Source organism: Rhinolophus ferrumequinum, chromosome 15, assembly GCF_004115265.2.
Source record: "Rhinolophus ferrumequinum isolate MPI-CBG mRhiFer1 chromosome 15, mRhiFer1_v1.p, whole genome shotgun sequence".
Taxonomy (NCBI): domain Eukaryota; kingdom Metazoa; phylum Chordata; class Mammalia; order Chiroptera; family Rhinolophidae; genus Rhinolophus; species Rhinolophus ferrumequinum.
The window spans coordinates 2,060,215-2,128,759 of NC_046298.1; the positions used below are offsets into that span (position 1 = coordinate 2,060,215).

The 68,545-nt window shown below is 56.4% G+C and overlaps 3 protein-coding genes across 5 annotated transcripts; 1 reads left to right on the top strand and 2 right to left on the bottom strand.

Moving 5' to 3' along the window:
• Positions 1-8,293: 8,293 nt before the first annotated feature.
• POP4 (POP4 homolog, ribonuclease P/MRP subunit) lies at positions 8,294-16,708 on the bottom strand. 2 transcript variants are annotated; one of them, XM_033128361.1, is made up of 7 exons: positions 16,480-16,708; positions 14,832-14,884; positions 13,107-13,277; positions 11,681-11,758; positions 11,497-11,558; positions 9,880-9,981; positions 8,294-9,067 (listed from the first exon to the last, which is right to left on the bottom strand). In XM_033128361.1, the coding sequence occupies exons 2-7, from the start codon at positions 14,870-14,872 to the stop codon at positions 8,931-8,933; spliced, it is 591 nt and encodes a 196-aa protein (XP_032984252.1). In that variant the 5' UTR covers positions 14,873-14,884; positions 16,480-16,708; the 3' UTR covers positions 8,294-8,930. The 2 variants fall into 2 exon arrangements, with proteins under 2 accessions (XP_032984252.1, XP_032984250.1); XM_033128359.1 differs by having other exon boundaries at positions 8,296-9,067; positions 13,107-13,330; positions 16,480-16,703.
• On the top strand, positions 9,466-35,833 carry LOC117034730 (uncharacterized). Its single transcript, XM_033127986.1, has 5 exons — positions 9,466-9,608; positions 9,653-9,727; positions 16,392-16,781; positions 17,959-18,114; positions 35,741-35,833. The coding sequence occupies exons 1-5, from the start codon at positions 9,466-9,468 to the stop codon at positions 35,775-35,777; spliced, it is 801 nt and encodes a 266-aa protein (XP_032983877.1). The 3' UTR covers positions 35,778-35,833.
• Positions 35,834-35,891: 58 nt separating this feature from the next.
• Positions 35,892-55,526, bottom strand: VSTM2B (V-set and transmembrane domain containing 2B). 2 transcript variants are annotated; one of them, XM_033128357.1, is made up of 6 exons: positions 55,338-55,526; positions 54,345-54,933; positions 53,666-53,850; positions 52,675-52,704; positions 50,968-51,448; positions 35,892-36,160 (listed from the first exon to the last, which is right to left on the bottom strand). In XM_033128357.1, exons 2-6 carry the CDS (start codon positions 54,424-54,426, stop codon positions 36,072-36,074), a joined length of 867 nt encoding a protein of 288 aa, XP_032984248.1. In that variant the 5' UTR covers positions 54,427-54,933; positions 55,338-55,526; the 3' UTR covers positions 35,892-36,071. The 2 variants fall into 2 exon arrangements, with proteins under 2 accessions (XP_032984248.1, XP_032984249.1); XM_033128358.1 differs by lacking the exon at positions 52,675-52,704.
• Positions 55,527-68,545: the final 13,019 nt, after the last annotated feature.

Sequence of the window (68,545 nt, forward strand, 5' to 3'; positions counted from 1 at the left end):
GAGCATCTTGTGAACCCAGGCCTAGCTTGTGGGGTGCTATGTGTACCCCTCAAACCTGTTTCTGTGCATCCCTGATGCTGACACCCCAGCCAGGCCATCGCCTCCTCGCTGGTGCCAGCCATGCTCTGGTCCCTCTGGCTGATGCCCTGCTCTGCCCAGTGCTGGAAGCCTCCAGCGCTCTCCTTTCTAGGCCTCCAGCGCTTGCGTGGGAGGTCCCTCTGCCTGTGGGAACCCAGCGCAGCCCTCTGGCCTCAGCTTAAGGTCGGGTCCCAAGGGAAGCCTGCTCCCCACGCCCTGCTCAGACCTCCCAGGTGCCCTGGGCCCAGGGCTCACTGTCTGTCTCACTCACTAGATTGGGAGCCTCAGTGGGCGGGGCCCAGGAGGTCTGTGGCAACCACACCCTAGTGACAGTATTGCTGACCTCTTGGTCCCCAAAGGCCCAGGGCAGAGAAAGAGCCAAGATGCTGAGAGGTGGAGGAGATGGTAACATGGTGAATTTGGTGACACACCCATTTCTTCGGACTTTGGGTTTTCTTCCTTTAAATCCATGATTCCTGGGAAAGAGACATTAGGTAAACCAACACCAGCGTTAAAAAGCAAGATTGCAGGGAACATGCTTAACTCTCCTGTTAGATGCTTGTTAGGCACCCACACAATAGGCTTAGGCGCAGAAAGCACACACACCCACGTCTGTAGTCCTAGGAGCTGTCAGCCAGCAAGTGCAGCTGTGTCCCCAGGCCCCGGAGCCACACCTTCTGTGACTTCACCCACACCCTACGTGCCAAAGCCAACGCTTGGGCTGTCTTGTGCTGTCCGACCTTCTCTGGGAGGGGCTCCCCCGAGACAAACCTCCTCTCTCCGCAGGTCCCGCTCACGGGGCTGGCGCTTACCTCTGCCTGTTAAGGGGTGGGTGCGGGATGACCTTGAACAAGCCTTGCTCCGTAGCACGGTGGATATTTCCGTGGTGTTGTGTTCCCACCGTGCAGTGCTTAGGCCAAGCTGCCAAGGTGAGTGGTGTGTCAGGAGACAGGGACGTGGGCTCCCCTGAGCAGGCCCAGCCCCTCAGCACAGCCCTGGCACTAGTCACACATCTGGGGGGGCAGAGGGGGCCTAAGGACGCTTCCCTTCGCAGCGCCGCAGGCAGGCTTGCCCTGGAAGAAGGGCAGGGCACTGGGCAACGTGACCCCCACTCACTCTTCTGGCAGAGGGCACGGTTGAATTTATGTAGACTAAGTGAACCTACCACAAGTGCCACACTCCCTTCATTCACATTCTTTGTGGCTGAACCTGAAGGTCAAGTAAGTCGGGCCTTGAACTTGGGTTTTCTGACTGAATGCCAGGCTCCTGGAGCACAGCCTCTCCATCCAGGCCGGGCCACCGGGCACCAGCCACACCTGCCCCCACCTGCACCCTGCCTCCAATGAATGAAACTGAAAGGGCAGAGAAGTACCAGCCACACACCGCAGGTCCCAGCTGTTGGTGGAGTGTAAGCTCATCTCGTTGAGTAGCCAGGAAGGGCAGGACCTGATGACACGGGCTGCAATGGCACCTGGGGACTGCCGCCTGGGTGCCTGCCAGCCTGGAAGGGCGGGCTGGCCGTGGGGCTGAGGATGCAGTGCTGCTCTGCTGTGCGCGGGCCGTGGCGGTGGGGGTGGGGCGTGGGGGTGGGGCGTGGGGTGCTGTCTGGGCTGAACCCGGGCATGGCCGGTGTCATGGCTGCTGTGTGCCAACCCTTAGCCATCATGAAGGCCACCCTGGGCTCATTGTTTTTCTGGTCAGACAACAAATATTTAACTGAACACTTGCTATGCGCAAGGCCGTGTTCTAGACTGAACTGAGGTTACAGCTACAATGTGAATGAGACAGACGAGTCCCAGCGTCCATGGAGCTTCTGTCCTAGTGCAATGAAATGACAATAAACGCACAGGTGCAGATGTTAGGTACTGGAAGTGGTGCAGAAAATGCAGGACGGGGTCGTCTGATGGAGGGACCAGGGTGGGGACTGCTGAGCTAGGATGGGGACGGCCCCTCCGAAACGGGGGCCAGTCTCTGTGGACTGAATGCAGAGGAGGGGGCGGCTTCGTGGTTGGAAGCCCAGGGGAAGAGAGGCCCACGCCGGAGTGGCAGGTGCCAATGCTCTGAGTGGCACAGCGGTGAGCAGGGCAGGCAGGACCCGGGGAGGTGGCCGCCGCGTGTCAGATGCAGTCTGCGTCGGGTGGAGGCGGCGCTGGCTGACCCCGGTCAGGACCGGCTGTAATTCTAAGTGTCCTGGGAAGCGACCTGGGGGTCTGAGCAGAAGAGCAACACGACCTGAGTCATGCTTCACGAAGGACCCCTGGGGTGGGGCCACTCGAGGAGGCAGGGAGGCCAGTGAGGGGTGTGGTGGTGGCTGAGATGGCGGGCGGGCGATGCGAGCTGGAGCCTAGCACACGGCAAGAAGAGCTGAAAGGGAACCACCAGGACCCAACGAGAGGGTGCTTGGGGCGTGGACGCCACACACGGTGGCTCCTGGGTTTCCGGCTGAAGTAACTGGACACACAGGAGGGTGTGGGTTTGTGGGGCGGAGTCGCTAGTCCTGTAGGGGACGGCGCTAGGCGTCCTTGTTGGCAGGTCGTGGCTCTCGTTCCCTCAGCAGTACCTGCTGAGACTTGTGAGGGTCAGCTGTGCTTCTAGCTCAATGGGGACACAGCGCCATTGTGACGAAGTCACTGTCCTCCAGGGGCATGCCTTCGAGGGGGGACGGCAGACACCAAGGTACGGGGGCGGGGCTTGGGGGGAGTGAGGCTGCTGACCTGACTTTGAGTCTTAAGTGCACTTGAGGTGGTGCCCGAGCCCACTGCACAGCCCACTGCAGAGCCCACTGCACAGCCCACTGCACAGCGCGTGTGGGCGGCGTTCGTGGAAGGACCATGAGCAGTGTGCGGTCCGGGGGTGGGAGGAAGGCCAGGCACGGTGGCCGGGGAGGCCACAGAGGGAGGATGCTTCACTGTGTCACATGCCGCTGAGACCCAGTTTAGGTGAGGACAGAGAAGTGACTACTGGCCTCGGGAGGATGGAGTGACAGCCGTTCAGTGGAGGGGAGTGGTGGGGCCAAAAGCGATAGATGCATCCCCCCTGCCCTCGTCTGTCCCGCCCACCTGCTCCGCGGCCATCGGTACTGAGTGGGCGTGGCCTATTTCCTCATCCAGCCTCCTCCTCCTCCTCGCCACCCCTCACACAGGAGTCAGTCTAACTTGCTGGGAGGGTGCGTGAGGGGCAGGTGTGCGCTCCTGAGCTGGAGCGTGTGTCGTCTTGGGGCAAAGCCCACGGGACACAGTGGGGGAAGCCCGCTGAGGATGCCAGCTCGGACGGTCCAGCCAATCTGCATCGTCCACTTAGCAGAGCTCGTCCTTCGCAGCTCAGGAGAATTACCAACAGTGTTACTGACTGTAATTTGAATTTGTCTAGCACTCTTGTTAATGATGTCGATTTAAGACACCCATTAAAGGCCCATGGGGCTAATTAAATGGACAATTCCAAAACGGTTCCATCAGCACCCCCTCTATTAAATTAATATTATAGACATTTACCAGATGTCTTAATTAGGCTAAGAAATGCAAACCAAATTAGAACTGAAGCCATTGTCCAGAAAGCAAGCTTTTTGCCATAATTTATGGCATGGCGGGGGGAGTTGTTCATGTTTACTCTTCAGAACCTGAGCCATTTGACAATCTTTCCCAGTGTCCAGAAAACACCATCCCGAGAGTCCCCAGTCTTAAGTCACAGCCCTGACATCAGAGCTGGAAGACTTCCGTCACCATCTGGAGCCCAGGATCCCCAGATATCAGTGACCCGAGGAACCAGCTTGGGTCTCAGGGGACACGAAGCTATCTGTGCCACAACCCTGGAGTCCGATGGCGACTGAGGACTTGGCTGCTTGTCACATGTGTCCTGCTGGTTGTGGGGCAGGAAGGTCCAGGATCCTGCTCCAGGAAACCCCGATCTGGTCTCCTGGCCCCACTTGATGGATGGTAACACAGAGGCCCCCAGACGGCAGGACACTGCGAACCGGGCAGCAGAATTCCACACCCTGGTCCCTGGCTTAGGACTCTTAGCAGCTGCCGACATCTCTCCCCTCCCTGAGTTGGGCAGGACCTCAGGTGTCTCCTGTCTCCTGTAGGTCTGGGACTGGCAGCCCTAGTCCCACCAACCCTTCCGACCTGTGCTCCTGCTGGCCCTGAGCCCAGTGGGCAGCTGACTTCCTGGGTCCTCAATGGCCCTGCCCTGAGCCCAGCTGTAACCATACTCTTCACCTCTCACAGCTGCCTGCATCCAGAGCCCCCTCCTCCAGGAAGCCTCCCCTGCCCACCTGTGTGAGCATTTCCTCCCCCAACCAGACTGTCCCTGGCCCCAAAGGGAGGGCAAGGGAGTTCAGTTTTTTGCAGAAATGAATGGGAACCTGGCAAGCCCAGGGCTCCTGGTACTGGAGGGAGCGGCCGGACTTAAGTTCCTGTCTGAGCAGGTCATGGCATCCAGTGGTGACGGGAACTCGGAGCCCAGCAGCTGGGCTGGCCAGGTGAGGGGGCTAAGGGCCCAAGCACCCCCTATGGGGATGTGGGAAGGCCAAGCCAGTGTCTGAGAATGGGGGCCAGGCTGGTATGGGAGCCTTTCCAGGGGTTGGGACGCCATGCTGTTAGGGACTGAACTATGTCCCCCCGAACTCCTGTGCTGAAGCCCCTACTTGGAGATAGGGCCTTTAAGGAGCCAACTAAAGTGACGAGGCCATAGGGAGGGACCTGATCGCACAGGACTGCATCCTTGGAAGAGGAAGACACAGCCGATCTTTCCCTGAGCGCAGAGGGAGGCTGTGTGAGGACCAGGCAGGTGGCCAAGGAGAAACTCTCACCAGACACCGACCCAGAGTGCTAAGGAAGGAACTTCTGATGTTTGGGCCACGCACGGCAGCCCTGAGACCGACGCCATGGCCGCGCCCCGTGTGCCCCAGCTGCTCCTCCACGTGCCCCATCGCTCTCCTCTGCGGGCCCTGCACTGCGGCCATGTCCTCCACACTGCTGGCCCTGGGGAAGGAAAAGGGCCCCAGGCCCTCCCTCTGGGCAACAATGGGTCACTGGGCTGATGGCTCCTGGCCCTTCAGGCCCCAGATCCCAGCCTGAGGAGCTAAGCACCCCGCTGCTCGTGGTCTCTCTGGGGCGCGAAGACTGACACACGAGGCAGGTCTCGCTGCACCCCACACAGGCCTTCACGCCCAAGTAGAGGCGGAAGGCTGGACTGCCGGACACCGCCCTCGGACCAGGCTCTGATTCGGGTCCCAGGACTCAGGCCTGGTTCAGGCAGCAGTTAGTGCCGCCCCAGCAGCAATGCTCTCCTAGAGCCGCTGCCCTGCCCAGAGGGGCGCTGCGCTCCTTGGGTACAGGGTCCATGGCCTCTGGGGACAACAGGGCGTCCTAGACACGGGCAGGCACAGCAGCGGCTTCTGGCAGGTGAACGTTCTCCCCGAGTCTCCTTGGGGAGAGGGGAGCAGAAGTCTGCAACTCAAACAGCCACCCAAAGAAACTTGAGTCTGCGCCGAATGAGAAACAGATTTCACGTGGCAAGTGGTACCAACAACTTTTCTGGAAAGCACCTGTGCATTTGCTCAGCACTGGCTGCCTTTCCATCGCACAGCGGGTGAGGGCAGTGTCACTGAGGACTGCCCAGCAGCGTGCTCCACCGACGTAGCACTTCTGGGTGGCCGAGGAGCAGGCCGCCGGACATGGAGGACGGACAGGCTTCCCCAGGGGCCCAGCTCACCAAGGGAGCACATCGCTCTACAAGTGTCTTCTCCTCGTCAACAGCACAGCTCTGGAGCCAGGCTGTGGGGTTCACACCCCAGCTCCCCCTGGGCAAGCGAGTGTTCTGAGTGGAGTCTCCTCGTGGCATGAGGCTGCCACAGCCCAGGGTGGTGCGGGCACATGAGCTCCACTCCAGGCAGTGCTGGTGAGACTGGGGAGTGCACACCTGGTGAACCAGTCTGGTGAGCAAGGGCAGCTGGCACAGCGGCCGCGGCTGGTCAGTGACCCTGGCTGTGTACTTCTGGGCGGCGCGGCGGCCATTCTCCTACTCTAAATCAGTGTTGATTCTCCCCGTCTCCCCCGTGGGTGGAGTCTGAGTGGGGAGACCAGGAAAGCAAGGCTTGGCATCGCTGTCTCTTGCTGTGAAAGAAAAAGCACATGACACTTGCTACTCTTTTGTTGCCAGGAATGCGTCTGCCCTCACCTCAGTGGTGAGCAGACACTCGCTTCTCAGAGGAAAAGGGCCACAGGTCCTTCTGAGCCACGTAGCCCTGACACCAGACACCGGGAGGCTGGTCCCCGCCCCATCCTCCCGCCCGGCCTGTCTGACCGGGCCGCAGACACACTGCCCCACCAAGCTGGGGCAGATGAAGAGCCAGGACTTCCGGCTGCAAATGGAACTAGAAATCAACCAAGTGCACTGCGGGGGACCTTGGCCTTATTCGGGGGGTTAGGCCTCGGCAAGAGCTGCAGCCCCTGACCCAGGAATGGGAAAGCTGCTGCAGGCTTATGCGCCCTGCCCTGCCAACAACCACTGCCAAGCACAGCTGCCCAGCGTGTCCCTTTGCCCCCAGTGTGCCCAACACACTTCTAGCTCCTGGCGTGACTGAGCCCTGTCAGAGAAACCTCCGTCCCTCCTCTCTGACAGGAAAGCAAAGCTGTCATGTGGGGTGTCATGCGGGGTCTCTGGTCCCGCTCCCCACGTAAGAACGCAGGACATGGTGAGGCCAAAAAGGAACACCCACGGAGCCACAGGTAGGGGAGTCACACCACTACAGTCTCGCTGGCAGCTGTGTTGGAGACACAGGAAGCAGGAGCCACACGATCCGCAACCTGCAGTCCACTTCTCTGCCAGCCAAGCAACCCCACTTGCTAACTGCAATCCACCCTTGCTAGCTCAGCCACCATCTTCTGTGCTAACCCCCCATTGTTCTGCTAGCGTAGCCACAGCAGTTCTATTAGTGGCCAATGGTTCACTGGTTACAGCTGATGGCCATCCGATCACAGTTGATGGCCATTTACTACCCGAGCCAGCACCTTTCCTTGTGAGGCCGACAGCCTGGAAACTGCACTCCTGGCTCTGTTCCCACTCTCCACCCTTCCAGGATCTCGCCTCACAATCTACGCGACAAGTGTCTTCCGCGAAGGGCCCTGTGCGAGGAGCCTGGAGGTGAATGCAATATCCTGGACACAGCTAGTATTCCTGGGCACAGCCAGGGTTTCTCAGGGCACCACCAGTCTTTCTGGGCACAGTCAGACTTCCTGGGCACAGCTAGGGTTCTCAGGGTATTGCCAGTTCTTCTGGGCACAGCCAGACTTCCTGGACACAGCCAGGGCTCTCAGGGCACTGTCTTTGGGCCTCTCAGGGCACCGTGCTGGAACAGTGGCTCACAGTCAAGGTGCTTACGTATTCTTGATGGCGGCCGGTCGAGACACAGGAAGCAAACATCCACCGGTTCCACTGCATGGTGGTACGTTCCCAAGCAAACAGTCAAGCGGTCCATCAAATCAGGAATGGAAGGCAATTCTCCACAGTCCACAGTCACTTGCCAGGGCTGTGCCCCGGCCTCACAATATATGCCCTCTCCGCAGGGCGAGGGCTCTAAGTCCTCCCAACCCGTGGGTGAGGGCCTCAGCAAGCACTTCCCAGCCCACAGGGCCGCAACAACCTTTGCTTTCTCTGGCTTATGCTGGTTGGAGAGCCGTCCACGTCTTCCCACCCCTCCATGGGGTCCAACTCTCCAGCAGCTGCTCCTCCTGGTCTTCCTGAGACTGAGTGTTCATAGGCACAAACTGCTCCCCCGCCCTTCGGAGAGCTGTGGCCGGCACCGTACCCTGCTCGCTGTGCCATGTGTCATGCAGGGTGTCAGGCGGGGTCTCTGGTCCCGCTCCCCACATAAGAACGCAGGACATGGTGAGGCCAAAAAGGAACACCCATAGGTAGGGAACACCCATAGGTAGGGGAGTCACACCACTATAGTCTCGCTGGCGGCTGGGTTGGAGACACAGGAAGCAGGAGCCACACTATCCACAACCTGCCGTCCACTTCTCTGTGCCAACCAACCAACCCCACTTGCTAGCTGCAATCCGCTGTGCTAACTGCAATCCGCGCTTGCTAGCTCAGCCACCATCCGCTGCTAGCGTAGCCACGGCAGTTATATTAGTGGCCAATGGCTCACTGGTTACAGCTGACGGCCAACTAGCCACAGCTGATGGCCATCCGATCACAGTTGATGGCCATTTACCACCTGAGCCAGCACCTTTCCACGTGAGGCCGAGAGCCTGGAAACTGCACACCTGGCTCTGTCCCCACTAAAGCTTACAGGTCCCAGCTTGGGAGCAAGTGAGACTTAGAGGAACGTGTCAGAGATGCACGGTGCTGCTGAAGTTGTGACACGCGACACCTGAGGGCGGCATCTGAGAGCCAAGCGGGAGACTGAGCCGTGCGGCCTCGCGCCCCTTCCCTCCCCCTGGCTGTCCCGCAGGAAGGCATCTGTGTGGAGCCCCAGTCTGCACACGTGCTTTATTATCCCATAAACAACCGACTCACCACAGAACACTCAGAAAACAGAAGCAACAACCCAAGCCCCCGCATTCAAGTCAAGCAGTGCTGACCTGGCGTTTTCTGCCAGTCTCTCCTCTCCATGGGAGTGATAAAAACTAAGACCCCCCCCATAACGATCCACTTCCCCGCCCCCACCGCTCCCTGACTTCTCCGCTCAGCACGGAATGTTTCTTCCCAGGTGATTACATGTTTTAACTCTGGCTTTCACTGGCTGCAGGTGGTTAAATGGCCTGGGCCCTCCCTTCCCCGAGAGGCGGGGTATGTGGGCTGTCTCCACACCTGCTCTCCTAAGTGACTGCCGAGGCAGCAGGAGCTCACAGGTCAGTGGTCCCCTTCGCTTTGAACTTCTTTGCAGACCTCTCACTTGACCGAAGCTGGAATTTGCTCCCGTAAATGTAGGAAATAAAACCGTCGGTTTCCACGGCGAACACACAGTTTAGCTTGGGGATAACTAAGAAAAGCAGGAGAAAAAGGATGAGGAAAAATGCCTGGCAGGAAGTTAACTTTCATGCAGAATTATCATTCCTAGATGTGTGTACAGAAAGAAGCTAATGAGAATGGGGGGGGCACTGAGCTACAGCACCAGGCTTACGGGGGTTATTCTGCCGTAAGGCCAACTTATTCCCATTTTCAATATAACCCGACATTAGACTTTCCGGGTCAAAGGCTATGAACCAGACTCCAGAAAAACTGCCAGAAACAGGTCTTCTCATCCCACTTTCAGGTGGCCTCATGGCGTTCTGCTTGGTGGGGCAACATGTAAAGCACTTCCTGAGGGTTAAAACGAGAGGCTCCAAGGGGGATGGAGGGGAAGCAGCTCAAAGACTCGGGGAATAAGAACATGCAGCCATGGCTGTGCCGTGTCTGGACTCGCAGCTGCTCACGCTTGTCCACTACAGCCACAAGTTCCAGCACGCTGAGGGGATGAGCCTGCACTGCTTCCGGGGACCGAGGGTCACTGTGGAGGGGCCGCTCCTGGAGCTCCAGGGCAGGTACTGCCTTAGCCTCTCCCTCCCTGTCGCGTGTCTGGCTACAGTCCTGAGAGGTATGGCCGTGCAGCCCTCCTGCCCTGGGCTCCACTGGCCAAGGCTGCCGCTGGGCCAGGGGACAGGTATGATCTCTGCAGGCGTCAATGTGGGGTCAGAAGGTACTTGGAATGTATGCTGACTTGAGGCCAAATCAAACCCTCGCAGGAACAAGGAAAGGGCTGGCGACGTGGCCGGGCGACCACAGCCCACGTCGCCCTCGGACACAGCCTCGTACCTTTCAGGCGGTCTTCCTCGGTGATGATTTTGAAAACGTGCTTTGTTTCTTGTAGAAGGATTCCTGTGACACCCACATAGGAAGGGCATTTAGATTTTGTGACTGCAAAGGAAAAAGGCAGCTCAGACTTGGCTCTTTGTGGTGGGGGGGTGGATAGCGCCAGCCAGGCTGAGCCGGAGGGCAGGAGGTGTGTCCAGAGGGCAGGGACCCAGCTGCCTAAGAAGCCAGGCTTCCCCATCCATGGAGCCCCTGGGACAGTCTGACGGGCGTCCTTTGGGGGGTCCACAGCCATGGGGGTTTGGGCAGGAGTCTGGAGCCAAGAGGTCACACGTGTGTCCAGCACCACAGAGGCCCACAGCCAGGCTTGCCTGGATGGGGCCAAGTCTCCTCACAAGATCTGAGTGAATAGCCATCCATCTTCCCACGGCCCCCCCAAACTCTGGCGCGAGTGGGATCCCATTACAGGCTGCCCAGGAGCAAGCGAGGTGAGCTGCCACCACAGGCAGCAGGCTCCTCCCCTGACTTGGCCCCAGTGCATCCTGGGCACCTGCTGTGTGCCTGGCACTGCCCTAGGTAGGTGTGGGCATGCAGTGCACAAGACCGTCCTGGGTGCCGCTCTCAGGCAGCTGATGTTCTAAGGGGGTGCCGGGGAAACGTGTACCAAACCAGACGATGTATTTTCTGATACAGAGAAGTGGTGTGATGAAAATAAGGAATAAGGACGGGGTAATGGTGGGTAGTCACCTTGGGCGATGGTAGTCCGTCAAGGGAAGTGATACCTGGGCAGGACCTGAATAACGAGGGGTCAGTCTGTGAACACGCAAACTTCTCTGGCCAGAGGGAAGGAGCAAATGCAAAGGCCCTGGGGCAGGACAAGCCTGGTGTGTGAGACGGAGCAAGCCCGTGTGGGTAAACCTGGGGCCGAGGAAACTGGGAGGGGCCTTTCGAGCCCAGTCAGGAGGAGCAGTGTGTCAGCTGGGAGGACAGGCAGCTTCTGTAATCCTGGGGAGATGGTGGGACTTGGATTTGCATGCTGGGACGTGCTGGAGGACTGGGGGTGGGGCTTAGGAAAGAAATGTGGATCCCTTCTAAGCTTTTGGCCCAAACGACCAGGAAAATAGTGTATCTGGACTGTGATGGGGATACCAGGGGAGGGGCTGACCAGAGGAGGAGCCCAGAGCTCTGCTTGGATGCTTCAAGTTTGCAGTGCTCATCGGATGTCCAGGTGGCTAAGTTCAGTGCACAGCTGAATGCATGCGAGTTCTGGGGAAAGCTCTGTGCTGGAGACGACAAGCAGAGAGCTGGCAGTCCACAGCCGACATTCAAAACAAGGGGACTGGATGAAAGGGGCTTTCTGTGCAACATTCGGGCTGTGGGTGAGTGCTAGCAGCTGCTGTGCCCTACAGGGGACCAGCAGGGGTCCCCATGTGGAGAAGGCACACAGAGACCTTCTAGAGAGGAGTGGCCAGACCTGGCTAAGAAGCTTGTCATCTCCACCCACTGCTGGTGAGCTGGGGTACCGGTGTGGCAAGGAGCAAGCCCAACACCCTGACACAGGGCTGGTGGCCCAAGTGATGGCTTGGCCATCCAATGACCATGCGCTCTTAGACAAATTACCTGAGATAATAGCGCCGTGAAGATCTGCCTTTAACAGCTTGGCCTGGATCATCTGTGGCTGCCTGTGAGGCAAACGGAAGCCCTTACTGAATGCCATGACACAAAGTTTTACAGACGTGGGTGGACAGCAGTCACAAGGCATGGGTTCTGCCCCAAAGGGCAAGGCTTCAGAAATGCCACTCACGTGTCTGGCTTGAGACCATTGCACAGGTCCCGGATGTACTGCTTCCAGAGCTCATGCAGAGGAAGAAACAGCTTGTATCTGTGGCAAAGTCAGAAAGGGATAAAAAGTTAGGCAGCAGAGCTTGGGGTTAAAATGTCCACAGTACAGAGCTTGGCTCGATGCCAAGGATGAGCTGGGGTCACTGGGGACTGGATACAGACCCTACGTCTCAAGTCTCGTGCTTTCACCTCTCATAGCTCAGTTTTCTCCCTGGTGGGACCATCTGGAGGCTACGTTTCTACGAGAAGATGGACGTATGCCTCCCTTTGCACCTCATCCTTCCTACTGGCTAGATGCACCTGTGACAGCTGGAGCTCAAGCAGACACCTGAGACCACAAGAGATGGTGGAGCAGCGAGGACGCACCCACATTGCCTGGTCTGACGGCTGTGGAACAGCCTGTTGTTCGCCTGGACTACATTACATAAGCAACTTCAATCTTGGTTAATCCCCTGCTATTCTGAGGTTCTCTGTTACAGGAAGCTGAACTAGGTTAAGCCCTCATTAAACAGGAATAGCTAGTTGCTGTGCAAGACCCCGTGCAAGGTAACAGGTCTGTCTGGAAGGAGAGTGAGCAAGTGGGACGAAAGGGAGGGAGCAGGTGAGAGGACCCCAAAGGCTTCCCTCTGGGGTCACTGTCCCTTGTCCTCACGCCTTATGGGGAATCCAGTTACACGGCCCTGTGGGTTAGAGCAATGAGAACCTCAAGTTCAAACCCAAAGTAGGCCTGGAGGTGGACGACACCAGCAAGACACCCCCCCGCAGGCAGCAGCCCCTCCTCCACCCGAAGCCCAGCTGACTTGGCAGAGGGGCCATGGACCAAGCGACAGACTTGATTTGTCTAGTGGGATGTGGGAGGCGACCCGGCTACAGGTCTTGAAGCAGAAGTCTACAAACAGTCCTAAGACATGCAAACGCAGAGCCCGGCCAAGGGGGTGGGGTGTCAGTCCAAGGGAGGAACGCGTCCTCCCACACAGGCTGATGTGTCCCTTTCATCCGAAACATGTGGGCAGCACGTTCTTTGGCAATAAAACCCCAGTGGGTGACTCTGTCTAGTGCTATGAAAAGCTATAAAGAGATACATGTAAGAAATACCAGTTCCTCTTTTCCTAAGAAAGCTGGAAGGCAAACAGCCCGTTGCCATGGGCAACAGACTGGCTATGGCGGTAGTCTCAATAGTTATGGCCGCAACAGAAGCCGGAGAGTCTCAGCCTTGCTGTCAACAGCCACAGCCAAGCCGAGTCCCAATTGGTAAAGGAAGGCTGCCCCCTGGTGGCAGACACGGGAGAGGCTCCCGTAGCTTATGAGCTGGGGGCGGGGGCGGCTGCCCTAGTCCATGGCAGGCCAGGATTCTGCCCCAGCAGGGAGGGCAGGGCAGCGCGACTTACCTCTGCTGCTCTGGTCTAATGTCGAAGAGCCGCAGGCCTCTCCTCTGCCTGGCAGACAGGCCTCTGGACCTCTTCTTCTTCTCCTTTTGCTTCCGGCGAGTGAAGTACTCCAGAACCACAGCCTTGCGCTGCAGCTGGTCCTCGAGGGCCTGCCGGCTCATGCGGGGCATGCTGCGTGTGAGGAAGGCCCTCACGAAGGCCTCGGCCCGCTGGGCCCCCGCATGCTGTGTGGGGACAAGGCGGCCCGGGGCTCAGGGCGGGCTATGCGCTCCCACACGGCTTCTCCATGGCAGACACGTTGCCTTCCTGGGCCACCGACCTGCCCACAGCCTCCCATCTGCTGACTGTCCCCCACCTACAGCTATCCATTCGAATGCCCGTCTGCGGCTGTCACAGGACAGCCACGTCAACGCTGACTTCCTCCCTGTCCCTCTGAGGGTATTCTGATGAAGATTAAGAAAACCTCTGTATTTGGAAGAAAAGACTGACCTGATCTCTGGCTGGGAGGAAAGACTGAGAAATGTGTGACGACAATATGTGACCAGTAAGGAGCAGATGGAGGCCAGCCGAGTGGAGCCGGGCTATGGCCTTGAAGGGAATGATCCTCACACTCGGGAAAACGGCACACCACCTTCTCTGGGGTGGGCCCAGCCCCCGGGGTAGGGGTTTTGTCACTGTGCCCACGTTGCAATCCCCTTTACTTGGGTTTCCAGTTCTGTGGATGAATCGTGGCTACTCTCCAAGCCTGTTCCCACATCACTTGGGGAAAGGAACTGTCAGCACCCCTCAGGCCCTGCCCCCACGCCCGTGCTCACTCTCTTGTACATACAGCACAGTGTCATGTGACCGTGGCTCTCAGAGAGGACTTCTGGGCAAACCGTCATAATCGTGTATAATTCTTGAAGGAACTCCAAGCATCGCCGCCTCTCGAGCTGGAGACCTCCAATCTGTCCCTCATTCAGGAGCGGCTGCCCGGGTCTGCCACAGCCCAGGGAGCACCACCCACTGGTGTCTCGGCGGGACCATTTCCTGGGCCCCTGTTGCACTGGGCCACAGGCTGCAAACCCCCCGAGGCTCCTGTGTCTGTAGTCATCAAGCCCTCCCCTCAGGGGGGCGGGGAATGAAGGTGTGATGCACATAAGGAGCTCACCGGGGGGAGGGCACGTGGCTTCAGCTTGGTACCTTGGATGCTAACTAAAAATCATCACTATTATCTCTGTAAGGGAACAATTATTTGACTGTGGGCCCTCCTTCATGGAGAAGCCAAAAAAAGTATATCCGTCTTTCAAAATCTTGATTTTGAGGTATCTCCCTCATCATGAGTCACCAGTGGAGCGTGTGCCAAACTGACAAATCATGTTTGCAGCATCCAGGTATACTCCATAAATTCCACTTATGAAATGTGATTTGCCTGCCCTCTTCAAGGGTGAAGGGGACACAGTGACAACGTCAAATGACAGTGCTCACAGGCGCAGGTTTCAGGTGGGCATAGCCTGGCGTCCCCTACATAGTGGGTGATGACACAAGGTCAGGAAGTCCTAGTTAACCAAGCTTGACTTTGGCACGATGGGAAAGGAGGCCAGCATATGAAACAGGCCAACAGAATAACAGAGCTCGAGGGAACCTAACACGGCTACTGGAAAGGTGAGGAGTAAGACCTGGAAAAGGACACCTAAAGCAGCACTAAAGGCTAGAAGCCACCGGGTGGACTTCCTCCCACCTTACCTGAACATCAAACTCTTCCGCCTCTTTCTGAGAAAAGGCATGGTAGATCGCACCTGGGGGAGTGAAGAGCACAAACACGGAATGACTCCTGTTGGGTACGGCTATAAGAGCCAAGAGGCTTTTAACTACGAAAATAATTATGCTTCTTCAGAGATAGGAGAAGATGGCACGGTGTAAAGAGCAGTTTCAAAACTCCCTTGGATGCCTCTTCTCCTACTCTCTGGCCATGTCCATCGTGGAACTCCCAAGGGGGTGCTTTAAAACAGGGCTTCTCAAACAGCAAGGTGTGTAAGAATCTCTGGGTTCTTAGGAAAAAGTGGATTCTTGGCCCCACTGCCACACCCTGCATTCCTAGCAAGTTCTCCATGTCACTGTGGGTCAGCGGGCCACATCTGGAGTCGCAGTGGTTTAAAATACCGTAGTTTAGAAACCTGGGAAGTTGCTCAATTAGTCTAATAAAGTAACTCATCTAAAAGTTATATGATAGGGCTTTCCAGGATGCAGGTGGTTGGCAATATTACATTTTGTTACGTGTAAGATGTTTAAAAAAGATTTTTCACATTTTACTATCTATGAACTTGGGATGTACCCTACAAGTGGTGCCCTAAACTGAGAAAATACAGGTCTTTCTTCAAGATCAAAGTATATCAATCATTGATGTGGTTTCAACTTCTACAAACTTCCACACTCCTCTTTTTTACTTAATTTGTCTGAAGAAGAAAACTAGGGCACTGAGGACAGACTATGGGTCTGAACAGAGTAAGAATGAGAGAAAGGCCTGGTTTAAGGGACAGAAGAATAGAAAATTTGGTTCACACTACACTCTGTAAATTTCATCCCAGCTCCCTTGTGCTTCCCTGAGAACATGTGATGAAGCAAACCAAGTGGCTGCAAGTTTGATGTCTGGAGTTGAGTTCTCCCTTGTGATGGGGAGAGCAACTTACAGGGCCTGGAGCCCCAGGAAGGACTTTGCCTCACCTGTCACAGGTGCCTAGCTTTAGACTTGGGAGGCTTTTGTAACAGTACACATCTAATGGTATTGAGCCCTCACTACTTGCCACGAAACTCACTGAAAGCCACACATATTTCATCTCATTACACTTTCTGAACAATCCTTTAACACAGTTATTATTAAGTTGACACAGGTAGGAACCCGCAGAGGCGGAACTCAAAGTCCTGACCCAAAGCCCCGTTGTAACGGTGTTTCCGCTCCCCTGCCTGTGACTGCCCTGGGTGCTCGCTCCGCTCCGCTCCCGAAGCTTTGCGTTAGTGGTATCACTGCCCAGCAAGCGCCCAGAGCTCTACACCAAACAAGGGTCGTTCACAGAGCAGCAGGTGCCAAGGCACCATTATCAGTAACTGTACTTTACAGAAGGGGACCTCGGTCACCCAGGGAGGAAGCGGCCACATCGGGCCAAGGCCTTGGGCCCTCCTCTAGCTTCAGACCCCACTGAGCAGCCCCCAGAGAACCGGCCTCCAGCTCTGCCATCCACCCTGCGCGGAGGCGGGGTCAGGCTATCCGGGCCCCGGGCCCGTTTCACCGAAGTGAGGTTCCCGTAGGACTCCGCAGCGCTCCTTCTCACCCGCCAGCACCAAGCCCGACCCTTCCCGTCCCACCCCTCCGCCGCTGCGGCCCTCGACCCCTTACTCTTCATCCTCGGACCGCTTCCGGCGCGCTCTGATGACGCCTGCGTCAGGCGCCGCTCAGCGGTACCTTCCGGCTCCTTCAGCAGCGCTCGGCCCCCGCAGCCTCTCTCGTCACAGCCGCGGGTGGACAGGTTCCGGGCACCCGAGCTCGCGCGCCACGCTAAGTCGACAGGCTGCCCGCTCGGACGCAGAGCGGGGGTCGCAGGCGCGCGGAACGCGAGGACGGCGCCGCCGTGACGTCACCGACGCGCGCCGACCTAGAGTGGCGCCGGCGCGCGGGAGCGGCCTCGGCGGCTGGCGCAGGTATGGCCGCTCCCGCGCTCGTCTGTCCCTCGGAGCGGGGCTAGCCTGTGTGTTTTGTGGGCGGGGGAAGGCTAGAAGCCGCAGGGCTGCGGTTAGGGCGTGTGGGATGCTTGATCCTTTCTTTTTTTGTATAGCTCTGAATGATAAGCTTTCAAACATGCACGCAGATGTTTTCCCACTAGTGGTTTTTTTGTGAAATTTCCAGGGGAAGTCGAGTTTTGATGGTATCATTGCAGATGAGTCTGCCCCCCCCCCCCCAACAATTTATTGTGAAAATCTTGAACTATACAGGAAAGGAGAAGAATTTTACAGTGAACACCTGTGCGCCATTCGATTGTACAATTAACGTTTTGCCGTAATTGTACAGGTTTCCTCTGATTGCTGCTTTAAGACATTCAGGCCGGGAGGTTGAGTACTCTAAGAGAAGTGTCATGTACAAGCCCCAAAAGATTAAGCCTCAACTATTAAACAAGCGGGCATCTATGAAAATTAGGACCCTTCTAGTAGAGTTTAAGTAGAAGAAATGGTAATGATCCTGAAGAAGCACCAGCAAATCTGTAATGAGAACATGGAAGGCTTTGTTTTCGGTGAAAGTTGTAATCCTCCAAGTTAAAAAAGTCGGTGTATTATTTTATATATAACATAAAATATAATTTGATAAAATATATGTATATACACATACATATGCATACACATGCACACACGTGTATATACAAGGGGTGATCAAAAACTACAGTGAATGTTTAAAAAAAATTATTACAGTAAAAGACACATTGCTATTAACCCCCTCAAAATACTCCCCCTCCTTTCGAACACACTTATCCCATCATTCTTGCCACTTTCTGAAGGGGTCCTGGAAGTCCTCTTTTGTGAGTGTCTTTAGTTACGCTGTCCTGGCTGCTTCCATGTTCTGAATCGATTCATAACGTTTACCTTTCATGGTCCTCTTGACTTTGGGGAAGAGCCAGAAGTCACATGGTGCCTGATCCAGTGAATAAGGTGGATGAGGACACACCGTAATGTTTTTATTGGACAGAAGTCGCCATATCCGAAGCGATGTGTGACATGGAACGTTGTCATGATGGCGGATGAAACTCTTTGCCCATCTCATGTTAATGTGTTGTTTGTGATCCATGATTTACGGCACACTTTAAAACACACCTTCTCTCAACCGTAGCTCACACCCGACTGACTGCACCAACAAGTTGAAACTTGTCACACACACCGTTACTAAGGTTCGACGCGCCGCTTCCTGTGTTGAAGATCTCTGCCTTTCCGTTGGATGGCACTCAGCAGCAGCAGTCACAGTGTGTTTTGATTACATCTTGTATATGTTCGTATGTATATACATACAGAATTTTTTCTTTCTTTTGTGTTTTTGTGAAGTGGTTAAACCTGGTGTGTTTGAGAGGGATGAGCCCTGTTCTGCTGTTTTAGACAGGAAGGCCTTGTTTGTGCCATGGGATTGACAACAGTACCTGCTTCCTAGGGTGGTGTGGAGCACTCAGTGATATGACGCCCATGTTAAAACAGGGCTGGCACAGACATGGTTTGAGAGATGCTAGCCATCGTTGTCTGCATTCTCACAAAGCTGAAACAGTCCCTGAGGCTCAGTGTTACGAACTTCCCTGGCCCTGCTTTGCCTTTGATCTGATGATTGTCCAGATGTGGTGTATTGAGAAGGGGAACTGGGAGTGGTGGTGGTGGGGGACTGCACACGGGGGCCCCAGCAGTCATTCCTCAAGCTCAATAGTGCCACAGGAGACTGCCCATTCTGACAGCGAGTGAAGGGACCAGGCTGTAAGGTGCCCGTGCTAACATGGGATATTCCTGCCAGGCCAGCCCTGTCCTGCTGGGTCACTGGGTGCTCTGGCTACAAGAAAGGACCGATGCTTACAGGGGGACAACGTAGCAATCCCTTCTGGTCACGAGACAGCACTGTGTTCTAAATTAGTTTAAGAACCATTTGGAATTTTGAACAGCAGGGGCTAGGACACTTGGCATGTGTGACCAAATACCAGTTTCTGAAATCCAGGTTTCTCAGTCTTTCAACCCCCAAAAGTCACTCTTCAAGGCTGTCTTGATCCCAAGTGTCTAAAAACTCAACTGTCATAGATGCTTCCAGTTTCCTGATGAAGTTTTACTCTGAGCTGAACTCAACTGAGGAAAGCTTGGTTTGAGTTTCATGACAGGGTGTCTTAATGAACTGGATGGAGGCTTTTGGGGGTTGTAAGAGATCTTCCCTGGATGTCGTTCCTGAGGCCCTGGAAGGTTTTGCAGGGAAGTCAATGCAGGCTGCATGGGGCAGGCGTGCATGCTGCTGTGTGTTTGCATAGGTCTGAGTCCATGATGGCCCCAAATATGGGAAAGTGGGAGGGAGAACCAAGCTGACAGAAAATCACCCCACACTGCCATTAGGACAGGGCTGGAAAGCAGAGACCTGGTTTTATGATGTTTGACTCCCAAAGCCCCTCCGGAGGTAGGGAACAGACCTCCCCTTCAAGATATTTGAAGCCAGATGGGGACTTGAGCATATTGAAAAATATAATTCAGGGAAAAAGTCAGGCCCTCGGCATCGCTGCCCAACAGGAAAAGGTATGCCCAACAGGAAAAGATGGAGACACCTCTCAGCCTTCCCACGCTCTTCTGTTCTGTCACCTGCAACATCCAGGTTAAGATTTAAAAACCAGTACGTATGACACACAAAGAAGCAGGAACTGTGACCCATAATCCAGACCAGAAATGGTCACTAGAACAGGACCATTGATGACCCACGTTTTAACTGGAAGACAAGGCCTTTAACATACTATTATAAATACGTCAAATGACTTAGTGGAAAAGATGGACAAAATGGGTAAAAAGATGAGGAATTTCAGCAGACACATGGAAATTCTAGAGCTGGAAAAGACTTTTTCTGTTTCCTGTGATGGTAGGTGCCTCCATGTTCAGACTTAACATTTTCATACCTACTGAGAATATGTGCCCAGAGCACACACACCCTTCCTTTTTAATCATGTGATAAATACTGTTTCCCTCGAGCCCCGAGGCCTCTCTGGGCCCCTGTGTCTTGCTTGTTAAATGAAGGGAGCATGGGGACTGTGTCAGGCCCCCTTGTAGCCCCTGCACTGCCCGCTGCTGCAGGGACAAGTCCTGGGAAGCGTGCTTTGTGTGCTCGGGTCCTGGTGGCCACTTCCTGTGGCTGGGAGCCCTCACAGGGGCTTCAGGAACCTGAAGAACTGGCCTGTGGAGGTTACCAGCTGGGGAATAGCTCCACGGCCGGGTTGGTTCCCGTTTTCCATCTTCTCAGGACCCACGTCCATCCTCATTTGTGAGGTTCCTTTTGCCTGTCAGTGTGGTAACAGGAGGACTGGCCTGTTTACCCAGCGCTGGTCTGCAGAGCGCTCAGGCCCTGGGGTGGGCCGCAGCGCTCCTTGTAAGCTTGGAGTGGCTCCTGTGTTTCTCTCAGGTCTTTGGGCTCAATGGGGGACTCCGAGGACCCATGGAGTATGGAAGGAGCATGCGTCTCTAACACACACCTGGAGGCCTTTGCTTTTGGAAAGGACGCCCCCACACTTTCCCCATAGGAGCCAGGAGGGGGGCCGCCGTCCATCTGACACAGGGTGGGGGTGGGTTGGGCGAGTGGTGGAAGAAGTAAGGGCAGAGGTGGCTGGGGTGCCAATGACAGGCCACACTTCGGATTTTTGACAAGGGTCGAGTCTGCTATGAAACCTGTTTTCCTATGTAATGAGGTTCCTTGATTCCCCCAAAAGAGCTGGCATTAATATTAATTCCGCCATTTGGACTATGTCAGCTTACATTGGCATTTGTTATTTATTGGTTTACTTTTTCTTTCCGGGGAGGTCTTGGAGTGTTAGACATAAAAGCTGTCCGCAGTCAAGGCAGGATATCTGAGTCTGTCACGAGGTGGCAGCCTAACACAAGGACTGAATCAGTGGCCGGACGCTTCTTCCAGAGTCTGGAGTAATTGCCTTCCAAGCCTGTCAAAAATCTGGTTTACCAGCCACTTCAAAGACTCTCAGGCCTTGGTACTGAAAACCATGGCCATCCAGGAGCTGGGTTATTTCTCTATAAACAGTGTAACTCGATTTTGATCAATACCTTCCCTGCCAGACAGAACAGTTAACAGAGTCAAGTGGTTTAATAAGATAGAGGTTAAAAGGAGAGAGAAATTATGGGAGCCTGGGGAAGAGGTGTGAGTGTGGATGACATTCAGAAATTGATGGCCTGTCCACGAGGTGGAAGGAGAGGAGCCAGGATTTGTGGGTGCATGTGGCCTGTTACAGGCGGGGCTCCTTCTGGGAAGGTGCGGAATGGATTTCCACTCCTGTCCGCTTTGCTTGCTTTTTGAGGTCCCCTTGTTTTTTCTTTTACTATGAAATGATTTTCTGCTCAGTGGCCTTGTTATTACCAGGGAAAGAGACAGTCATACCTTCAGAGGAAATAATGCACCATCCGGCAGCGATGCAGTGGCATGGGCTCATGAGTTTCATGTGACAAACGTCCTTTGCTGTGTTTGTCGACGTGGGAATTGAGACAACAGGAGCTGAAGTTACTTAGCAAATTGCTACCAATTAAGCCTTATTTAGTTTTTGATGTTGGAAGCTATCTGGTGACATTTATTCCTGACATCTGGGTTAAGACCCACTTGATTGCAATTGTCCCTCCTCCTTATCAAGGGACAGCAAGTGATTGTGGCAGAGAGGTTGCGGGCAGGGAGGACGGCAGGAATGGTGAGCTGCCCGTTGCTCTTACCGCGCTGCCTGTCAGAGTCGCGGGCGTCCACTGAGCTTGAACGAGACTCGCAGAGAGCGCTGGTGAAAGAAGGCACAAATGACTCCGTGTCTGAAACCACCTGGAAGGCACAGAGAGGGGCTGCCTCATGCTGAGGCCGGAGAGTTGGTCCCTAAGCTACAGCTCTTGAAAGACATGAACTACCAAAGCTTACTCAGGAAAAAAAAGTAGGTAACCCGAATAGCCCTATATCTGCTAAAGGAAGAAATTCAATTTATAGTTTAAAACCTTTCTACAAAGAAGACTCCAGGCTATGGTGGATTTAGTGGGGGAATTCTACCAATCATTAAAGGAAGAAATAAAGCCAATTCTATCCAAACTCTTCTAAAAAATTGAAAATAAGGAAACACTTGTGAATTCATTCTATGAGGCCAGCATTACCTTTAATCAAAACCAGAAAATGACTTTATAAGAAAAGAAGACTGCAAGTTAAGATTTCTCATGATTCAGGTATTCTTACCAAAATTTTAGCAGATTGGATCCAACAAAACATGACCAAGTGCAGTTGATCCCAGGTACGCAAAGGCAGCATGACGTTGGAAAATAAACTAACGTAATTCATTTCTAACAGGCTAGAAAGGAAACTAATATAATTATCTCGATAGGTGCAGAACAATAATGTGATAAAACCCAACATCCAGTCATGATTAAAAATCCTCAGTAAACTAAGAATAGAAAGAACTTCTCTCATCTTGCTGACGAGTTTTTATTCTGCTGACATCGTATGTACTGGTGAAAGCTGAAGTGCTTTTGCCATAAGATCAGCAACAAGACAGGGATGTCCGCTGTTACCACTTCTAGTCACGTCTGTGCTGGAGGTGCTAGTTAGTGCAATAAGACATGACGAGAAAAATAAAAGACAGCCTACAATTGGTAAAGGAATAGCAAAACCATCTTTATTTGCTAACAGTATCCTCAGGAATCTACATAAAAGCTACAGAACTTATAAATGCATTTAAAAGGTTGTAAGAAAGAAAGATCAATATGTACAAGTACATTGTGTTTGTATATACTTGCAACAATCAAAGTTAAATGTTAAATAATGCAATTTATACTAGCATCAAAAATGTGAAATACCTAGAGATAAATTTGGCAAAAGATGTGCAAATTGTATAGACCGAAAGCTACAAAACACTGCTGAGAGAAATTAAAGAGACCTAACTAAATGGGATAAGATATACCATGTTCATGGCTCAGAAGACTCAGCATTGTTAAGATGTCAGTTTTCTTTAACTTGATCTATAGATTCAACATAATCTCAATCAAAACCCCAGAAGATTTTTTTTTTTGTAAAAACTGACATGCTAATCTTAAAATTTAGATAGAAGTGCACTAGTCCTCAGATAGGTAAAATAATTTTGAAAAGGAAGAACAAAGTTGGAGGACATGCACAGTGGAAAGGGAGCAGGTAAGTGACTAATTGTGCCTGGCATTTTATGGCCAGACCTCCTTCCATCCACGTGCTGTTGCCAGAGTTGGGTCACCTCACGATACAGACAGAGGGCTGTGCCCACCCTGCTCGTCTTGGGTCATGTTCAGCACCCCCACACGCCTCTCCACAAGCATCCATGTGCTTTCTGCTAACAGACCGCACCTGCAGCCTTTTGGGGGCTGCTCTGAGGCCCTACAGCCTCCCCGACGTGAAGAGAATATGTTCTCCCCGAAGCGAGCCGCCCACAGACAGGACCAACTGCTGTGGGAGAAGAAAAGCCCAGCACCTTCACCTCGAGGCCGGTCAAACTCCAAGGTATAGTTTATGCTACGAACTTCCTGCAGGGTCTGGCTGAGTCCAGGACACCACCTGGAACTGTCACCTGGGACTGCACCCTCGTTTGCCTTCTCCCTTCTCTGTCCTGTTCTCCTTCTTGACTCTGGCTTCTTCAGTGCCCACTTGTTCAAGAAATCATTGCACCCTAGAGAAGCAAGGTCTGGCGAGCTCCTTGCCAGCCTCATAGCTCCTTATTTTCAGACCTTTTCCGTTAGAGATGGCTCTAGGCTTTCCTTCACGAAGAAACCTCCTTAGCTTGTCTCCATTGCTGGCTGGCTCTGTGGACACATCTGTTTCTCCTCACTGGGATGCCTCTCCTGCAGCCAGGAGATGGGGCTTACCCCGTTCCCCTGGACGTCCCTGGTGTTCCACAGCCCTGGGACAGGCACACACGCTGTTCCTGAACAGCACGTGTCTTCACAAAGTTCTGCTCCGAGGGAAGCACGAGGTGTGATCTGCGGACTGTTCCCACCGCCTCCCTGACTGATGTGCAGAGCTGAGGCGTCCCAAGAGGGCAGCTGGAGAGGGAGGCGGGACTCGCGCTGCCGTCCTCAGGCCATTTTGCATGAGCAGTTCAGTCATCCCCAGCCCCCCAGGCAGTACACCTCCTGAATTACACACTCTATTGCTCAGCAATTAAGCAATAATGCAATTAGAACTAATGCAGCGAGGATGATGTGTGGAGCCGCTGGAGACAGGGCTGCATTTAAATATTGAGCAAGATGCAGACAAAAAATAAACATACATATTTTCTACTTGGTTTTTTTTTACATGAAAAGGAATCGGTCTCTGAACACTCGGGGATTTTATGTCATTACGCCTGTTCAGTCTGCCTGCAGCTTTCTGCTGTGAGACGCCTCTGAGGAGTGTCTCCCACGTGGTTTCCACGTTCCTGGTCTCTGCGGTGCAGTGGGCTGGTTCCGCAGGCAGGTCACGTCCGCAGCCACCTGTGCAGCCCCTCTGACGCGTAGCCATGCGTGTCTGGGGACACGAAGACTACTGCCTCATCCCTCATCCCACCCTGTTTCCCCTCCTGGGACCAGGAGGCTGCTGCTGAGGCCGTGAGCTGGAGGAGGGACCCAGGGGCCAAGCCCCTCCCCGGAGCATGGGGTTCCCGTGGCCCCAGGATGGGTCAAGTGTGGGAAAGCCGGCCCTGGACACTCCCACGTGACTTGCTCCCCTGGTTCCAGCGTGAACTACAGACAACACAGCACGTGCTGCGTAAACCACAGTGGCCTGCGTCCCGAGACGGAGCCCTTCTACCTTTTGGTTGTGGCCTTTCCTATGGGAAATGCTGGGTTTTTTCCAGTGGTCTTGCTCACGAAAATCAGTTTCCCAAATTGCTTTGTGTTATGTTGAACCATGTGAAATTGGTGACATTCAACCATTTTGATCTATAAAAATGGCAAATTTGCTGTTATTTGACCAATAAAAATGGCAACTTCAGATGGTTCAACCTAATAATTTCACTAATTCATGTGAAACCAAACATCTGGGGCCCAGTGGCTCGTGTAAAGCCCTTTATTCGGGTTTAGAGTCTTGAGTGGAGCTCCCCTCAGCCCTAGTCTGTGGAGATGGAGCTCGTGCTCCATGTCCTCCCGTCCCACAGGGTCACTGAGATGACGGGTGTGAAATGGCCTCAAGTAACCAGGCACCCACGCATGTCGGCTTCTCGGCCGACTGTTGGGCTGACTCTTGCGTGTAACGAGCAATTCCTCCGCCTCGGCTCTCTGCGTTCCTTCTTTAACCCCACGTTTTTATCTCTTTGGGATAAGGACATTTGGGGACGAGCTCTGGGTACTGGCTGAGCTCCGGGAACTGGCCGAGGTCACTTAAGGAGGCTAAGTCTTATATCTGCTATGGCGGCATCTCATCAAAAGGCAGAACAATTGGGTTAAAAGTGCAAAACTCAATGTGTCAGCTACTTTGTCTCCAGGAGGTTATGCAACCAGTTTGGATCTTTTTTTTTTTTTTTTAAGAAATTGACTTTGTAAGAAAACCTTGAAATTCAGTTTTCCCTTCTCAGAGAGGCTTAGAGACCATGTTACTTATAAAATGTTTTGAAATTCTTAGGATAATAATATCAAAGAGGAAAAGAAGACCATTATCCAAACTTTAAAGCTCCTTAAGTGGTTTAGTCAGCCTTGCCTGTCAGAAGCCTCTGTGACTGTCGTACGGGGCCCCAGGTGGCGGCGGTGGTGTTCCTAGTGGAGTGGGAGGAACTGGAAGGTCTTGTGTGACTTCAGGACCTCCTGAAGTGGAGTTCCTCCTGTTAGTCTTCGGAGACGGCAGACGCTGCCAGGATCCTGGCCCCTTCCCGCTGTGGTGCATGGCAGCCCCACTTTCAGTAGCACCTGCGTCTCTTTGCCTGAGGGCTCTTTCGTCACTGGGCACACCGACCCAGCATCCCAGGGGATCGGCAGCTCCAGGAGCAGTTCTCAAGGACAGACAGCGGTCGATGTATCAAGATCCCAGCTCCCTCTTCCCTTCCCGCTGGGACAGTGGTGACACGTGATTTGCAGTGTCCGAGACTTCCCCAGTGGAATCAGTTTCACTCTCCATGCTGGTGGCAAGGAGCCTGATAACACTGTCTATTGCCTGCCTTCCCTCCTCGTCTTACCTTCCCCCTCCCCTACAGATATTTCACAGTCTCCCAAACAAACTACTTTTGCTCAAATCTTCATGTCAGGCGCTGCATCTGGGGCCACCCAAGCTATGGCATTCAGTACTGTGGGTATGGCACGTGTGTGGTCCCGCCACATTCACTAGAAGTGTCAGAGGACATGCTATTCCTTGGGCATGGCGGGTAGCTGCTTAGTGTCAGAGTGTAGTTAGTAATTATGAGGACCTACGCATCGTCCCTCGGCCTCCCTCTGGGGAGCACTCTCCTCCCAGCCTCAGTCTTTGGGGTAGTGACAGGCTTATGACTCATGCCCAGCCGACGGGAGTGCCATATCTCTCTGGCCACTGCCGCTGGTTCTCAGAGTGCCACTAACCCAATGAGACTTGGAGTGCCACTAACCCCGGACTTTTGCGGAGCTTTGGGGAAAGAGGTGGTGTCTTTGCACGGGTTGGTGATGAGTGGGGTGTAAGCTGGGAGCCACAGGAGAGGGGCCTGCCCACGGCCCACATCCCACTTCAGCTCCGAGGAAAGCAGCCGGGGAAACGGAGGGAGAAGGGCCTGGTAACAGTGTTTGCAGCCCAGATCCACCCATGACTGCCCTTGTCACCATGAGTTGCTTTCTGTCACTTGCAATGTAATCAGTACTGAGCACGCTGCTGACCTGGGGGCGTACGGGGCTCCCGTCTCAGAAGTCGCTGTCCTGGTGGGGGGTGGGCTCCTCTGGAGTGTGGGGATGCAGGAGAAGCCGTGGTCTGGCGCTGGCCTCCACGTAGGTGACACTGCGAGACTGCAGCCTGCCACTGCGTCCTGATCCGGGTCTGGAGGTGCTGGGAAAGCTGCCTTGCTGGCCTTTTCTAGAAGAGAGGTGTGCAAAGTCCGGGCAGGGGGTGGGTACCGTGGCAATGGGAAATGCCGAGATGAGCTGAGGAGGCTGCCCCGTGCCAGCAGTGCCGTCCTGGAACCCCGTGCCACGGGAGCCTCACAGGCAGGTCTCCACTGAGACTGCAGCAGCACTACGTGGGCACCACCCTGTGCCTCGTGGGGGCGGGACCACAGACCTGGGCCGTCCCCTGACTGACTAATGAGGTGTGACTGTGAAGGGTGACCTGGCCACAGCCATGAAGAGCAGTTGAGACAGTGAGTGCTGCTGGTGGCCACGGAGGACGGGGCCAGATGGGACAGGTACAGGTGGAGTCTGGGGGTTGCGGGGAATGTGCAGGCACAGGTGTGCTCTGTAGGCGGGGCCATCGAGGTGAGGCAGGAGAGCCAGGGGCTGTCGGGGGATGGAATTTGTGGGGGGGCGGTGGACCGCTGAGGACGCTCTAGGGACCTGGGCCACGGGGACAGGAAGCAGATCGCTTGGACGTGGCCAGTTGATGTGGCTACACCGAAAGGGCTGGGTCCAAATGTAAACGTTCCTGCTTTTAGTTAACCCGTCAGGTGCCCATCGTGATCTGCTTCAGGCTGGGGTCTGATCCGATTGGATCATTCCTCGTGAAAGTAATTACTTGGCTGAAAGTCTAAAGGTTTGCTTTGAGGCTGTGGGAAATGTCCCTGTGTAAAAAAAGCCCCATCAAAATGTCATTGACAGCTCACTCCTTGCATCGCAACCAGCAAGAAGTCTTCCTTTAAACTTTGCTGTTGGGTGTGGGGACGGCTGGGCACTTAGTGAGGGGACGAGGGGGGAGCATGTCCTCCGCGCTCCCGTGAGACTGTCCTCACATCGGCTCCCCCCGGGGGCCGTGAGGAATACAGGCTCCCAGGCCTCACCCCAGACCTGCGTCTCAGCAGCACCCCGAGGTAGTTTGCAAGAAGCACCAATATAATGGACGTCTCCCCGAGTGTGTTCTCAGATCACACCGTTTCCTCACCAGATGACGGGTGGGACTCGAGCCATACTGAGAAATGGGACGCCAGCTTCTTGTCACATTAAACTTGTCTTGTGGTCCAAACTAAGCCAATCAGAGCCCTTCTCTGGGAATTTGGATTAGGGGTGTGTGTGTGTGTGTGTGTGTATGTGTGTGTGTGTATGTGTGTGTGTCACAGAGAAGGAGGGAGACGCACACGCTCTCCTCAGGCAGCTGGACGTCTAACGCATCCTGCCATCTCTTCCACCGGCTGAGGCCCCTGAGCCAAGGGAGGCAATTGGTGAGCGTGCAAAGACCGAAGTGGGTGTGTGTGACAGTGGGTAGTGATGGCTTTCATGGCCCGGTTCTGGCCCCGTCCTGAAGCACAGCTTCCGTCACCCTTGGGTTCTGTGAGGCTCCCCTCTTGGGATGACTTCCTGTGTTGGCTTTGGCTGGTTGATTGGCTTCTGCTACCCCAGCTAACCACGGCAGCTGGGGCCTGGAGGCAGCAATGGGAACTGACTCTGGTTATGTTCTGTTGGAGAGATGGTGGCGGCAGGGTGTCGGGCTCACAGAAGGCAGGGGGCGCCAAGGGAGTGGGTGGGTGGGAGGCTGAGGCCACAGCCAGGGCCACGCAACAAGGACATCCAGCAAACACAGACCACGGCCCCCGGGAGTGGCCCGAGCTGTCTCTCCCTCCCTCCAGGGGGCACAGTGACTCAGCTCCACCTGTGCTTGTCCCTGAGGCTGCCCTGGGAGCCAGGGTGGGGGCAGGGGGAGATCGGGCCCCTTTGGCCCCCTCGTGCAGCCGCTTCCCACAAATCAGCACACACGGACAGCGTGGTGATTCTCCAAGGAAACACTCATTTTATGCCACTATGAAGAAATCCACGCTGGGCAGCCAACTGTAAAGCTCTGTGTCCTAACCAGAGTGTGGGCAGCGCCTTGGTGGAGGTTATTTATTTGTAGATGGTTCCAGAATGTATGGGGGGGAAGCCGCGAAGGCTGAGCTGTCTAGGTCGTGCTGTGGGCAATAGGGGCTCGGCTGTACAGAGAAGCGGCGGAGTGCCTTCCAGAAAGGTCCGCAGAGGACCGAGCATGGCAGGGGCATCCACCAGCGGGATCTTCTGGGCACCACCCAACCCCCACGTGCTTCCGCTGCACCTGCCCTTGACTGAGCACGTGGCTGAGGAAGGTGGGAAAGCGGAGGGCACAGCCTGTGCCCTGAGGGGTGGTGCCGTCCAGAAGCATCCGCAGCTGTGAAGCCAGACAGGGCAGAGGGAATGTCCTGTGTGGCACAAAAAGTGTCTGCTCCAGTCACGACATGTGCCAAGTGACATCTTCATCTCCGTACCTGAGTACCCGGATGTAGCTGTCCCCCTGACCCCATTGGAATGTCTAAATAATAAGCCCCAGGGGCATTGCACATGGGCTTCTGGAAGAATTCCCATTTCAGTCTTTACCAATGGCACAGAGGGGGACTTCAGGGGTAGTAGCAAGCAAGGACAAAGCCTCTGAGTCTTCTCTCCGCTTTGATGATGTCTGTTCTGTGGGAAGTGCACATGGTCGCATGCGGAACGCCATACATCCTTTGATAAATAAAAACCAATTGCTGACATATTTCCTGCCTGACAGATCGTTTTCTTAGTTCCTGCCTCATAAAATTGAGGGTGGGGGATGGCAAATTTCTCATCTGCCTGACTGATTTTACTTTCCTATGCTGTCAACAAATGCCTCCTTCAGACCGGGGTCTGCCTGTCGTTTGCAAAGCCTCCGCGCGACCGTTTCTGTGGCCGTTTCCATGTCCCCGTGAGTCCGTGTGCAGAAGCCTGGCTCTGACGTTTCCTCAGTTTGATCGGAGTGGAGTTCTCCTTGTTATTTTTGATTAGTGGTGTGCCTGGCTTTGCCCCCCCGCCCCCGCACGCCATCTCCACCTGACAGGTGCCCTCTGATTCACGCGGCACAGTCTCCCAGGCGCCACCCCCTGGGGCTGACGCTGGGTGTCACAGTGCTGCCCACTAGATGTATCCATGCCGAGTGGGCTCTGAGATGCCCACATAGGCTGCCTTTTGCTCAGACACCCTGAGACCCACTGGGTCTTGTTTCCACAGATCAATGCAGCTCAGAAAAAGATGCAGTGGCGCTGCCTCATCTGGTGACAGCCGCTCGTGAAGAAGCATGGAGTTTTGCCCAAACGGCAGCAGCTCCTGTGTGGGGGAATCCACCTGTGTCTTGTCTAATAGGACTCTCCAAGCGTCAGGGTGAGGGAGGGAGGTCTCTCCAGGCCCAGCTCAAATGCCACGTCCACTTTTTCCCACCCACATTTGATGAGCCTCTGCTGTCCCTCCACTGCACGCTGTCACAATTACTCGTTCTCCAGGTCCCTTTCCCTCCATTACTGTGCTCGTCACGGTCAAATCTGAGTTCCAGCCAACTGTGGACGTGTCCACCCCTCCTGCTGGACCATCAGCTCCTTTATGGGGAGGGGCCCCTTCCATTGTCATCTCTTTCCTCTATAGAGGGCTGTTTACAGAGTAATAATCAATGTGTGTTTGTTTAGTGAATAAAAGTAGCTAAGGACCAGGTTTATGCAGACCTTGGGGGTCCATGGCCCCCATGACACCCCACATCCAGAGCCTCCCTCTCCCGAGTCCTGGTTGCCACTCGTTCAGTGCTTGGGCCAAACAGATCCAACTTTTCGGGTGGTGGCGCATGGCACATCACCCCCCCGAATGGGCAAGGTCCCTGCCTGCCATCTGCTCCGAGCCTCCACCCTCAGCCGCCCTGGAGACAGGTCTGAAAGCATCAGCTGCCTGGAGAGCAGCTTTTCATAGAGTAAATGTTCTGAAAACTTGGGAAGTTCTGTCTTTATGAATGGAAACCTCCTTTTTCTTTGATGAAATTCTTTAATTGTATTGCCTTTATCTTATTGCAGCAGTAATAGATGTTCATCACAGAAGAGTCAAACCTCACAGTCAGGCACTGACGTACACACAGTTCCACCTGTCACGGAGACATAAGCTTCCCACACCTCGGCGTGCAGCCTTCCAAACCTTTATCTGTGTGTGTGTCTGCTTCTCTTTCTCTGTGTAATAAAATTGGGATTCAAACCCTATTTTAAACACGCCACAGGAGCTTGCTACTTAAAGAAATTCCAAAGTGGTTCCTGTTGGGATATGAGTAATCCCTCTGGGATTTATTTGTGTTGCTGACTCAGGCAAAATCTGGAAGTCATAAAGTGCTTATGGTTGCGTGTGTATGTGTCTCATAATCTCTGAAAAGTTCTATCTCTGCCTCATATTCATCCATCCATCCATCCATCATCTATCATCCATCTGTCATCCATCCATCTATGACCCATCCATCCACCATCCATCCATCATCCATCAATCCATCCATCCACCCCACCATCCATCTATCCATCCACCCATTTATCATCCATCCATTCATCATCTATCATCTGTCATCCATCCATCCATGACCTACCCATCATCCATCCATCCATCACCCATCCATCACCCATCCACCCACCATCCATCCATGCATCCATCCATCCATTCATTCGTCCATCCATCCATCCATCCATCCATCCATCCATCCATCCATCCATCCACCATCCATCACCCATCCATCCATCCACCATCCATCCATCCATCCATCCATCCATTTATCATCCATCCATCCATCATCTGTCATCCATCCATCCACCATCCATCCATCCATCCATCATCCATCCATACATCATCCATCCATCCATCAGCCATCCATCATCTATCCATCCATCCATCCATCATCCACCTATCCATTCATCCATCCATCCATTCATCCATCCATCACCCATCCATCATCCATCCATCCATCCATCCATCCATCCATCCATCCATCCATCCATTATCCATCACCCATCATCCATGCATCCATTATCCTTCCATCCATCTATCCATCCAGCCATCCATCATCCATACATCCACCATCCATCCATTCATCCATCACTCATCCATCATACATCCACCCACCATCCATCCATGCATCCATCCATCCATTCATCCATCCATCTATTCATCCATCCATCACCCATCCATCATCCATCCATCCATCATCCATCCATCCACCATCCATCCATACAGCCATCCATGATGCATCCATCGTCCATTTGCCTCTCATGTATTTCCTGTTGAGTGTTGAGAGGCTGACATGAAGAGACAGGCAGGGATGCCAGGGCTGGCTTGATTGAGCGCCCTCGCAGGGAGCCTTGCGCAGTCAGTGCCACATATTACTGGTGTTCCCCAAGGACTGGATTACATGGCAGAAGAGGAAGAAGTCTGCTGCACAAATTAAAAATGCTCTATTATTTGCAGCGTGGAGCGGACCAGCTGAAGATCGGCATCTTCTCTTTGAACAACATAACTGAATGTCTCTCAGCCTGAGCCCCTCACTGTATTGATTTGAATTAATTATTTGTGCATTTGTAATCTCCTGACTTCCCCTGCCCAGGAGTGCCCCTCCTCCCCAGCCGTCACCCCCAGCCGGGAAGGCTTTCACAGATCTAGAGACAATCACTCAAGTGGACTCCGATTTCGCTGATGGAGATCCTTCCTTGTAACACTGACGTTCCGTTTTATGGGCATTAACATTCTGAGAAGTGACCGTGGTATGCCCCAGTGCAAAGCACTCGTTCATTCGGACCCAGTTTGGTGAAGCTGTGGGAGGTGGTGGTGGTGGGATCAAACTTTTGCCCTCGAGGGGCTTAGAGCGGGTCAGTGGAGGGGAGCTCAACAACAGCGTGCTGCTTGGCATTTAGGGAGCAGGGGTATTTCAGCTGCCAACAGCCGACCAGGCAGTGTGGGTTATGTAGTTACAGTAGCAGTATGTTGGGAGATTGGGCTGTAGGCACTGCACACCTTCCAAAGCAAAATGGAAGGAACATTTTGTATACTGTGCTTTACTAAAAAAAGACACAGAAAAATCAACAATTGCAAGAAAAGAAAACTCAGGTTTTCTGCAATTCAACTTCGCTGTGTTCTTCAGTCGAAAACTGGGTACATGTTAATCGAAACATCAATGACTTGCTTTGGGAATGGGATTCTGGTGAACTCTACAGCTTCCTTTGCTTTAGGCCTCTTTGGGGACCATTCTGAATGGCCTCAGTGCCCGTGGCCCTATAAGGCCAGTCGAGGGGCCACAGCGGTCAGAGGCTGCTGGGGGCAGAGGCAGGATGCGGGCGCAGAGGGCGGTCTGAGTGCCCGTGGATTTGCCCACAGGTGCTCACAGACTGTACCTGCAGGAGGCAGGACAGCGGGTGAAGGGTGGTATGGGTTGTAGGCAAGTGTGGGCACAGCTGCCATGTGCTGCCTGAAGGAGCCGCGTGGGTCACCAAGAGGAGCTGCTGTCAACCAGGGGGCACCTATCACAGTGGTGCAATGTAGGGGCCCTCCCCTGGGTGTGGGGCACGGCTCCCCTCAGCCCCCCTGCCAGGCCCCCGCTGGGGTGGAGCTTGCCCTCCTCCACCCCTGTCTCCTCGTCCTCATTTTGGCAGCAGTGCTGACCCACAGTCCCTTCTGGCCGACCAGGCATCCTCACAGGCTGGGACCAGAGCTTCTGAACCACCCCCGGTGCATTTGTCCAAGTTGAAATCAGTTGTCTTGTCCTCGGACCTGTCTGCCTTGGGCTGGAAACAAAATCCAAAGGAAAGGGTGTTTTGGGTGGTGAGTCCAGTCTCACAGTCTCTGTTTTTGATGGGTACTTGTCCCTTCTGGTCTGTGTGTATCCCAGAAAATTCAGCGCAGGCTGCCTGTTCTCCGTGCTCACCTTGGAGTGCTCCATGGGGGACCTCAGGGAGCACCTGCCCAGGTGCCCATTGGTCCGCCTTATGGACCCTCAGGCTCACCCAGGCGTGCTGGTCCACAGGGGGCTCGGGGTCAGAGGGATTTGCTCTGGCCTCCTCTGGACCCTAATTTCTCCTCGGTCTCAGTCTGACTGCCATTTGCTTCTGTTGGAGGTTAAACTCCCACTTTAGGGAACTGGCCCGCCTCCCCCACTACTTCCTTCTCGGAAATCCTTGGTCCCCAGGAGCAGATGTAGGGCTCTCTGTGCAGAACACAGGGCAGCCCAGGAGCAGCTGCCCACAGCACACCTGCCTCGTCTCCCGGGTGCATCACCCCCGGACCAGTGGCTTCCGGGCAGGAGCCTGGCTGACTGCGCGTCTGCAGGGGCTGGTTGGGATGATGGGAAATGGCTCCCCAGCTCCAGGGCCCTGGAGTGATCTGGCACAACGTCAGCCCATCGTTGACACGTCCTTTCCATTCAACCTGGCATCCGGGAAGTGCCTTGTTCTTTTCAAGCACAGAGGGCCCATATTTAACATGACATTAGCCTGCTGCAGTATTGAGTTAACTATGAAAAGAGATGATCCTTCTGAAGAGAAGCACTATCCACTAGACAAAATGATTCAATTTACAGCTCGATTGGCGCTGATCAATAGAAATGAAATGTGAGACAACGTAAGGTACCCACCAGAAACAGCAGGCCAGAGACTGCCTTCTCACGGGCAGCCCATCCCATCAGCTCTACACTGTACACTGGGGGTCTCTGCACGTGGGATCGTCCAAATGCACTTCTCTTTTCTCTTTCCCCTCCACTAAATACCGCAGCCTTTGCCAAGGAGTCGGGATGGGCTGGATTCTGCTGAAATAATGAGCAACCCAGGCTCAGCGGCCTGCAGCCTCCAAGGCTGATTCCTCATCGTGCTGCAATTCCAGTGCTGGCCAGCAGGGGACGCGCCGCGCACCGTAGAAACGCGGGACCGAGGCTGGCCGCGTATTTACCGTCCCGAACGTTGCTGGTCATCCTTATCAGAGGAAAAGTGTGTGGGAGGCTCTTGCACTCGCACTGCAACGCCTGGGACTAGAAGCCATGCGCGCCCCTTCTGCCCGCAGCTCACTGTCAGGAACTGATTACGCGGCGCCACCTGCCACAGGACGCCAGGCAGCGCAGTCACCACACGCCAGCCCGGAGGAGATGGAGGTATTTGGTGAGCAATATGAATGACAAGCACACTTGTTTAAAACTGGCTGGATTTTCAAGGAAGCCAAGAGAGCTGGCTACTTAATGCGGCCCTGTCACGGAAGGAAGCATAACGGCCCCCAAGGTGTGTTATACCTTCTTTAAGATGTGTGTAACCTGCCCCAAATACATGTATTTCAGAGGCTCAAAACAATGGCGAGGCTCAATGCATGGAGGAAGAGTGTGGAAGGCCCCATCTTGGCCCCCAATCCCCCTCGAACTGGCAGTGAATCCTGTAACAGTAAATACATCTGGATGTGTAATCTCCAAGTGGGCAAATGGGTTGGTTAATTAGTTTAAACCCAAAGCGGAAAGGCTGGCTGTTGGCTTATATCACACCTCTTCCCAGGGATCTGCTTTCCTTCAGGACCCAGGCTGGGGGCTCCTCTCACTCCTGGCCGCCTGGGGTCCGCTGTCCCTAGGGGACGCTGGGCAAGCACTCTTCTCCTGTCTGCTGAGGGTGGCCTCGGCCAGGTGTCCTGGGCGGCATCCAGGCGAGGGTGCAGCTGGCACAGGGAGCAGGAGGTCACGGCATCCAGGCTGCACTAGGCCCTGAGGCTTAACATTCATACATGGCTATAGAAAGCTTATTTCAAAGTCGTTTTTTATTCAACTGTTATTCAGCAGTATACAATACAGTTTATAAACAAGTGTCGGACCTTGTTTCCAATGTTTATTTAAAAATAAATATTATTGACAGTGAAGTTTAATTATGATAAGATGTATCTTTTTAAAATCAAAATGTCTCAAAAGAAATAATTTAATTAAAAAAGGTAAGCCCCCAAAGAAAAAGTAAATAAAAAAATTCCTAACACAATAATCTACTAAAAATATTTTGCTTTCTCAGAAAGGCTGTGACCCAGCATTTTTACATCGTACCCTAAAGACCGTGCAAAATGAAGACCTGGAGGCCGAGTTTGAACAGAAAAGCACATAGAAGTCGAGAATCATGAATCCCGTGCACCCTGCGTGGGCCAAACTCCACCTTATTTGGAAACTGGATGCATCGTTTCTGGTGTTCTACACTTGAGTAACTTCCCCAAAAATATGATTGATTTTCCACGTGGACTTTGTCATGCTTCTCTCAGTCTCTGTGTCCGTCTGCGGCCGGATCGTCACCCGCGGTCTGGGCGGGCCGTGCGGGCCGCGGAGGCGCGCAGGACGCAGGACGGCCTCTGTCAGTGTCCCACCAGCAGGCGAAGGAACTCATGCGCAGCTAACAGGAGCAGGGACAGCAGAGGGTCTGTGGTGTAGGTGGGGCCGGTGCCTGCAGGGGGCGACAAAACGGGCGCGGTTAACGCCTGATTCAGGAGAAGGGAGCTGCCCATGCGCAGACAGGCCCAGGAGCCTTCCCCAGGCCCGGGCGCTGGACCCGCTGGTGCCGGGCGGCGGCTGGTGCCGGGCAACAGTAAAGCGTTTTGCTGATGCTGTTTGTGTACAGACTACGGGTTTCAGGCGCCGGCTGTGGTCAGACACGGGCGCCTGGACCGAAGCAGGGTTGTGCTAGACTGTAGATCTCAAGTCCAAGTCAGGATTTTAGTTGAATAAAAAGACAATATGTTCTCTCTCCACCCCCGGCCCCCAATACTATGCTGCAAAGTGCCCTCAGCGTTTAAGGCCTAACCACCACCCTCCTCCAGGAAGACTCCAAGATTGCACACAACTCCAGCCCCTCTACCTCTGGCCTGACCTGCATAGCTTGGCACTCAGACACCATCTCAGGCATCCTGACGTTTCCACGAGTCTTCTTTCCTTCTTTCCACGCACTGCCAGTCCAGTCCTTGGGCTGGAAGTGGGGAGCTCAGAAACTGCTGGCTGGTGGGGGTGGGTGGCTTAGGGTCCCTGAGGAGAGACTCTCGCACTATTCCGGTGGGAGGTAACTGCCACTTGCTTCTCCGGAGCAGGGGTCTAAGGCAGGGCCCCTGGTGTGACACTGGGATGGTTTCACCCGGGCTGTGCGCCCTTCTCTCCATCTGTCTGTCACCAGGGTCTTCATCTGTTGGAGGCCCCTCCCCCCTCCCCTGACCCTGCCAGCTGGGCTGGAGCTGGAGCCCACAGGAGGCTCCGAGGTCCTTCCTGTCCAGCAGCTGTGGTACCACCTCCACGTGGCTGCCCTCAGGAGCTGCTGCGGGGTGGCCGGATCTGTGGTCTCCTGACCAGGCGGACGGACCTGCTCCCACTGCCTCCTCGTCTCCAGGTGGAAGAGCGATCAGTCTTTTCTACCCAAGGCGTTTTCCCCAACCCCTAACCATTCTTGTTCTGGTGGTAACTGTCCTTGTCACGCGGTTCACGTCCCAGGCCCATCTCCCCTGTGAAAGGAGGGGTTGGACCTGGGGGCCCTTCCACCTTGGGACTCCAGGACTCCGATGTCCATTTTGGGAAACAAGGCTGTGCTCAGACATCTCAGTGAAAGGGGGTGGAGGCGGTCCTCTGTGCACACCTCATCCCCAGTTAATCGTTTCCAAACACGGTTCTGAGTGCCGCTGAGGAGCAAAGGGCAGGACGAATGTGCCACGCTTCCCCGTCGGAGATTCATTTTTCAGACAGTCGTCACCGCTGGCCCTCCATGCGGTGTGACCCAAGTTGACATTCTGCCTCGTGCCAACCATGAGCACGGAGGGCCAGGGTGCGGTGGTGGCTCCCCTAACTTGGGTGCTCCTTTGCCTCCTCGCTGTCACTCATCACTGGCACGGACGAGGCTGGATGTGGTGACGGACGAGGTGACGGATGGCCAGGTGCCTGGGCAGAACTCACCTGGGCCCAGGTGCTCAGAAAACGGGTGCGGCTGGCAGTAGGTGGAAACAGCCATCTTGCCACTCTGTGCTGGGCTAGGGCAGAAGCAGCCGGGGCTGGTGGGCAGGAGTGGTGGCCCCCGGGGCCAGTGCCTGGGTCTGCAGTGTCTGCTGGTGAATGTCTGTGGGGGGCAGCCAGGGTTTGGCTCCTGGGTGGCACCGCATCCACTCCCTGGTATGGCATCACCATGGTGTGGGGCAGGGACCCGAGAGACAGGCTTCCAGGCCAGCTTGCTGTGTGACCTGGGACCACACCTTTTACCTCTCTGAGTCTTGTGTCACACTGCATAAAATGAGGACGTACATTTGTGTGGCGTCACCGGGTTGGGGTCTAGATTAAGCCAGATCATGGTGGTAGGTTGCAAACATGGCCCCCACTCCCCTCCTTCTCTCATCTCTGTGCCCCTAGCATCACGCCCTGTGTAACAGGGCCCTCCCACCCTGACTGGTCTTGACCACATGACTTGCTTTGACCCACAAATATTATCAAGTGTGAGTGAGCAAAGGCTTGAAAAGTGCTTGTCTGTCAAAGCTTGCCCGTTCTCTGAGACTCTTGGAACCCACTGCCATAGGACCGAGACTGGGCCAGCCTGCTGTAGGATAAGAGCCAGGGGGTGGCCTAGCTGAGGCCCCACTAGACCAACCAGCCCCCGGCTGAAAGGCCACTGACCACAGATGCATGAAGGAGTCTGGCAGCGACCAGCAGAAAAGCCGCCTCACTGACCGTCCTGTTATCCAAAGCCACTGTATTTGGGGGTGTGGGTTTCACAGCAAAAGCCAAGCATGTAAGCAAAAGTGCCCCAGAGTCACCTGCACGGTGGACAGGTCTCACCGAAAAGGACAGCGTGGTTACTTCCCCAGAAAACATTCCTGATAGAATGAGAAGAACAAACTGTCTCCCCAACCATTTCTTTCAACACACAGACATCCATGGACCTTTGGTGAAAGATCCCAGGGTTTGGAATCTCCTGCTGCATCACTCCCAGATATCCAGACACTCTCTTTCCCCAATGAATCAGGACAGACAAAGGAAGACTGGCTTACAGGCTGGCCCTGGAGGCAGAGTGGTCTCGACACAAGAATGGGTTAGAAGTCTGGCAGTCCCTCCCCAGGTGCTGTCTCCTTGGAGGGACAGTGACAAGGGTTTAGCACTTGGCTGCTGGGCCCCCCGTCCTAGTCCCCACTGTTTCCTGGAGCGAGCCAGGACTGCCCACTGCTGCCTGGGCTCAGCTGAGGTCGGACGTCCTGGCCTGGCCTCTCACTCCCGCCTGTGTTCCCGTGGACGGGGGGCTGCTGTGCGCATGACCTGTCTCTGTTTCCTCTTTGCAGAGGGCTGCCGGGAATAGCCCGGAACACGGTTATCTGTCCTGAGGGAGTGGAGAAGTGGGCTGCCGGGCGCTGAAGGAAGTGTCTCGGGCAGCACTGCCCACTTGTTCTTTGTAAGAAACAAGCATCCCCGTTTTGCTAATCATTCTAAAAGAAATCAAGCTGCTTTGGCTCTGTGAAGAGTAACTGCTACCATTAAGATGGTGGCAGGATAAGCAGCCCTCTGAGGCCTTTCAAGAGGCCCCCAAAGAACACTAGGGTGCACCCAGTCCCCACGGCACGCAGCAAAGGCGCCAGCCCAAGTGGCTTCCGCTGGGAAATCCTGCCTTTCCATTCATCCAGCAGGACCAGAATTCTAATGGCCTGTCAGAAAGCAGCACGGAAGCCCTGCAGTCACAGCGCCTGGTGATGGAAGTGAAGGAGGACGCTATGCTTACACTCTCAGACCATCCTCTGGGACCCTCGCACTGACCACACCGTCCGCAGGCCAAGCCTGTGAATCTGGTTCCTGGGGAGATGTAGGGTGGCTGCTGGTCACCCCCACTCTGGCCTGGCCTCCCACAGGCATGGTGGCACTCAGGGGACCCCCCCCACTCTGTGTCCTCTGCGCCGTGGACAGGAGACAGCCGCAGCCCCTCCCTGTGGGGGGCGTGGGGCCCCAGGCCTGGCTGGCTCCTTTGCCATTGCAGGCTCACTGGCGGCCTAGGAGCTGCAGCCAGCGACAGTGCCCTGAGTCTGAGGCAGCTCGGAGGCTGCACTGTTTTCCCCTGTGACGTAACAACTAAAACTTATTTCAGGTTTGAGGAAGCAGAATTCAAATACACTAGAGGCCCGTCCCTGCCACCAACACGAGCATCTGGCTGACCTGGCACTCGGGGAGTCAGAGGGTCAGGGTGCAGGCTGACACCGGGACAGCTGGCCTGGCCCCATGCAGCCCTGTGCCAGAATATTCACACGGTGAATGCAGGTAGCAGAGGGCTGGATGAAGCCACGGGGCCAGTGGCATCTTTACCCTCACACAAGGACGCCGACCAGGGGCTCGAGGACAGGCGCCTCTGTGACCAGTGCACCAAGGCCACTGGCCTCTGTTCTGCATTTCGAGCTGCCCTGACACGTCTGGACGGAGTGCCCTGGCTCAGCCCGTCCAGCACGCTGGTCAGTTCCTCTTTCCCGTTTGGTCTCCTGACGTGGGAGAGGGCCGGCCCCAGGTGGCAACAATCTGAGCTTGGCTAGCCTTCATGGGCGGGGCTTAGACATCCACTTAGCCACAGGGCCCAGGGCTGTCTGCCTGCAGCGCCTGGGAACACTGGCTCTTCACCTGTTCCCGTCCCTGGCCTGCCCGGTCCTGCCCCGACTCATCCTGGCCCTCGCCATGCCTGCGGCATAGAAACCTCCCTCTTGGAGCTTCCTGGGGCCAGGGTGCAAGGAGGCCCTCTCTGGGGGCGGCGGGGGCAGGGGCTTGTGGAGTCAAGCAGAGAGGGCACTTACGATCACCCTAGCCTTGGTCTTATCTGCGGGGCATGGGTGTGGTCCGGAAGCACCCTGCCAGGCCGAGCACACTGCCGGGGGCACTCCTGGTGGCTGCCCCCTCGCTCTTCCTCACCATCTCCCACTGTCCCCGTCCCTGCCTCATGGGACACAGCACCGTCTCCTACAGAGCCCAGGGGCAGCACAGCGGACTGTCTGGTCTACACAAGGGTCTGGCTTCTGCACAGGGTCTGACAAATCGTAAATTATAATCAAACATGTAAAACTTGGGAGACGTCCATACAAGCACGGACTTGGCATCCAGGGAAGACCCTCACCCCGGGTCTGCTGCTCTTCTCCGCGGAGATCCCCACTCGCTGCTCCCTCCTGACCCTGGGCCAGGGTGGCTGCCGCTCACGTCCGGGCCCCTTGTGCAGTGGCGCCTCTCTTTGCCCGGCCCACTCATCACCATCCCCCAGCCTGGCCCTTGGTGGCTGAGTTTGCAGTTTCAGAGCCACCCCTGGGGTAGGATCCAGGAGGCCAGTCCTTTGTCCCTACACTGCTGTGTGACGCTGCTGTGTGACAATGGGGGCTGGTCTCCTTACTCCCACATTCCTGACTGCCACCCATGCCTGCCCCGCCCTGGCTCTCTGCCCTCCTCTGGACCCTGCGCAGGGCAGGCCAGGTGGCCCAGCCGCAGCTGCTGGGAAGGTGCTGCCTCGCACGGAGGCTGCTTCCCTTGCCAGCATTTTAATTAAAGCCGCTTCGTGGGTATTTATTCAAAAGGAGTCAGCGAGGAATAATCGAATACTAACAGAATTGGATAGAATTCACTTGTGCCATAGAATTAATGTGTGCTAGTAACTAGGACAAAAACTCAGAGTAGCAAATGCCATTGGGTTTTAAAGGAAACAGAGATATTTGGAAGAAGAGTTGAGTGTAGGAGACGGAAGTGGAAACTATGGACGAGATGTGGGTCCCTCGGTCCTGTTCTGACCCCACCCTGCTGGCCTCGCCTGCCCACGCCTTAGGCAGCTGGCTGCTGGGTTTGGAGACAAACCTCCGAGCGGGTGACAGTATGTCCACCGGGATGATGCCCACGGCAGCCTCAATGGCCAGTGGGAGGAGCCTGAATGCTCCCTGGGGAGCAGGGGGCCAGGGCGGGTGACACATGTCCATCTTAGCCATTCCTCGAAGTGCATTCCCTCTCTCTCTCTCTGTTTCTCTCTCTCTCTCTCTGTTTCTCTCTCTCTCTCTCTCTCTCTCTTTCTCTCTCTCTCCCCTCGCCATGGCCTGAGTTCAGCAGTGGCCCCTCTCCAAAGCATTTTCCTGCCCCATTGTCACCCTGTGCCCACCTCTCTCCTTCACACACACCTGGAAAGCTCACTTAAGGTGCAAACACTTTATGGGTTTCTTCTGCCCACAGGAGAAAGCCACCACCTCAGTGCCATGCCACAGTTGCGACTTCTCTGGAATCCTCCCCAACAGTGGCACCCTTGCTGTCCCCCTGCCACCAGCCCTGCGCTCTGGTCCACCTTTCTCAAGCACCTTGCAAGCACCTTGAGGAGACACCGGCTCACCCTACAGAATCAGTAACCCCTCCTTTTCCTTCATACAGGTCTGACAGGTGCCTCAAGCCTGGAGCAATTGCTGCCTTCAAGAAGCCCTCCCAGAGCTGTCCCCTAGGGTGGGGTCAGGAAGAGCTGCCGGCAAGCAAAGGAGCCTGGACTAGATTCACAGGGACCGGGCTTGCTGCACTCAGGGCTGCTCCAGCCCTGCCCACACCAGCCGCCTGACCGCAGGGAAAGGCCTGTTTACCATTTTTATTAAGTGATGCCATTGAAGGATCATTTGGGGCAAGACCTCATTTCAAAAGAAACAGAAAGCTGGGAAGGAGCTAGCAACAAAGTTGGCCAGATTAAAAAGCCATCATGTATGTTAAACACAGATAGTCTCATCGCAGGAAGCAGCGTGGGGCTCGGGCCTGGCCAAGGCACTGAGAGGTGGTGTCTGTGGATAGAAGTCACACAGTGTGGGTTCACATCCCAGACCTGCGGTTTATCTCAGCCCAGCAAACGTGGGCACTCAGTGCTCTAGGAAGGCAGCTCAGGGTGTGGGGCTAGGCCTCGGCCTCCTTGTCCTCAGCCGACAAGGCTCAGCCGAGTACAGGCAGGGATGGCAGACCAGAGGCCTGAGGGCCGGGGAGGAAGGGCGGTGGTCCCTGAGGCTAGCGGGGCCAGCAGCCAGCATGCAACACACAGTGGCCTCTCCTCTAGCTTTCGCCTCGAGGACACCTGCATCTTTCTATTTCACACTGAGGACTTTTCTTTAGAAACACAATTTAACTAGAAAGGTTAACACATTTTAATTGCCCAGGGATGTGCTCTGAACATTCTAGAACATGTGCTCATTAAATAAAATGAGCACAGAGGAGCTGCCCAGGAGCTGCCAGGCATTAAAACATGACCCTGCAGACCAGAAGGCGTTATGAATAACTGCCATGTGTGTTTTTGTTACATTCGTCTTTCAATGTGAATAGTTACTCATCTGCACACCTGGAGATTTAATTTTTTAAATGCTTGAAAAATTAAATCTACATTAATTTTATTTGCACAATAATCATCAAATCTTGGCCGGGCTGCATCCACCAGGGTGCCCAGTGTCGTGCAGATGGAGGGGTCCCCTACTCCCACCCTCACCAGAGTGATGGTGGTGCCATCTGAAGGCTGAGGGGTTGGGGCAGCTGGGGACTGGCTGTGCCACCCACCCCTCCTGTGGCCCAGGGACTGCAGGCGGAAACGACTGGCTTGGAATTCTCACCAAGCCAGTCTGTGCCATGCTACTGCCTGGGACTCTTCTCCCCGAAGCCTCCTTCCTGGAACATACAGGCCGAGCATGCAGTGTCCAGGCACAGGGATGCCGACCCCCATGTCTGCAGCCCCAGCCGCTCGCCCTGCATCCCCCACTCGCCCCTCCACCACCTTCCTTCCATCCTCCCCCCTCCCCCATGCTCTCAGCCATCCAGTCCCACATCCTTCCCTTTGCTCACCCACCATGGCCCAGCCACCCACCCATCCAAGTGGTTAGTCCACTCTCTCATCCCCTGGCTGGGTTGCTGCCTCTCAGGGGTCTCCCACATCCACTCTGTCCCCACCCCTGCAATCTCCACACTGCAGCCAGTGCCATTTCCAAAAGCATCCTGCCCTGCCACCCACTGGTTCCCCAGCCTGTTGACCCTGTCATCAGGCCTTATGGGGTTCGACTCCTGTGCCCCAGCCAGAGTTACTTTTGGTCAGGCCTTGGTGCTCACTGGCTCTCTCCTGCCACAGGATGTTTGCACATGCTGTTCTCTTCCTGAAAGGCCCTAACCTCTCTCCTTACTGAGCGTCTTTCCTTACTCTTAACCATCTTTCAGATTATGACTCAAGCGTCACTCCCTCAGGGACCCTTCCCTGACTGGTCAAGCCCCCCCTATTCTTAGCTCCCATAGCCCATGGGTCTGTCCTTTAGAGCACCAGCCACAGGCTGTGACTCCAGGTGGCTCTAAGGCCAGAAATGGAGAATTTGTTGGCATCCAAACCCTGGCTTGCCTCTCAGCCAGCTAGCTGAACAGTAAGGAAGGTGGGAAATGTCAGGAGGAAGGATGAAATGCTTAGGAACGGCGGGGAGTCAAACTTCCTTCTCAACTGTTCTCAGCCTCTCGGGTTCACGCTTCGTCTCTTCCACCGCAGTGGGCATTTCCTGGATGACTGACGGGCACTCGGTGTCCCACTGGGTGCCCTCAGGACGCGCCCAGTTTATAGTCGGCCTTCACGGACCTGAGTGGTCTGCGTCCTGGCAACATGGTCGCTTCTGAGCTTCACGGAGCAGAGCCCACGGGCCTGGGTGAGTGGGTGAGGGGAAAGCTTTTGAAACGTCCACTTTCGCTCTATTTTGTACAGACACCAGGCCCCTAAACACTCCCCTTCAACCATGAAAACCAGAAGCCAGTTCAAAGAGCTTTGCTATTTCAGTCTGGAGAGCAGTAACAATGCAACGGAACAACCAATACTTTCCAGAAACTGCCTCACCCGGAACCACCAAATTATGGACAAGCTTCCAGGGCCATCTCATGGAAGGCACCCAAGCACAGTGTGGCCTCATGCTCCGTCCGGTGGCTGGGCACTTCCTGGGCATTTCCTTGGTGTGGGCAGCACACCTTCCTGGGAGCACCAAAGCCATGGATAAGCAGGAACAGGTAGGGACCGGCAATTACAGGACTGGACCTGTCACCTTAAACTTTCCTGCAGCCGCTGCATAACAAACGGAAGCCTGTCACTGCTTTGGGTCTGAGTTTCCAAGAGATGCCTGGTAGCAATCAACAAAACACAGGGAACAGGAAAGACGAGACTTTTTGCCCTCTGTGCTGCAAAGGCGTGTTGACACTTAGCCAGCACCTCCCACAAAGCTCGAGGGCTCAGGCCACCGCCAAGCCCGTACCCCTGCCTGCTAATCACTACCGTATGGCAAAGGCACTGGACGTCACTTATCCCCACGGACGCCATTGAATTGTGTGCCCGGAGGAAGTGATGAGAAGCGCCTGGTGGGTGTGGCTCCCGGGACATTTAGAAAGGCTGGCTCTCCACCCCTGCTGGGGAGGGGTCTGGCCTCCAGGAGGGGCCTGTTTGATGAAGTGAGGCAGGAGTTATGGAGAGCAGCAGAGAGGAGGGAAACCCGTGAGGCATACGGCACTCAGTGCTCCGTAAAAGGCAAGTTCCGTATTATTATTTCTCATGCTCATAATCCATAGTGCCCCTGTTTTATCCCTAATTTAGGGTCTCCTTGTTGCTGACAGAATGGCTGTGCAGGTAGCCAACTGACCACTCCATTTGGTGTGACCAATCCATGGGGTACAGGGTGAGGGGGAAGGCGGGCCTCCAGATGCTTTCCTGGGACTGACCTAAGCAGCAAGACTAAGCCCCAGGTGCTTCTTTCAAGCCTGAAACCACACACCACCTCCAGGCAGCCTCTCCTGATTGTCTCAGCTGGATCGGGTTACCCCTCCTCGGGACTCCCATTGGTACAGATGGCTTTGTCCTGGAGTTGCAGGGGGCCCGGGCGCCCCTGAGCTGGCTCCATGGCTGCCATCCTGGTTCCCATTCATGGCAATCACGTGACTGGCTGATGAGAGGATGGCATGTGGCTGATAATCCTCCACGTTGGCCGCTGTCAGGGAGGATGCAGCATCTCTTGTCAGCTGTGAGGCCCAGCCATTTCCTGTATGAAATCCTTTACTTTTCTTTTTCAGATGCTCAGAGAGCCTCATCTCTCTTCTCTGGGACAACTTCTGCCAGATTTACTTTCTCTTTAATTATGATCTTCATGTCACATCAGAGCTTGAGGGAAGTGTGGACTGTGTATTTGAGGCAATGGTTTTCGGGTCCTCGTGGACCCGTGGAAATGGGAAGAGCCTCTGACGGACTGCGCCTGGCCCTGCTGGCCTAGCTGGACACCCTCCCCACTGCGGGCGTTCTCCTGGTCACCCCGGTCACCCCAGCATCATTTCCACCTGCTCTGTCATCACCGGGAGCATGGGTGACCGAGAGTGCCTTCACCTTGTCCACAGCCCCCTTTGTTCACGGTTTACGGTTGCCATGGTGACACCGGAGCATGCTCCTCTTGATGGCTCCCAGCAGAAACAGCCTCTCGAAAGCCGTCACACCCATGGCTTTGGCTGTCTTTCTCTCATTAGTAATTGAAATATTGAGATCCAGTTCTCTGTGGGCACCAGGCATCTGTTTGCCACATCCAGCTGGCTCTCTGTAGGGGCCAGGGCGCCTCTCCTTGGAGCCGGGGCCCCAAGGCTAATTAGAGGTTCACACGCCACAGATCTGATCCCTGAGTCCCTGCAGAGGGGAACCTCTTCCCAACATACAAGCCGCTCAGTGGCAAACGGTCTTCTTTTGAGGCCGATCTGGGCTTCACCTTTCCCAGTTAGAAGGGTTTGTCTGGAAGACATTCTGTTTTGTTTTCTCTGTCTCTCTCTGTCTCTCTCTGTCTTTCTCTGTCTCTCTGTCTCTCTGTCTCTCTGTCTCTCTTTCTCTCTCTCTCTCTGTCTCAATCTGTCTCTCTTTCTAGAAACAGCAACGAGCAACAAAGTGTTCATGAAAAATAGGTCAGCCTTCAGATTAATTAGGAGCTGGATTTACGGACGTGACTAAGAAGGGGCCCAGTCGCCCGTGCAGGTTCTGCGGTGCTAATCCAGCACGTTATTTTTAAGCACAAATATCAAAATGTCTCTTGACAAATAAGACATGAAATGAATGAGTTTTTGCACATAAACTTTTAGTGCAAAATACGTATTTGGCTGCATTGGGCACAGGAAGAGTTTTCTGGCCCGGCTGTGCAGCAGCTGAAGGGTGAGGACTCGTGTAAACCCCCCGCCCCCTTCCTGGCACTGCCAGAGCATCTGGCTTAAAAAACAGAACACGGCGTTGTCAGGACTTCTGACTTTCTTCCAGGAGCAATTGCTTAACAGGTGACTGTATGGGGAGGTGGGCTAGGGCCACCCCTGAAGTTGCCGATCTGAAACAGCCAGAGATGCACCTGACCCAGGCCTGGGATGACCTTGTTAGTTAAAAACTCAGCTCTGGGTTTGCCCTGGGCGGAATCCATCTTCCTCCCTCTGAGAGCTGGGTTATTCCCTTTGTGGCCCCCAAATGCACCATCCACCTTTCTCCAGTCTGCTCTGCGCCCCTGGACGCTGGGCCCATAGGCTGTATCACCGGGGCCCCCATGCCCTCAGCTCCCAGGAGACCTCGGCCAATGGGAGGCCCTGACAGGAGACTGGAGGCCAGGAGGAAATGCGGCCCTTGCTGGGCCCCTGCGGGGGCGGCTGTGTCCCTCCACCACGGCCACAGCTCTGGTCAGGCAGGCTTCTCCATCCACTAGCGTGTCTGGGTGTGCGAACCGCTTCCTCCCCTTGCCCCTTTAGGCCAGGGGTGCCAATGGCTCCCACAGCTGCCAGTCCTGGGTACCGGCACACATCCTTCCTTGGCGGCCCTACCCTTGCCAGCACCTTTAAACATACTCTTACAGCCTCTCCTCCATGACCCTGTCTGAATGTGCCCTCTGCGTTGCCAGCACCCTGATTGCCACACTCTGCAAACGCTCTTGCCGGTTGACTGCACCGGGGCTTCCTGGTCCCTCCCCTCTCAGCGGCTGAGAACTGTGCGCTCCCTCGCTGGCTCATGCTGCTGGCAGCTCCGGGCGATCAGCTCACCTGCTGCCTCCAGGGGACGCTTAGCAGGACAGAGCACACTGTTCAACCACACGGCCCCACAGAAAGTTATCAGTGCTTGTCACCTGGACGTGGTCTGCAGGCTCCACCCTTCAACAGCCTACTGCCTCGGCAGCCTTCAGGGGTGGGGCCAAATGGGACACTTAAGATGGCATGGGTCCCTCCTTAGGGTCACGGCCATTCGGGTATGTTTGTGCATAAGAAGTCATCTAACGCAGTTCTCCATGCCCAGAGTGGGGCACAGAGATGCCCTCAGCACAGTGACTCTTCCAAGAGCTTCCCCCAGAGAGCAAGGGGCACAGGCTTTCTGGCCCCCGCCTGAAGGCCCATCTTCCTGGCCTCCTGAGGGGGGCGGGAGACAAACTTCTTTCTGAGACAGGTCTGCATGGTTTTGGCATGTTTGGGAGCTGGCAAGGGTTTTGGGGTGACAGAAACATTAGGGGCCACCACACCCCCATAGCACTACCCTGTCACTCTGGTGGGAGCCCCGCTGGCTATGCTTTCTGGAGGGAAATGAACACGACCTGCCAGTCCAGGGATGGCAGAAGAGCCCCCGGCCTGGCTGCTGCCCTGATCTACATGGGCATGAATACGCTGCCCTGTGGCTGGCAGACGTCCAAGGTCCTTGCTGGGACACCCTGGGCACTGTGCCATCAGAACAGATCTTCCAGAAAGAAGGGCACCTTCCACGAATGGGTTCCCTGCTGGGGGGCTGAGCTGTGCCCTGTGGCCGGCCCAGAGAGTGGCGATTTGACCAGCCATGCTGGGATAGCGAGATCAGCCTTGGTTGGGGAGGTCAAGCCCTGGTCGGGGAGAGGGAGCCTCAGCAGGAAGGAGCCCCTGACGGTGGCCTCGTTAGCATCTGTGTGAGTACCACCAAGTTCACGCTCAGAGATCTCTTTCCCGTGGCGCTTCCCGACAAAAGCTTTTAACACGGTCCCTGCTGCCTCCACCGGTTGGCCTGGGCCTCCAACAGCCAACGACCCGCTTTATCTCCCTCCTTTCCAGCCAGAGCAGGTAATGGCCACGGTGATAATAATGAACATTTATACAGAGATTTCTATACTGAGCTCCCTCTCAGGTCAGCGATTACCACGTCTATTTTACAGAGGAAGACATACATTCAGAGATGGTAATCCAGTTGCCCAAAATCACACAGCCTGTAAATGGTGGAGGCACCACTCCCATCGGGGCTTCTGCCTTCCAAAGCCTCTGCTTTGCCCAGAGGAATGTTCCAGACTGAGACATACACGGTTCCTTGCCGGGGTCCAAGGGATGGCACAGAAGGGTCTTCACCAACCACATCAACTAAGCGAATCACTCTACAAGTCAATAAGCACTTTTCCAGTATACCTACTGTGTGCTAGACAGAATGGCTAAGTTTCCCCAAGACTCACACGCCCCTTCTACTGTGAAGAGATGAGGTTGGAGCAGCTGCCAAGCTGAGAACCGCATTTCCCAGCCTGCCTTGCAGCTATGTTGGCCAAGGTGACTGAGTTCTGGCCGATGAATGTGGGTAGAAGTGATATTTACCATTTCTCAGCCTGGCCCTTAAAAACTTCCCTTGCCACTTTCTACACCTGCTTTACTCTGAGAGAATTAAGCCCTACCAAAATGATTCGAGAGACTATCATCTCAATTTTCCAAGAATGACACTTAGCGCCCTTCTGAATGCATAAGAAGTCAGTTCATTGTATACAATGTAGCCTCTGACAGAGGGGGTGTCTTCTCTCTGAGAGCTGGATTGAGAAGCGCTGCTTCTCATTCTCTCTTCCCTTGTCTGTTGGTTATATGTTGATGCTGGGCGTGATCGTGGAAGCCACTTGTGAAGATGGCAGAGTCTGTCAGCCTGGGTCCCTGAATGCCTGTATGGAAAAGACCCACCCGACTCCACAGCAGGACTTGATGTGGACCAGGAATAACACACTTGGACTAGGGTAAGCCACTGGCATCTGGGGGTTTATTTGTCACAGTAGCTAGTGTTATCTTAAACGAATACAGAGGATAGAGTTCCAAGTCAGCTGGGAGCCTGGTGCTGTTGGGGAGAGGCCCCCCACAAGTCCCAGATGACTCGTTTCCCCCTGGGGAGCCTGGGGGAAGCCTTGTGCAGTGCTGTGGTGCCCGAGAGGGACAAGGCCTACAGGTCCAGCAGTGGCCAGAGCTGCATGGATAGGCCCCACCGGGGTGTAGCCTGAGTGAGAAACGACTGAGCTCTAATGGAAGACAGACAGTTTGAATCTGAAGAATCAACCAGGAGGTAGGCTAGGATGCCCATTACCTGCCATCCAGCAGGAGAGCCCCGGAGCCCGCTGAGGCTGGCAGCCGGTGGACTGTGCTTGCAGGACCACAAGCAGAGGACACAAGGCTCCACCCACCAGGAAGGTGTAGTGCTGCCCCAGAGCCCAGCCTCCCAGGGCTGCAAGGTGCCCCCTGCCGGACTTCCTCAGACAAGAGTGAGGGGTGGGGCTCAGAGGGAGTGGCTTGCCTAAAATCATACATGGATGAGCACATCTCTGAGGCCCATCTTTGAGTGGGTGGAGGGAGTGGGGGGCGCCCTGGGAGGAGGGAAACACTGGGCAGTACTGTGTCCACCCCCATGACCCCCCTACTGCTAAGCAGCCCCTTCTCCCCAGCACCGCCAGCCCTCCCCAATTTTCCAGACCTGCTCTCTGACTCCTGTCTTGCCTCCCCCTCCCCAGCCCTCTCAGCCCCACAGGAGAGCACACCTCAACCTCTAATAAGGGTAGGGCCCCCTCCTCATTGTTTGCCCCCACCGCGAGGGCCCAGAGCTGCTGGAGTGATGATTTCTAGCACAGCCTGTGGCTAGGACCACCCTGAACCTCGCCCAAGAGAGCAGAGGCTACACAGCCAGGCCCCCCACTCCAACTTGGACGGTCTGTTTGCTCAATCTGGTCAGGCAGCATCCAGACACACATACTCGGCCTGAGGTGTAGAGAAAGCGCCCCACACCGCAGCCCCCACATTCATCAATACATGTGGCAAATGCTTCCAGCGGCCACCAGGAAAACAGCGGGAAGAGAGCCCAAGTGAGGCTGTAGAACGTGCGCCCTGGAGCACCCGAGTTACCAACCACCTATGGCCACACACACGGTCTGAGCGGGGGACGGTCCCTGTGGCTCAGCCCCCCGCCCGCCGGGCGCCCTTCCCCAGCCCCGCGCCAGCGCGCCCCCTCCTGGCGCCCGCCCTTACCGGAGCCGTGCCTCTGTCGCAGAAGAACCGCTTGGCGGGGTGGCGGTGACGCTGATGAAGCAGCCGCTGCAGCCGCGACGGTGGTGGTGGCTGTGTGGACCGCAGAGGCGGCGGCGGCCTCGGGGACTGCGGAACCTGGGGCGGCGGGAGGGCTCCCAGGAGGCGGGCTCTTGTCGCTGCGGCCGGGCTCGGAGGTGGCGCGGCCTGCGGCGCCGGGGGCGCCCACGTGGTTGGCGTTGTAGGCGCCGGCAGGGCCCTGACGCCGCGGGCCACTGCTCTGAATGTGGGATACGGCCTCGGCTGCCTGCATGTTGGGCGGCGCGAAGCGCGAGAGCACGCGCAGCAGCGCCTGGGCTGTGTGCTCCTGCGTGTCGTCGTCGCTGTAGTCTGACACGCGGCACTCGTACACTCCCTCGTCCTGCCGCCGCACGGCTGACAGCCGCAGTCGGTGGGAGATGTCATTACCCTGGACACGCACAGTCTGCAAGAGAGCGGGGACTGGGGTCAGACGCCGGCGGGGCAGGCCCTCCCCTCGCTGTCGCAGCTGGGGGTGCAGGTGTCCCCATGCTACAGCACCCCAACACTTCTCCGACTCACATTTGCCTTCCTTTCACCCCTTGTCGCCCCAGCCGCACGGGGCTCCCAACCCTGACCCTGGGTGGCCCTGCCCATTGCATCGTGTCTCCAGTTCCCCATCGTCTTAACCCAATGCCTCGCGTTGCCATGTTGTCCCAGCAGTGGACTGACAGCATGGGATCTGAATCATGGCCCTCCACAAGGACTCCAACTAGCCTTTATTCTAGAATCCGGAGGGCCTGGGTGGTGGCCCTCTGCCCTCAGAGTACACACTTATACCTGCTTCCCACCCCTCCCCCAGCCCGTGACAAAGGTCCCGCCTCCCCAGGAAGCGAGGGACCCTGAGGCTGCTGAGGGCCGCCTGCTACTTGTGAACCTGCCCTTTGGAGGGTCAGGCGGAAACGCCCAACAAAGCACCCCCACCCCCGTGGCTTGGTGGAGATACCGGAAGCCCCCCACTTTGTGGCCCTCATCATGCAGCCAGCGAACTCTCACCTCTGAACCAAGGGCATGAGGAGGCCCTGCTAGTTTCCAGGCCCTGAAACTTCCATGCTACAGCTGGGAAAGCTTGGGCCCATCTCCTCTCTGAGTTACGAACCCCACGACCCCAGCCCTGCACAGCCTGCCCAAGACTGCCCCCCTTCGTCCTCCGCACCCCCAGCCCATAACTCCAGGCACTGCGTGCCACCTGAAACCCAGACCCAGGCGAATGCTGCGGCGGCAGGCGACGCCTGGGCGCCGGCTGTGTGCGGTGGGGGTGGGGCCCACCAGCTGGAGCACCGGTCGCGGCCAGGGCCAGGAGCAGAGCGCACCGATTGCTGGGAGAAATGCCAGCAGAAAAGGCAGGCCGATGCGCAAGACCGAGCGCGCGGTGGACGACAGAGAGTTTTACAGGTGAGCGCAGAGCGGAGGAGGGACATTCAAGCTTGGGACCCTCGATTTACACAAAGGAGAGCCCGATGCCGCTATGGGCGATAGATGGCGCCCGGAGACGCCCAGCCGCCGCCAATTTAAGGCTGCGAGGAATCCCTACACCTCGCGGCCGCTGAGCCTTTCTAAAAGGGAAGAAGTTGCGGGGCGCGAAGCGGCCAGAAGGGGTCTCCCGCGGCCCGTGCAGGGCTCCACACTTACGCTGATTTTAGTTGCATCCTTATTTGTTACCTAAAATGCAAAGAGGGAGAGAGGGAGACATTAGACTCTTGGCCTTCAGTCAAGCTCGGGGAACTCAGACGCGCCTCCCGCAAGGGGACCCTCTGCAGGCGGGCTGGGACTCGCTCGGATGTGGTCGGGGCTGAGTGCACGGAGGACATCAGGATTTGCAGGAGTGTTACCCGGAAGGAAGCAGGGCGTGCAGCTAGCACGGTGCCTGGCCTGGCCAACCAAGGGCTGCCCTGGCACACGCGCTGGCCAGAGGGAAGGCCGGAATGCCAGTGGGTGGGAAGGGGGTCCATCTCCATCCTGTGGAACGTTCTCTTTCCTGCCGAGTTTCTCTAAACCCCATGAATAGCTGGATGGAAGGGCCAATGTATTAGACAGGACTCAGTGGGAGACATGAGCAGTAATTCCTGCTGGGACCCTGGGTAGAAGGAAGTGTGTGTGTATGTGTGTGTGTGTGTGTGTAAGAAACTGGGGGCCAAGAGACAGAGGGACCATGAGGCCCTCCCTCTGACCCTGCAGAGGCTGGAGGTGACCTGCAGGCTTCCCTGTACACAGTGCTCTGCCAGCCTCTGGAATGCAGCCCAGAGGAGTTTGTCTTTGGCTTCGTGCCCCGGAGACCTCAGAGCGGCAGAGGGCAGGGAAAGCCCCGAGGAACAAGTGGGGCTTCTTTCACCACCCCACACCCATCAGACTCTGGGCCCCCAGCCAGCAAGCAAGGGCAGGTGAACTGGCAGAGGTGTGGCTTTTTAGGGGCTGGGAGTTGAGTTGGGGAGCTTTCTGGGGAAGGGAATGAATGAACAGGGGTTTGGAGGTAACAACTGCTGCTGTTGTTGGAGATGCTATGGGGCTGGGGAGGGTGGAAAACGGGCTGCGGCGCAGGACGGCGCCCTCCTTTCCTCCCCAGGGTGACCCCAGCCGCCAAGGCCTGAGTCGGGGAGCGCTGGCGCAGCGCGCGGCCGGTTACCTTGCTCCGGGCGCCAGGCACGCTGAGCGCCAGCTCCTGCAGCAGGTCCCGGGGCGGCTCCTTGAGGTACCACCACTGAATCTCCAGCGAATACGAGGTGGCTCCGCTCGCCCGGAACGCGCAGGGCATTTCGATGTCCTCTCCCTCCCGTACTGTCACATCTTTAGGGACTTCAGTAAATGTAGCTGGGGGCGGGGGAGGAGAGAGGCGTGACCAGCTGTGGGGCGGGGGCCTGGGGCAACCCGAGGCGAGAAGCTCCGGCCCTAGCTCGCCGGCCTTATGCTTCCCACCCTGCAGCTACACGCGTGGCCCAGGCCAGCAAAGTTCCCTCCGGCAGCTGCCGAGCCGCTGCAGAGACCCGCTACCGCTGCAGGCTGCTTCCCTCCAGGTCCGGCGGGGCGGCAGCAGAGGCTTACGCTTCTTCCCCGCGCCCGCTGCGCTACGAGAGCTAGCCTGGGGCGCGTCAACGCCCGCGCCCCGCAAGCCGCCTCTCCGCGGCTGGAGCCCCGGTCAGCCTCCGAGTGACCCGGGAGCCGCCGGTGCTCTCTTCCCCCTATCCCTCCGGGACCCGGCTATGCACCGGATGCTGGAGACCGTGAAGCCTTCCCCTTCTCTTCCTCCTCTGGCGGCCCTGGAAAGGACCCCCGAACCCCCGCAGCAGCAAAGTCCCCGCGCTCACCGTCGGCCACGAGGAGCAGCAGGGCGTGCAGCAGCAGCGGCGGCAGGTATCCGAGGGCGCCGAGCCGGTTCCGCTGTTCCATCTCCCGCGGGGGGCGCGGCGGCGGCGGGGGCCCTGGCGCGGAGAGGCGGCGGCAGCGTGGGCTCGGATCCCGCTCGCGCTCGGGCTAGGACGCCTCCGAGCCGGCCATGGCCCCGCGCGGCGCGCCCTCCCCCGGCCGCCGGCGGCCACCAATCAGCCCCACTCCCTCGCCGGCTTGCCCGGCGTGGCTCCGGCGGGGGGGCGCTGCGCCGGGTGCGCAGAACGCGAGGTCCCGCCTGGAGGCTACTGGCGGTCGCTCCTGCCTCTCTCTGTCCCGCGGTCCACAGGACGATGGGGAAACGCAGTTCAGTGTCTGCCAAGCGGGCCGGGCAGGGGCTGGGCCGCGCCAGGTCCCATCCCTGGCTAAGGGAGCGCGCTCCTAGGAGCCGCGAGCTTCTGCCTCCCGGTCTCCTGGTTTGGCTGCCGACTGCCACCACCTCCGTCTCCAGCCGGTCCCTCCGCAGCTCTTTCCGCAAGGCGAGTGGGCGCTCAGCCGCGGCGCGCAGACCTGGCGTCGGACCCAGCGCAGCGTCGGGAGAGAGGGTCCGGCGTGGCCGACCCAGAGCCGGAGAGAGGCGGGGAGAGGGGGAGGGGACAGGGAAGGGAGGGGGCGGTCAGTGGCTGGGTACCGAGCCTCCGGCACCGCCGCATCACCCCCGCCCTCCCCTCCCCAGGCACAGCCCGCACCGCCCCCGCCCCAGAGCGCCCCCACACCCCCGCGGGGTCGCTTGCAGGAACCACAGTCTCTCTGGTTGGAGCGCAGCCCCGCCCCGCCCCCGCTTTGGCTGGGGGTCCTCCCACCCAAACTCTCCCTGGCTTCTTCCCAAGCTCCATCGCCGGAGACGGCCGCTTATCCCTGCACCCCTCCTGTCCCGCGGTCCTCTCCGCAGACCCCAGCCCTTAACTCCTTACTTGAATTTGGGCAACGAGATGCACCGCTCTTTGTCCCAGGCCCAGGCCATGGCGGGTGGGTGGGCGCCTAGAGCCCGGGAGAAGGGCGGAGCGCTGTGCCGGGCCGGGGACGAGGCCGGGTGACGGCGGCGACGCCGGGAGTCTGCAGTGTGTGAGCGAGAAGTGAGCGCAGAGCGCCGGGCAAGCAGGTGCCCGTGGCGCGGAGAGCGCACGAGCGAGCCAGCGAGCAGAGGCCGTGAGTGACGGCAGAGGCGGCGGGGGTGGGGTGGGGTAGGGAGCGCCCGGCACGACTCACGGCCCCGGAGGTTTCCGGGCGGGGGTGGGGTTCCTGCACCTCAATCGGTGGCCCCTGCCTCCCCACTCGTTCTTCGCTGGTCGTGGCCCCGCTTTACCGGGTGTAAGGGGGATTCCCGAGGCGGCGGGAGGCAAAGGTCGAGTCCATAGCCCCTGCCCCCCCGCCCCCTCATCCCCCGTATACCGGCACCTTTCCCAGTCCTCGCCCAGAGCCTGCCCGCTCCCCAGCCGTCTGCAGGAGCGCGGTCTGATCGCCAAAGGGAAGCGTGTGCTGGGCGGGCTTGGGGTTCTGGTGGGCAAGTAGGGGCAAATCCCACAGCTCAGCTTGGGTCCCTCTTGCTTCCCGTCCCCAGGAGAGTGGCCAGTCAGTGGATTGCAGTATCTCTGTCCCTCAACCCCCTGCTCCTAACCTCTCAGCTCTGACCTGAGGCTGGGGTGAGGAGACCCCGCGGATTCACATGTCTGCTTTCCCTGGTCATCAGCCTCCGGGAGGTACCACCGGAGGGTTCCCGGAGAGCTGGCAGAGAAGGAAGCCTAGAGGGCACAGACTTCCAGATAGCCCACCTGGTCCAGGCTGCCACCGCACAGCCTCCCAGCCAGCGGCAAAAGCAGCGGGCCCTTTCCAAGCTTTGACCAGGGGCGAGAGCCACTGGACAGCGCCCCCCCGCCTGTCCCAGGCCTGGCTCTCAGTCTTTTTATCTGTGGCCAAGGAGTCGTGCCCATCCCCTCAGACCACAGTTGCCCATCTATGGAGCCCTCGTTTGTCCAGGTGTCTGGCCCAGAAGGGAGGAATGTCTAGGGCCTCCTCTTCTGCTGGTTTCTTTCTAGGGGCCCCAAGAAGGCAGTTGCCCATTACCTTCTGTCATTTCATCCCCTTAGACCAGGAGCTCTCCCTGAAAAACCCCACCTTCCTTTAGACACCCCCATAGGCTGTGAAGTGGGCTGTGAACAGTAGACCCTGCTGGGCTCCTGCTGTCCTCTGCTTTTGAAGGGAGGGGGGTACTTGTGCTGTGCTTCCCAGATTCTGGGCCTCAGGGGGATTCTAGGAAAGCAGATTCATGTGGGAGCTGGTTCCAAGCAGGGTTCTGATGCCAAGAGCTGGCCTGAGAGCAGATGCAAGCCAAGGCCCATGGCCAGTGATCAGGGGTGCACGGAGGAGGATTCCTGCACTAGAGGGAGTCACACCTCACTTCCCTTTAGGGTCTGTGAATCCTCTAAACCTTGTGGGCTAAGCTGTTTCTCGCCCACTGCATGCGTTGGTGTTATTATTAATATGGATAATAGCTATACTTTGTCACATGCTTTCCGTATACCGGACACCTGGCTCCATAGCCTCCATGTGTTAGCTCTCAACACGACCACCCAGCAGCCGGCCTCCTACAGAAATCAGATCATTCGTCCTCTGCTCACAAGCCTGCCATGGCTCCCTTCCACTCAGGACAAACCCTGGTGGCCTTGCAATGGCTGCCAAGGTCACACCATCTGCTCTCCCCTGCACCCACTCTGTCCTCATCTAGCGTTTTCTGTACTTTCCCTGCCCACACTCCTCTAGCCACAGCGGCCTCCTCCCCACAGTGCAGGGCACCACGTGCGCCCCCAGCCCAGGGCCTGTGCACCGGCTGCATCACCTGCCCGGGCTGCCCCTCCCCAGATGCCCACTTCCCCAACTCCATCGTGTTCTTCTGATTGTTGTTGAGAAGTCGCCTTCTCAGCAAGGCTCTCTGGGACCACCATTCTAACACTGGTCTCTGCCCCCACCCCGCACCCCAATCCCTCACCTGCTCTCGTTCCCTTCTTTCCTCAGCACTAACGGTCTTTGAACACAGGCTAGAGTATCCTTAGGTTGTGCTTCTTGCCTGTGCCCTGTAGCCTGTCCATGGATGGGCTGTTTGCCTGCACTGTTCCCTGATGTATCTCTGGCACCTAGGGCAGGGTCTGGCCTAGAACAGGAGCTCAGTAAACACTTGTGCAGGGGATGAATGAGCTCATTTATCCCCTATAACAACGCTGTGGGGTAGATGCTTTGATTCTACCCCATTTTAGAGATGAGGTGGCTGAAGCTCAGAGAGCTTAAGGAACTAGCCCAAGGTTACCCAGCTAGTAAGTGACTGGGTAAAGGCTTCAGCTCAGGTCTGTTTTACTCTGGGGTCCTAATTCTAAACCAAAGCATCCAATTTTTCCTTATTCTAGGAGAGACTCTGTCTGGTCCCTGTACCTGGAGGTGCTGTGGAGAGGAAGTCCCCTCTGCCCTCACCTGATGGCAGCTGCGTGTGACCTCAGCTCGCTTTGTGGCTTCTTCCCTGCTTGTTCAGCTGGTGCCTGGGAACTCTGTATGGGATGGGTCTGCTCACTCTTCTGTCCTTCGGGTGGATGTGAGGGCAGCGGCTGCACCTTCCTTCTCGGTGTCTTTACCTTCCAGCTGGGCCCGACCCATGCTCAGGGCTCAGTCAATGTGGGAGCTGGGAGCACCGCTAGGAGTGTTGGGAGGGGACGCTTTGCCTCTCCTTTGCTGGCGTTTCCTGCTGCGCAGGGCAGGGGTTTCAGTGTTTTTGACTTAGCCTTCAGGCCAGGTGGAGGATCAGTGAGCTGAAACTGGGCTGCGGTCCTTGCCGACGCCTGGCTGGCCCTGTCCTGCAGGGGGCGTCCTCCTCGTTGTGCCATGGGCTGAGTTGGAGGCTCTGAAGCAGGCATCTGTTAGAGCATGTGTGTTGCGTCTCCATAGGGAGACTTCTCTCTGGGGACACAGCCACTCGGCCCCACCAGCTGCCAGTGTCCCTTGAGCTCCCACAAAGATGGCCTGTTTACAGGGAATGCCCGTCCTGTGACGTGGAGCCAGTTTCCTGCTGATGGACCTGTGGGAGCACTTCAGACTGTGTGTCTCCTGTCCTTTGCGCTCATCAGGAGGTAGATCAGACACACTTGGGCTGTACGGTTTTTCCTTCCGTCTCTCCATCCACAGGCTCTGAAATGCCTGTAGGATCACAGTGTACGGGGACCTGGAGGGGGCGCCCCCTGGACTGTGACCCCAGGACTCCATCTGCTGGACCCACCCATTCAGCGGTGGCCATCCTCAGCCCTCTCCCTCCTGCCTGCTGCATGATGGGGCTGCAAGCCGGGGTGTGCGGGGCTTGTCAATACCATTTTGTGGATGGGTTCACTGAACTCTCAAAGGCACATCTAAAAGTGCTGTTTAAAAAGACTGCCCAGTCTTTCGTGAAAGCACCCTTAAATTACAGCCCTAAGTGAATGTTTTTCCTGGAACTCACTTTCAAAATTTATTTATTGTAATGCTCAGGCCCTTTTGGAGTTTTGCTTTCGACATTTTTTTCTCGACTGACCTTTCCTGTCCTCCCGCACCACGTACAACAACATTGATTTTGGGTAATGTATTTTGATTTTAAGACGCAACCCATCCATAAACTTTTCTATCAATAATCCTGGCACACTCTGTGTACCTGACAGCTTAAAGGAAAATACCAGATTTATGAGGTCTTTTATTTTTGGCCAATTTAGTCATTCACTTGCCATCAGTGTCAGGGGATAAAGGCCTGACGTCTGGCCCCAGGAAAGTTCCCCTCCAAGGGTACATGATAGGTCAGGGGCTCCTCTCTGTGCCCTGGATGATGGCTGAGTGCCCCTAAGACCTGAGGGAGAGCAAGTGGAAAACCTCAGTTTGAGTTCCTGTTGCCCTCCTCTGCCCTGCCTTCCAGGAGGCCGGAGGGGCTCCTGCCTCCCTAATCGCACGAGAGAGGGCCCTCTGTCTCAGGGCCATCAAGGAGGGGGGCCGCCCATGCCCTCGTACACCCGCAAAGCAGACCTGGCTTGCAGTCAGCCTGTGCTAGGCCGGCAGCAGTTAGGGACTCATAGTTGTCAGGCCTGTCATTGCTGTGTTGGTGTCACCACGCTGGGTCCCCCGATCCTGGGGCCGTTAGCTTGCTTGTCAGACACAGGACTGCTGGGGCCTGGAGACTGTCTGCAGAAATGGAACAAGGGGAAACCTCCAAGCAGAGCCTGTTTCCTCTCAGACATTTGTCTCAGGACAACGTGTCCTGAGGACCTGACCACGCATTTGTCCAGCACACATCTATGGGCACTGACTTCACGGTGTGCCTGGGGCAGGACACCCTGTAGCATCCTGCCCACAGGGAGCCTGCATTTCTGCCCAGAAAGGGGCAGGGGCATGCCTGCAAACAGGAAACAGACTAAGCCCGCTCATCTCAGCCAGTGATGTGTGCCATGCAGCTCACAGCCCGCACACGCCACATACATGCACATGCCACGCACACACGCCACATACGTACGTGCACACACACACCACACACGGACTCACACATACACGTCACATACGTACACACATGCACACTCCATGTACATACACACACGCCATGCACGTACATGCAGTGCACATCATGTACGTACATGCACACACACCTCACGTACATACACGCACGCACACGCCGCCCACGCGCACAGGCTCCCCTCGTGGGAGTCCCGGGGGTCAGGAGAAGGTCGGAAGTGGTTGGCCAGACAAGGACCTGGAAGAGGAAGTGCGCTTTAGGCAGAAGGTCACGGCCAGGAGTGGGTACGGTGGGGTTTCGGAGGGTGGCAGGCAGCACAGCGTCGTGAGAGGGGCTCGCAGCCAGGCCTGCAGCCCGGTCAGGGTTTCTGTGCGTGGGAGACCGGGGCTCAGAGCCTAGTGGGAAGCCAAGAAAGCACACAGTGACCCCAGCCTTGGCGGGGACTTTCGGGGAGGTGGGAGGCGTGTCCCACCTGGGAATACTCCCTGAACGCCAGGCCTCCTGGCTCAGCCCTGAGGGAAGAGCAGAATCTTGATTGACTTTGTTCGGTCGGGGTTAGGGTGCACCAGCACCCCAAATTAACAGCTGTCTGTGCGAGGCTGTGGAGGCAGGACAGCTGGGGACGCGGCTGGGACAAAGAGAAAAGTCCCAAGTGACAGGATCCTCGGGTGAGTTGAGGGACAAGAAAGGCTGAGGCTTTGGACTTGCAGGGGACGAGGAGGCGGTCCGACCCTGCTGGCAGCGTGAGCTGGGGTGGGAGCAGGCACCCTGGCGGTCCGCAGTGGGCCAGGCCAGGAGCTGGGCGCAGGCGCCGGGCAGCTGCCACAGAGCCTGGCTGCGTGGACCCAGCGCAGAGGCCGGGCCTTGTGGCCTTTCTCTTCTCTCCACCCCCTTTGCCCGCACTGCTGGCTCTGCTGGCGCGGACACTGAGCAGCGCACTCCGCACTAGGAAGGGAGAGGTTGCAGCGCCAGCCCCATGGTGCCCGAGTCCCAGAGGGAAGTGCCTCGCCCCACCCTTCCTGGTTCCGCTCCGGCCTGAGGTGCCCAGGACCTGTGGCTTTGGTGGAAAGCCGTGAACTTCAGTTTCCCCACCTGCAATATGGGATTTTAGTTCCCGCCGTACCCCCTCTCTCCGCCACCTCTCATGGACATGCTCAAAGGTGCTGGGCCAGGATTGGTCTGACCAGCCGGTGGGCAGGCTCTGGGGCTCCAGACGGGGCGCCACCTCTGAGGGGCATTGTCAGAGTGAGATCTGCCTCCTGCCAGGGCTACGTGGGACTGGTGGGAACTCAGCAAAGCAGAGCAAGGCAGTGTCACGCTGTGGAGTCCGATGGCCTCTGGTTCAGACCCTCGTCTTGCCTCAGCCTCAGTTTTTGCATCTGTAAGCAGGGTATACCAGCTGTGCCGATGCAGAGGGTGAACGGAGGACTGGTTCTGAGATCAGGTGTTTGTGGCAGATTGGTCGCCCCGGGGGTACAGCTCTGAGAGCAGCAGGCCACGTGTCAACCGCGTGCCTTGCTGGCTTTGCTGTCGTGAGGACGTATGAGGCAGAATTTCAGGGGGTTGCCTGGCCAGCTGTCCTTGAGCCTGACAGCTTGGGAGGGGTGCTGTTACTGGGGGAGGTGACCAGTGGAGCTGAGTGTCCACTAATGGATTTTATTACTCTGTGTGTGTGTGTGTGTTATTTATTTAATCATTTGCCACAGTAAATCTTACAGACCCATGGAGAGTTTATTTTTTAATTTTTAATATCCTCAATACACTTGGGGTTTTATTTCCCACTAGATCTATTAGTTTAATTTAGTAGAGGACAGACTGTGTATACTTAACCAAAAATTGCTTTGACATTATGGAGAATTAAGAGACTGGGGCCAGACGGATCAGAGTGGATCGATCTGTTTGAGACAAAACTGTTATTTCCCCATGTGCTTTCTGCACCTTAATGGTGAGCATGGTGATTAGAAAGCCCGGGGAGGGGGTGGGGGGCGCTGGCTAATAACGACCAGGGTCAGCCAGAGGATGAGGGCTCTCGCTCCAATGCTTCCTCCAGGCCCACGGAGAGGTCTCCCCCGTGGCGAGATGTCGTTTGCTGGTCCCAGTGGAGATGCTTCGGGGGCCAGAGGTCTGCGGTGGCCTCCCAGTGGCTGACCCTCCAGCCTGCTGGGCTCCGTGCTCCGGATCGGGGTCCAAGCCTGGGGCTCTTGGTGAGTCCACCGGGCTGAGCTGAGCCTCAGCGGCCGCGTCAGAGGGCACGGGACCCCTACTTCTCAGGGCTGCTACGGGTCAGATGAGCTGATGTCCAGGAAATGGCTTTGTGGGTTGTCATGGGGTGAACTCATACTGACGATTATGGTCTGGTGTCCCCTGCGTTTCTGGGTCCCAGGAGCGACTCAGGAAATGCGGTCAGCTTGACAGATGGCTCCATTTCCAGGACCTCAAAGTCTGGCCTCCTTCCACATCTTTCTGGGCCCCCACCTGGAGGTTTCTGACCAGAGTGTCCCCACGGGGGCGGGGCCAGCGGGAGGCTCCCTGGCTTTCGGCTGCCCCCACTGGGTGCAGGACTTAGGATGGGCTCTGAGGGACGAGAGAAGCCGCAGCGGCTCCATCTGCTACCTCCGACGGTCCTGGGCTGGAGTGGCCCCGCAGGCCTGGGCAGGCTCACCACTGGTCCCACCCAGGAGCCCCAGTGCTGGGCTCGGGGCGCTGACTGCAGCCCTGTTTCACAGCTCCCAGTGGTTCCGTCACACCAGCCCTGCGCCAGCCCTGAGTTTGTTCACCCGAGTGTCCATCTCACTCTTCTGGCTGATTCCAGCCAGCGGGACCCTTTCTCCAGGGAGCCTTACCTCATGGCTTCTTCCTCCCTTCCCGTTGGGTTGCTTTTGTGTTTTGTCCCCACGCCCGGAGTAGCCTTTGTTCCTGGGTTAAGCTCTGATTTTAGGAAGGCCCCAACCTGCCTTCATCCCACAGGCCGACTCCGTGCAGAGCTGGTGACGGGAGTGGGGGCGCTCAGTGTGGACAAGCCTCTGAGGTTGTCATGGGTTAGTGACGTGTGCCATTGGCCTGGGGCTTAAAGGGAAGCAGCAGGATTTGCCACCTCTGCAGTGGCATCCTGGGCTCCCCGGGCTCTGGGCAGAGCTACCCCCTTGAGGCCAGCGCACACCCGTAGGTCTGCGCCTGGGGTTGGCTGAGTCCGAGAGTGCGGGGGAGGGCTCCCTGTCCCCATCACTGTCACTGGCAGGGACAGGTGCCTGGGGGAAGGAGGGGCCGGGTCCTGGCAGCAGCTGCCTCCCTGCTCCTGTCCGTGTGGGCTTACCTGCAGGAAACAAAGCGTGCTGTGTACCTGCCCGGACACCCTGTCTGACGTGTGGCAGGTGCTCAGTGGGTGCTGCTGGCAGGAGGCCGAGGCAGTTTCAGGCCCAGGTTGTTCTCCAAGGACCTCTGTCTTTCCTGGTTTCATCCTGGCAATGGCATTGAGGGGGCGGGGACAGGCACAAGCTCCGGGTTTAACATCCTCTTTGGCTTCAGAGCCACAGAGCATCTGGGAGGCCCTGGAGGTCAGCTCATCCCCCCGTGGGGGGCACAGACACGGTCCAGAGGGACGGGGTCTGCCGTGCCCCTTTGGCGCTAATGCCCAGGCCTGGGAGAGGCTCCTTGGCATTTCTGTGACCTTCACGCCTGACGTGCCCTTCAGAGTCCCTCCTGCTGATAGACTGGCAGCTGCCAGTGCCGCTCTGTTTGGGAAATGTCAGTGCTTTAATATCAGTTCTGGAGGTTTTATTGCCCCCGCCTCCAATGGGATTTTGGTCCAATCAAGGCTGATCCAGAGTGACGGCAGAGTCGTCCGAAGTGGACGACAGGTCACCATGCCTGGGGAGCAGGGCTGCCATGGTTTTCATGCCTGTGGGTACTCTCCCCTTCCCCTGGGCTCTGGATCCAGGCACCCTTTGCCAGGACAGCACTTTCAGGTTGGTGTGGTGCTGCCTCCCGGGGGTCTGTTGGCTGGGGGGAGGTGCCTGGGGGTTTGAACTGGGCAGTCACCAGCCACAAAATGCGCTGGTTTTGTTTGCAAGATGTCTTTGATGCTTCAGACCTAAGCTAATTGTTCACAGTAATGCTTCAAAATGGTTTCAAAATGTCATTTTTCCCTTTCCAAAAAAAACAAGAAAAGCTGTAGAATGAGATTCTGTGTTTGGGAAGAGGCCTGAGTTGGGGCGAGCCCAGGCAGCAGCCACCCTGGGCTGTGCCCCTCCGCTCACTCGTCTCTGTGGTTGGGCTGCCTCTCTCTGCAGAGAGCGGAACACCCCGTCCTGCTAATTCCAGGCCCAGGGGCTGGCAAGTGTGAGGAAGGGCTGCATGGATTGTGTCCAGTTTTGGCCTTGCCCCCTGGCACGTTACAGAGGTGATATTCAGAGACTCAGCCCAGCTTGGCAAGCCTCTAGACTAGATGCTTGGTTCTGGGGAGCAGGCTCTGGGGGCACCATCTGCGGAGCTCCCTGCGGGGGGTAGGGGGTGTGGGAAGACTGCAAGGCAGGAGGGGTCTGGCCTGCAGCCATGGCTTCCAGAGCCTACCCAGCTGAGGGCGGGCGGAGGAGACCAGGGTGGCCAGGTGAGGGATGGCACATTCACAGGGTGACAGCTCAGGCTGACGGAGCTGAGGGGTGCTTTATAGTCAGAGAGTGCAAAGTGCCCCTGGAGGGTTGACAGAGGGATGCAGGTCTCCCCACACCTGTCTCCCGTCTCTGGGCCTGGGGTTGCCCCAGGTGCGGCCCTGTTGTGCCAACCCCTGTTGCTCACTCATGCGCATTCTCTCACACACCCTGCAGCCTCTCTGCTCAGAGATGCTTGGTGCGGGCACACGCGCCAGCCAGCCCCATCCTCCTAGGGTCCCAGGATCGTGCTCTCAGGACATGGGTTCTGGGTATGCGTGGAGTGTGTTCATGCACAGACAGCACGTATGCAGGGACGATGTGTGTGTGCTCAGACAGCACGCTCCCTGTGTGCGTGTGCAGACAGCGTGTTCGCATGAACAGTGAGAGACAGCGTAAGTGTGTGTAAATGATGTGCATCCACGAGATAGCATGTGCACGAATGGTGTGCATGCCTGGGGAGTGCAAGTGTGCAGGCCTGTGTGGTACCACAAAGGTGAGGAGGCAAGATGCAGCTCTGAGCCTGTTCCGGGAAAACAGGAAGCAGGAGGCCCCCCTGCCCCCCTCCCCCCCCTCCCTCCTCCCCGCCCCACTTCCCTCTCCTTCTGAGCCACCCGGTCCTTCTGCCTGGCTGCTCTTGCGGGTGGGGGCAGAGTGGAGAGGGAGGCCCTGTGTGGCTTGGCGGTCCAGGGTTCTAGATGAAGCCAGAAATCCAGGTTTTTAAGAAAAAGCTAATTTGTAAATATTGGGTCCACTACAAAAGTAAACCCCATGGGGTCTGTAGGCTGGATTTGGCCCATGTGGTCCAGTTTGCCACATCAGCAGCCCCAGCTTCAGCCCAGACAGGGCACTCTGGGTGGGGCCCTCCCCGTCACCCCTCCCAGCCTTATCTGAAAGCTGTGGAGACATTGACACAGGATCGGGGAGCAGCCTGTGCCAGCTGTGGGGACACCTGTGAGACTGGAGACACCTACGAGTTTCGGCCCCCAGGCTGTTTCAGACTCACCTGAGTAGTTCATTTCAAGGGAGGTGAGGTGTTAGTCCTGAACCTGGTGTTTTTGCTGTCTCACCTGTGCTGGCATGGAGTGTGTGAGCCCACAGACAAGGTAGGCTGCGGCCAGCCGCAGGGGGCTCTGTGCAGTATGGTGGGTGGGGGCAGACGTGCGGCCGGGGCCTGGCAGGTTCCATGCCCCGCCCCCCTCACCTTCACGGCAACCCTGCGTCTAGAACTCCTCTCCCTTTTACAGGCCGGGAGGCCGGGCTCGCACATAGGAAGCAGGGCTCGGTCGTGGGTCCTGCGCTGCTGCTTTGTCCCTGTTCCTGGGCTTGGGGGTCCCAGGCTTGGGGGATGAGGGCTGGTCTCACTTCCAGGCCTTCCTGCAGGGCACACTGGGGCCATCGCCCCTTTCCCTTGCGCTGGGGCAACGCTGTGTTTTCAGCCTGGCGGACACCCCGTTTTTCCACGGCGATTGCTTCCAGTGAGATGCCTCGATGCCTTGACGTTCTCAGGTCTAAGGGGCACATTTTTGTCCTCACCTTGACCTTTACAGGAAGGATGCTCTTCCTCTTAAAGCACTAGCGCCCTTCGCTTTTGAGATGCCACCTCCCTGGCTTCCCTCCGACAGGTCCTGCCATGCCTTCTCGGTGTCTCCATGGGCCAGCGTCCCTGTCAAGCTCCTGAGGGTCGGGGTCCTCGCAACTGGGTCCCAGGCCCTCTTCTCTAGCTCTGTCTTCGTGGGCTGCCACACAGATGTCACAGAGGAACCTCACGATGCCGCCCACGTGAGGCTGTGACCTTCCTCACAAGCCTGGCCCTTCTGCACAGCCCGGTTTACCGTGAACCTGGTGGTCTTCTGTCTCGGTCACTGCCCTGAGCACCTCCCCCGTCACAGGAGGCACCCACAGCGCTTACTCTCCCTGCTCCCCCCACCCCCCGCGCCCGACATGGCCCATTACAGTGACCTGACATTGGACCTTTGGAATGTCTCTCAGATCCGTGCATTTCTCTTCACCTGCTCGGCCACCTCCCCACCGTCCTCTGTCACCCCTTCCTGGACCATGCTGAGGTCCCCAGGTGGAGGTCCTCTGCAGCCCTGGCATGGGCACCCAACTCCCATATGAAAGAAGCTCCGGGAGTAGTTGTTGGGTCCTTGTGCCAAAGGCTGGGCCTTCTGGCTCTTTTCCCTCAGGCCTCCATGCGTCCTGAGACGTGTGGTCACCCAGAGCCCAGAACGCCCACCGGCTTGGCGTGTCATATCTCCAGTGCTTCCCCTCCCCTTAGAATCGTCACTACAGTTTATTGAATGCCTACTGTGTGCCCAACACACAGGAGACCTGCAGTAAATATTTCTTGGCAGATGAATGAAGGCATGCATGTCAGACTGACTAATATCCCCATCTTGTAGATGAAAAGTCTGGAACAATCGAGTAACATAATCAAAGGATAGGTTGCTGTGACCAGGTGGCGCTGAGGTGAAGCCCGCCTGCCTGCGCCCCCAGCCAGCGGAGGCGCCGCTGGAGCCGGCCAGGGTCCCCGCGCCCGGGTCACCTCCATCATCTTTCCCCTCCAGGGGATTTCCCCTCTTACAGTCTCAAGTTGGAGGCTGTGTAGACACAGCTAGTGGGTTAGTCGGTGCACTCTGGTGAGGAACCGGGTAATTATTTCCAAAAATATTGACTTGTAATGTGGAGAAAGCTCTTCTCTATGCCGCCCGTCAGCAGAAAATTGCCTTTGGTGTTAACATTTCATCAACTGCATAATGTGAAGTGATGCAAAGGCGTAATTAGAAATAATAGCCCGGGAAAATTCACTCTTATTTATGAAATTGGGCTCGTTAAATTCAAATGGGAGCTAACGACGCCATGTCCGAGGCTCTGGCTGCCTTGCTCTGCAGTGGGTGCCTGGGTGTGACAGCAGCTCTGTAAGGAGACCCTGGAGAGGGGACGCCCTCTGAGGAGGCATGGACGCCACCTGTCCAAAAGGGGGCTCTCTTGTTACACGGAAGGGCCACTCAAAACCGTCTTAATCAACATGCAACAAATGACAGTCCCCAAGGAAAGGTGTCTGGGTGACACTTTCCTCAGCCCTCATGCTTCCTGTAGAGTGGGGGCCAGCCCACCGGCCCACCCGAGTCCCTGGGATGCTGTGGGAAGGTGCCGTGGGTGCAGGTGCAATGGAGGGCGTGGACGTGCCCAGTGAATACCGAGTTTGCAGACGGTCGAGAGAAAGACACTTATTCATCGTCAGCCCCTGTCAGCATGCATTCCTTCACTCACAGCCACCTCCAGGCAGGTCTCATGCCGGGGGCGGTGTCCAGAGCTGGGGAAGATGTGCTCTCTGATCACCTGGACCTCAGCATCTAGCTGGGAGGGACAGGCATTTAAACGTGTCTTCATTTTGGTTGCACGTGACAGAGAAACAATTCACACTGTCTAAAACAAAAAAGACAGAGAAAAGCGATCTACTGATTCACAGCTGGGGTAGGTTTCAGGCAGAGCTCGATCCAGGCATTCCAGCAAGTGAATCAGCAGTCTTGTTCTGTCTGCTTCCCAAGTCTCTTTCGTTCTCTCTACTCTTGCAGGTGGTATCCCCACCCTACCCCACCCTGCCCACGGTGGGCAGGCTGATCCTGGCATACCGAGCACATTTATACTGAATGGCTGATGTTTTACAAGGAAAAGCCTGTAGCTCTTCTCATATAGAGATAACCCCTCCTCTGACACCACGTCCTTGTTGAGTGACGGGCTGACCCCATGCCCCAGCTTCGGAGATGGAAAGGTGACCCACACCTTGCTGTCAGAACAGTGGCTCGTGCACAGTCCTGGGTCCAGGGCTGCACAAGGTCCCAGCTGGACGCAGTGTCCCTGTCATAGGGGCGTCTGACCAGAGTCATCAGAAAGGCAGCAGTCCTGGGTCCCCAGAATGACGGCCTGTGAGGATGGTCAGAGCCCTCACTGCACTGCTGGGGAG

What these genes read in the sequence shown, in the direction of transcription:
- POP4 (XM_033128359.1), bottom strand. An exon ending in AATGGTCTCAAGCCAGACAC is followed by an intron (nt 11,559 to 11,680) that starts GTGAGTGGCATT and finishes TTTGCCTCACAG; the next exon opens with GCAGCCACAGATGATCCAGG. An exon ending in CGAGGAAGACCGCCTGAAAG is followed by an intron (nt 9,068 to 9,879) that starts GTACGAGGCTGT and finishes TGCTTTTCTTAG; the next exon opens with TTATCCCCAAGCTAAACTGT.
- LOC117034730 (XM_033127986.1), top strand. Translation starts at nt 9,466, where the DNA reads ATGGCTGTGCCGTGTCTGGACTCGCAGCTGCTCACGCTTGTCCACTAC. An exon ending in CTCCTGGAGCTCCAGGGCAG is followed by an intron (nt 9,609 to 9,652) that starts GTACTGCCTTAG and finishes GTCTGGCTACAG; the next exon opens with TCCTGAGAGGTATGGCCGTG. An exon ending in GCCGCTGGGCCAGGGGACAG is followed by an intron (nt 9,728 to 16,391) that starts GTATGATCTCTG and finishes AGGTTCCCGTAG; the next exon opens with GACTCCGCAGCGCTCCTTCT.
- VSTM2B (XM_033128357.1), bottom strand. Translation starts at nt 54,426, where the DNA reads ATGGAACAGCGGAACCGGCTCGGCGCCCTCGGATACCTGCCGCCGCTG. An exon ending in TGCCTGGCGCCCGGAGCAAG is followed by an intron (nt 52,705 to 53,665) that starts GTAACCGGCCGC and finishes TTTGCATTTTAG; the next exon opens with GTAACAAATAAGGATGCAAC. An exon ending in AGGATGCAACTAAAATCAGC is followed by an intron (nt 51,449 to 52,674) that starts GTAAGTGTGGAG and finishes GCTCTCTTGCAG; the next exon opens with ACTGTGCGTGTCCAGGGTAA.